The following is a 72,089-nucleotide window of genomic DNA, read 5'->3' on the forward strand; positions in this document are numbered from 1 at the left end:
ACTTCTGAAGCTCTATAGAGCCATGGACTGCAATATGCACCCCATAACATTCCTGTAGCCCAAATATTAAACAGAAAAACAGTTTAAACCTCAAGATTTTACATTTAGTCCTGGTCAAATTCTAAAGGAATTGTTTTATGAACATGTAGTAGTTACTTTCCTGAGTAAACTCAGGTATAATGTTAATATTTTTCACAGCTAAAATTTGCATCAGAAGCAAGGCTTAGTGGTTTTGGAGAAAACAAACAGTTGCAATTTTGTCAGCTGAAAACACAATATCTGTCGGTGTGAGCCAGCTACAGGATCTGACTCAATAATGGTTGGTTTTTATGGCTAACCACTCATTTGACAGTTTCCACAGAGCCGGAGTGAAAAGACAGCCTAGAAATTCATTAAACCGTTTGTATTGTGGTAAAGGGGCTGTTGAATGATCCCAGTGCCCAAAGACTTTGGCCCGAGGATGGCGAGAAATTGGTCCTCGGGCCTTATCTCAATATTCTCAATATTCCTTGTCGACACCTCTCACACCTCCACAGATAGCCCACCCGAGGGGCGCTGATTGTGGCCGACACTGGTTATTGGAAGCACTGTGCAGCCATGAGCAGCACTCCTGGTCCTCCTGACTCCACAGAAATTCAAACATTAATCTTTCACTTACCTTTTCAGTGGCAGTCGCTGTTTAGGCCGCATCTACGTCCCAAAAACCAAGGCAGCACAATTTCTTGTAAGGTTTGGCCCACCCAGTGGCATATGTAAAGTGATTTAATGTCTATTTTAGGCATCTGTGTCAGTCGCCTGTAAAATGGTAAGACCCGATTTCCGGTCAGGTATTTTTCAGGTATTCTGAGGGCACATTGTGTTGTGCACCCCTTTTTGCAGCTGTTGCCTGAATTTCTGTTTTTAGTTTTGAACCAACTTCAGCTTGTTCTGTATTATTTGTGTATTGGGTTACTTTCATAGAGAAATGAACCTGAAGTGGAAAAGAGGGACAAGGGTAAGCAGTTAGTGGCAAGGGTTAGCAGTTAGTGGCAAGGGTAAGCACTTAGTGGCAAGGGTAAGCAGTTAGTGGCAAGGGTAAGCAGTTAGTGGCAAGGGTAAGCACTTAGTGGCAAGGGTAAGCAGTTAGTGGCAAGGGTAAGCACTTAATGGCAAGGGTAAGCAATTAGTGACAAGGGTTAGCAGTTAGTGGCAAGGGTAAGCAGTTAGTGGCAAGGGTAAGCACTTAATGGCAAGGGTAAGCAATTAGTGACAAGGGTTAGCAGTTAGTGGCAAGGGTAAGCAGTTAGTGGTAAGCAGAGACAATGCCCAGTAGCACCGCACCTCAAGATGTCATTGCCGTGCGTGCCGACCCCTCGCCGCCCCGCTTTGACCCCTGTGCGCCCTGCGAGGGTAACAGCCCCACGGGCCACGAGGCTGGTGCAGGCGGATGTAAATGCCGGACATCTGCCACCGAGGCGCCCCTTAAAGGGGAGGCCTCCAGCGCCCCGTGCCTACATTTTGATTTGTCGGCTGACTCTTGCATTGGCCGGCCAATGGTGGCCCTTGCCTTGGCACTCCGCTTTGGGTCATGGCTGCTGGCCCGGTCGATCGCCTTCCTGGTAGTCCAGTGATAGCCACTGAAAGGCCTGCAGAGTGTGCAGCATGCCTCCCATTTATTTGAAGGGGAGCGGCGTTGTTGCACGTTAGAGTTGCGCTGTCCTCCTCCCCGTGTCGCTGGACTCAGCTCCGTGCTGCCGCCCCGGGAGAGCGCCTCCAATGAAGTGAAGTGCCAGAGACAGCACTCCTCTTCCTTTTAGTGACGCTTGGCCCAAATTCCGTATCGGGGTGGGACTTCCGGGTCGGCCGCAGGAACTCCCGGCCCGGAAGGTTGCAGCCCCCAATCGGGATGAGAGGCAATTTCCAGCCCCAAAAATCTACCCATCTTTGCCTTGAATATACTCAACGATTCAGCATCCAGAGCCCTTTGGGGAAGGGAATTCCAAGTATTCATAACTCTCTGAGTGAAGCAATTCCTCCTCATCTCAGTCTTAAATGGCCGACCCCTGTCCTGGTACTATGTCCCCTAGTTCTAGACGCTCCAACCAGGGGAAACAACCTCTCAGCATCGACCTTATCAATCCTCCTCAAATCTTATATGTTTCAATGAAATCACCTCTTATTCTTCTAAACTCTGTGCTCACAGTCACTGACTTTCTTACTATTGAAGTGAAAACACAAAAAAAATCACAGATTGGCGAATGCAAAGCAGAAAGAGTCGTCCAATATCTGCAGCAACCGATATTAGCAGCAGAGTTATTGTGGGCCACAGTTGTCCCTCAGCAAACATCACTAAAACAGGTTGGGGCTGCAAATGGACGAGGGCAGGAATGCAAATTAGTCGCTATCACATCGTTCATCTGGTAAACTCTCCGCCCGATAGTCAGTTCTGCAGAAAGCTCATCGACCTGAAACATTAACTCTGTTTCTCTCTCCACAGATGCTGCCTGACCTGCTGAGTATTTCCTGCATTGTTTTTATTCCCTATTTCCAGCCTCTGCAGTTTTGTTTCAGTTCCATTGACTTCAATACAACAATCAGGTGTGTTGTATAACAATCGGCAAACACCATTCGGCCCCTTGTGTGTCCTCGTCCATGTCCAGTTCCTCCCCCATTGTTTGCTGTTTGTGGGACTTTGTGTGCCCATTAACTGCCTTTTTAACCTCCATTTCAAAAAGTGCTTCGTTGGATATCGAGACGTCCCGAAGACATAACAGTTCTTTAAAAGGACAAGTTCTTTCTTTCGGTGTGTGATGTAAAAGATTCCGTTCACGCAAGCGGGCTGTACCCAGGGTCAGATTTACTGCACCTGTAAAGTTATATTGAAGTCATGATTATTCTCATATATTTACAATATCTGAAACTCTGGAGAAATTATTTTTGGCTTAAAAGGTAGAAATACAGTTGGCTTCAAACTATCAGGAAATGCACCAAATAAAGACCTGATCAAATCTTAACTTTCTGGGGATGTTCCTCTCGAAAATAAGAGGGTGATTTTAACCCATCCGTCCAGCAGCTACTGGGCAATGTAATTAAAATTGTCTCTCAGACCTTCATGTTGTGTTGTCGCTCCAATCCCACATGTTCCCACCTTAACTGGGCCGTTTTTTAGATAACGCCCAAGTACATGGGGCGGGAGTTTTATCACTACTTGGAAATCAAGATCCTGCGATGCCGTTAGGACATGATGACATTTTAATTGGCAACTGATCACGGCAACTCCACTCAGTAAACCTTCTTGAGGAAGAAGCGAAAGCCCTAAAAGAATCATCTTTAGGAGGCAGGTCAAGGCCTCTGATGTCCTGGGCCCCCCCTTTCTAACCCATTACACCCCACGGAACCCCCGGCAAACTTCCCTTGCAACTTTGCTCAGTGCCAGCGGGTTGCCTCTAGGCCACGCGATCTTCACCTGCAGGTGGGCAGCCAGCTAGCTCCCTCATTGCTGGTGGGCAGCTGGCTGGTGAGATGTAAATGAGGCCCGGAGGTTAAAATCGGAGGTGTGTGGAGGGGTGGGCGTGGGGGAAGGGTTTGATGCTCACCCTGCCCCTGCCTGTTAGAAACATGCTCCAAGTTAAAATCCCCCAAAGTCACATGTCCAGAACACTTGTATTTCCCTTCGGTAAATTGTTAAATCCATCAATGCTTTTCTCTTGCATTAAAGGAGATGTAGTTTAAGTTATGATAGACCTGTGTCCCACTTCACTTTCAATCCAACTTCTCATCTTCACAGGTCATTAGTCCATTATTTGGAGCGGTCATCTATTTTGGGGCCGAGTCAGTTTTTACCAGCCTGCTAGAATAACGTGTGCACAGACATGATGGTACAGACCTGGATTGTGGGAACAAACACTTATCAGAAATAACAAACATTCTTGCAGCATTGATGGGAAATCTTGATTTCACATCAACCAAAGCCCAGCATAGACCAGAAATTGAACATCTGTCTTTCCCCTTTGCAACATTTCTTGTCTCTCTATCTCAATCATACAGTTGCAGTCAATGTTTCTCTGAGCTTTTCTCTCTTGTTCCTCCTAAGTTACACAATTACCATCTGACTCAATCTGCCTTTTGCCCACATCCTCAATGTGTTGCAAACCAGATGCACATCCATTGTAATTGACAAGAAGCTGATCAGCAGCTTCAAAAGAAAGTTGGCACACCATCAGTATAATGTCTTGAATAAGGCGACATGACTGAACACTGTAAATGTGAGAAAGTGTGACCTTAGTCTCTTTATTCTAACTGCAGAGTACTGGTACAGCATGGGAGGCCTGCGTATATACAGTGCTCCCAAGGGATACTGAGATCCCTTGGGACTCCAACAGATACGCCCTCTGGTGGTGGTAGAATGTTGGTTACATAGGGTTACATACATAACAATCAGAAAGACTAACAACTCCCAAACCACCCTGAATATGAGTTTGCAATGTGTGAACAGTTGTAACAGGTTCAAAGTGCACCCAAAATTATTACACATCTTGAAAGAGAAAAATCAGAAGTTTATGAAAATTTTAGGAGAGCACGAGTTTAGAAGGCACAAGATTTGTGTTTTTGACCATGATCCATTTTTCAGAATTTTAGATTCTAGGGTGAAAATGGGCATTGATTTTTTTTTCTATCTAAAAATGGAGAAATCTGAGGATCATCTTGAATAAAGTATATAGTTGGCTTTCGAGGCAGCACCATAAGAGAGTGGGAAGGTGTCCCTCCGAATCTTCCAGCCACCCTGTGGGGCAGATGCCCACGAGGAGCTGTAAATAGCACAGGCCCTTGGGACAGGGTCAACGTTGGGCAATGCTGCCAATGGGAAATCCTACCCCCTGCACTTCCATTAGGGGGAGGAGCCGACAGGAATTTCAGGCCCCATATGATTTTCAGTCTAGGCAACACCTGGTAAGGTCTTTATGGCCTGCTAATTAGATGGAATTTCACACCGCGTTCATGGAATTATGATTTATCCATCCTTCCTTGTCCCATTTGGAACTAAGGTAGGTCTGGGGATAAATGGGACAATAAGGGATGAAAAATCATGGGGCACTGTGCTATTGCCTCATCTAAGATTAGAGTTGACACAATGCTACACCACCAATAGACCATCAACGAAGGCAGGTCTGGGGAATGGTCTAATGGTGGAGTTACGGTTCGTCAACTCCAATGTAACATGAGGAAATAGCACAGTGACCCAGAATCCACTACACATGATAATATGTGCATCAGTGCTGTCAATCATTTTCACCCATGGATATGAGCCTGACTCCAATATAGAATATTCTTTGTAGTTAAGTATATATGTTGATCAGGTTATGCCATTTGTTTCTTCTGAAAAGAACTTTTAGCATACCAAATATATACAGACGATGCGTATCCCAGAGTATGCATGAACTGAATGGCCTGTTTGTGTGCTGTGTATTCTATATAATTCTATATAAAATGTTGATTTTTAATTTTGAGTGACAGTTGGGGTATGCTGAAAAATGGCTGCATTAGATGAAATTCACACTGGTAAACAAGGATAACAACAGTAGACTAAAAAGGAACTAATTAAATGCTGGTGGCTATTAAGTGATGAATTTATCCACATTAACCCAGTCGGAGATAGAAAAATTCAAGCTTAAGCAATACATTGCATAGTTGAGTCATCATTGTTGGTTATTACATTTCTGAGTGGGCAACAAAGTTACGTGTAACGTCCAATTAATTTTCATAATTTGGCTGATGTTTTGTGTTTACATAGCATCTGCAGAAGGATTGTTGAAGCAATATTAAGAGAACAATTTCTATTGCAAGTTATCATTCATAAGTTATATTCATGTTTGAAAAGCGTGCTGCAATGATTGTGATAAATCAAAACAGATAACTAGGAATAAATCTACATATCTGTTCTCAGGTAAAAATATCAATTTCCAAACATGTTATATTCCACATAGCGAACTCCAAGCTCTTCCTCTCTGTCCTGTAAAGCTCATTTATATTCAGCTTGTGTTATTTGTGCATAGATGACAAATGAATCATCTTCCTTTGAAGGAGCCAGGTTCTGCAAGAGAGAAATTAACCATTAAAAATAATGTGATCTATTATTGCAACTCTTTACATCAGATAACAACTTTACAAATTTGTTGCAGATATTAATATTGTAGGTTGTGTGATTTCGCCAATCGAAATTGATATACTTACAGTATCTGAAGATTGCTTATTGGACTGCATACCATGTCTGGACCCTGTAACAATTGCAAACATCACAATTAAAGGATAACATTGATGGAATTCACTGACATTAAAACCTGACTAATGGTAAACAAATGTCCTCAACTTACTGCATCTCACTGGTACAGCCAATGATCAGCAAGATATTGATTGACAGTGAACCCAGTTGTCCTCTGCATGACTCAGATCCACACTGAGCCCTGCATTTACACAGTGAGTCACAGGGATGACCATAAATGAACAAAGCTCCTTCTGTGATTGTTAGGAGATTGCATGACCCAATGCTAGCTTGTCCAGGTGCTGTTGGAAGTGAGTGCTCTTTGTATAAAACCACAGAGAGTGAGGCTGGAGGAAGAGGGAACTGCTCCTCCAGTCTTATCTTCATTGACGCATGCGGGCAACATAAAAGGGATGGAGGTCCCATGTCACAGATCATCTCCCCTTTTCGTATCATTATGGCCCAGGGAATAATTGTTTCATAGACACTGATAGGAAAATCAGCTTTACTTATATCAACTTGGGAAGAATTTTCACGGAGCCTTTCACACCTTTAGGAAATCTGAAGCAAATGAAACACTTTCATAGTTTAGGCATTGTTCTGGGCAATGCACCTCCAATAATGAAACACGCCCTCAGCGTAGATTGCAGCAAGCAAGGCTTGAACCCATGATCTTCTTTCTCAGAGGTGAGAATGCTCTCTCTGAGGCAAGCTAGCCCTCAGGAGGCTGGAAGAAGTTTCTTTCCACGCCACCTGTGTAATGTTTGGTGTGATATGATTCAAAATGTCACTGAAGTTGAATGATCAGCCATGATTTTATTGAATGGCGGTGCAGGCTCGAAGGGCCAAATGGCCTGCTCCTGCACCGAACTTCTATGTTTCTATGTTTCTTCTCCCCACCTCTATCCCTTCTCCTCCTTGCTCCACCTCTATCCCTTCCCCTCCTCGCACCTGTCCGAGGAGCTCCTCAGGCAATGCCTCATTGAGGGGGATGAAAGAAGATGACGTCATTGCACGGTTACTTTGCGAAGGTGCTGAGGGGACAACATTCTCTGATGCAGAAGCAGGATCTTGGTCCTTGCTCTCATCTGTCGTTCGCAGTGGTGGTGCGGTGCCTATGGGTGGAGTGCCGCGCTCGCGGACCTCAGGGAGGCCTGTGGCAGCAGTATTCCTGGCTATCGCATCCAGGGCCTCTGCCATGCGTGGAATGTACTCAGTCATGGTGGCCCGCTGTCGGGATATGCCCCCCAATGCTTTGGTGAGCTGGTCACCAATGTCTACAGTCCTCCTGGACAACTGTACCATCTCTCCACTGTCATGCGGCGCTCGTGGAACTGACTTGTCATACCAGAGTGGAGGCGGGAATGACCGGAGGACCACTAGATGGCTTTGGGGTGGAATGGCTTCTGGAGCATGGCGATGCAGGTTCCTCGAAGTCTGCACTCTCATCCATGGAGAACAGACCCAGCAGATTGACGGGCGAGAATCGGAGCTCCTCAGCACCAGATATAGTAGGATCGTCTGCCAATTCCTGCCACGTGCCCCCACCTTCTGGCCTCTGTAGTCTTGCCTTGGGATGCGCTGCTGGTTGAGCTCCAAAACACAAATACAGGAGAAGGGGTACTAGGGTGACAAGGTGAGTCCAGCGCTACAGAAAGCATATGCACTACAAGAGCACGACTGCTATCAAAATCATCACAGACATCACATTTCATGACCATCAACACATTTGCAGTCCAATGATTTTCATTAGGCCATCATTATTTCTATGATAATTTTAGAAATAATCTGTCATATATGATTGTTCGGAGATGAGTGGGTGTGGCATCTATTGACTTTACATCATGCAATGGTATAAGCTTTACTCATGTGGCATCACTTCAGGATCAGCAGATGCTTCCGTGGCTGTCCGGGTGTGCTTCCCCACGAGTGCGAGCACACGCTCCTCCATGTCAGTGATGTCGCTGGGGACTGGTGGCCCCCCACCCATTCGCCTCTGCATGGACTTCATCGTCGACAGCTTCTTCTGGGTAAGGTGACAGGACAACATGGCATGAGATCATTGCGTAATATCATTGCTAGGTACTGTCACAGAGACTGATACAACACATAACCGACAGATGTAATCATGATTATTACGAAAATTATCATTCTTTACCTAAAGACGTACACCGTGACCGCATGCTTTGAATAAAACATTCCTGGTAAAAGTGAAAGCCCTCACATCTGATGATAGTCACTCATGACTGTTAAAAATCAAATTATATAAATACATAAGTACATGTAAATCAATGTAATACTTACTCTTGCAGATCCCACAAGGTCGTTCCATTGTTTGCGGCATTGGTTGCCCTCACGAACTTTGTTGGTCGCCGACGAGACCACCTCTGCTATCTCGGTCCATATCCTCTGGTAGGCTTTTGGGGTGGGCTTCACATGCCCTCCCTGTGTCAAATCATTTCCCTCGTCTGAGAACCTCCTGGCTCTTTTGCGCCCTCCAATGTGCTCCTCTCCCAGCTCACTGCTCTCTCCAGCATCAGTCTCCACAGCGTGCTGTAATGCCTCCTCCTCTCTCTTCATTACAGGCCAAATTTGGTCAAATATGTGGCTGGTAATAGCCGATTGCTGTGAAGCACTAAAGTCTCCCTCCTTCCTCCCAAAGCAGCCACATCCAGACACACCTTCCGTCCCACTGCGCGACCTCTCTCTCTGTCTCCTCTTCTGCGCATGTCATGATGACTCTTGACCTCCAGGATCGTGGGAATTGAGCATTTCCATGCCATTGCTAAGGACGGCACACTTTACGGGAGAAGGTCAAAAAAATGTAACACTATTGCCCATTTTATATTGCTCGCAGTAACGCCCATTTTCAAAAGTGGAGACTAGGTGGTTTGAAAATGGGCGAGAAGCCGGTGATCTAAAAACTCTTTTTTAACGCCCACACCAGAAATATTGCCCATTTTTGGGGGTAAGCACAAAAGTGGAGGTTCTAGCGCATGGTCTTGCCATATCCAACATCTTGTTCCGTCAGAGAGCAACACCATCGCTCCGAGCACTGGCATCTGCTAGATTACGTCATGGTCCGAACGAGGGACTGCAAGGATGTCCGCAACACCCGTGCCATGACAGGACTGACGACTGCTGGACTAACTACCGCCTAATCGACTCTGTCATTTCATAGAAACATAGACAAAGAAAATAGGTGCAGGAGTAGGCCATTCGGCACTTCGAGCCTGCATCACAATTCAATAAGATCATGACTGATCATTTCCTCAGTACCCCTTTCCTGCTTTCTCTCCATACCCCTTGATCTCTTTAGCCGTAAAGGCCATATCCCTCTTGAATATATCCAATGAAATGGCATCAACAACTCTCTGCGGCTGGGAATTCCACAGGTTAACAACTCTCTGAGTGAAGAAGTTTCTCCTCATTTCAATACTAAATGGCCTACCCCTTATCCTTAGACTGTGTCCCCTGGCTCTGAACTTCCCCAACATCGAGAACAATTTACCCGCATCTAACCTGTCCAGTCCCGTCAGAATCTTATATGTTTCTATGAGATCCCCTCTCGTCCTTCTAAACTCCAATGTATAAAGGCCCAGTTGATCCAGTCTCTCCTCATATGTCAGTCCAGCTATCCCTGGAATCAGTCTGGTGAACCTTCACTGCACTCCCTCAATAGCAAGAACGTCCTTCCTCAAGTGAGGAGACCAAAACTGAACACAATATTCGAGGTGAGGCCTCACCAAGGCCCTGTACAGCTGCAGTAAGACCTCCCTGCTCCTATACTCAAATCCCCTAGCTATGAAGGCCAACATGCCATTTGCCTTCTTCACCACCTGCTGCACCTGCATGCCAACCGTCAGTGACTGATGAGCCATGACACCCAGGTCTCGTTGCACCTCCCTTTTTCCTAATCTGCTGCCATTCAGATAATATTCTGCCTTCGTGTTTTTGCCCCCAAAGTGGATAACCTCACATTTATCCACATTATACTGCATCTGCCATGCATTTGTCCACTCACCTAACCTGTCAAAGTCACCCTGCAGCCTCTTAGCGTCCTCCTCACAGCTCACACCGCCACCCAGTTTAGTGTCATCTGCAAATTTGGAGACATTACACTCAATTCCTTCATCTAAATCATTAATGTATATTGTAAAGAGCTGGGTCCCAGCACTGAGCCCTGCGGCACCCGACTAATCACTGCCTTCCAATTATGAAAAGGATCCATTTATCCCAACTCTCTACTTCCTGTCTGCCAACCAGTTCTCTATCCACATCAGTACATTACCCCCAATACCATGTGCTTTGATTTTGCACACAAATCTCTTGTGTGGGACCTTGTCAAAAGCCTTTTGAAAGTCCAAATACACCACATCCACTGGTTCTCCCTTGTCCACTCTACTAGTTACATCCTCAAAAATTTCTAGAAGATTTGTCAAGCATGATTTCTCTTTCATAAATCCATGCTGACTTGGACCGATCCTGCCACTGTTTTCCCAATGCGTTGCTGTTTCATCTTTAATAATTGATTCCAACATTTTCCCCACTACTGATGTCAGGCTAACCAGTCTATAATTATCAGTTTTCTCTCTCCATCCTTTTTAAAAAAGTGGTGTTACATTAGCTACCCTCCAGTCCATAGGAACTGATCCAGGGTCGATAGACTGTTGGAAAATGATCACCAATACATCCACTATTTCTTGGCCCACTTGCTTAGGTACTCTGGGATGCAGACTATCAGACTCCGGGATCGACCTTCAATCCCATCAATTTCCCCAACACAATTTCCCGCCTAAGAAGGATATCCTTCAGTTCCTCCTTCTCACAAGACCCTCGGTCCCCTAGTACTTCCTGAAGGTTATTTGTGTCTTCCTTCGTGAAGACAAATCCAAAGTGTTTGTTCAACTGGTCTGCCATTTCTTTGTTCCCCATTACAAATTCACCTGAATCTGACTGCAAGGGACGTATGTTTGTCTTCACTAATCTTTTTCTCTTCACATATCTATAGAAGCTTTTGCAATCAGTTTTTATGTTCCTGGCAAGCTTCCTCTCATACTTCATTTTCCTCTTCCTAATTAGCTGTTTTGTCCTTCTTTCGCTGAATTCTAAATTTCTCCCAGTTCTTAGGTTTGCTGCTTTTTCTGGCCAATTTATATGCCTCTTCCTTGGATTTAACACTATCCCTAATTTCCCTTGTTAGCCACGGTTGAGCCACCTTACCCGTTTTATTTTAATCCAGGCAGGGATGTACAATTGTTGAAGTTCATTCACGTAATCTATAAATGTCTGCCATTGTCTATCCACAGTCAACCCTTTAAGTATCATTTGTCAGTCTATCCTAGCCAATTCACGACTCATACCGTCAAAGTTACCTTTACTTAAGTTCAGGATGTTAGTCTCTGAATTAACACTGTCACTCTCCATCTTAATGAAGAATTCTGCCATATTATGATCACTCTTCCCCAGGGGGCCTCGCATAATAAAATTGCTTATTAGTCCTCTCTCATTATACTACACCCAGTCTAGGATGGCCGGCTCTCTAGTTGGTTCCTCGAAATATTGGTCTAGAAAGCCATCCCTAATATACCCCAGGAAATCCTTCTGCACCTCATTGCTACCAGCTTGGTTAGCCCAATCTATATGTCGATTAAAGCCCATAATAACTGCTGTAACTTTATTGCACGCATCCCTAATTTCTTGTTTAATGCCATCCCAAAACTCACTACGACTGTTTGGTGGTCTGTACACAACTCCCACTAGCGTTTTCTGCTCTTTGGTATTCCGCAGCTCTACCTATACAGATTCCGCATCATCCAAGCTAATATCCTTTCTTATTATTGGGTTAATTTTCTCTTTAACCAGCAACATAAGAACATAAGAACATAAGAATTAGGAACAGGAGTAGGCCATCTAGCCCCTCGAGCCTGCTCCGCCATTCAAAATGATCATGGCTGATCTGGCCGTGGACTCAGCTCCACTTACCCGCCTGCTCCCCATAACCCTTAATTCCCTTATTGGTTAAAAATTTATCTATCTGTGATTTGAATACATTCAATGAGCTAGCCTCAACTGCTTCCTTGGGCAAAGAATTCCACAGATTCACAACCCTCTGGGAGAAGAAATTCCTTCTCAACTCGGTTTTAAATTGGCTCTCCCATATTTTGAGGCTGTGCCCCCTAGTTCTAGTCTCCCCGCCCAGTGGAAACAACCGCTCTGCCTCTATCTTGTCTATCCCTTTCATTATTTTGAATGTTTCTATAAGATCACCCCTCATCCTTCTGAACTCCAACGAGTAAAGACCCAGTCTACTCAATCTATCATCATAAGGTAACCCCCTCATCTCCGGAATCAGCCTAGTGAATCGTCTCTGTACTCCCTCCAAGTCTGGTATTTCTTTCCTTAAGTAAGGTGACCAAAACTGCATGCAGTACTCCAGGTGCGGCCTCACCAATACTCTGTACAGTTGCAGCAGGAACTCCCTGCTTTTGTACTCCATCCCTCTCACAATGAAGGCCAACATTCCATTCGCCTTCGTGATTACCTGCTGTACCTGCAAACTAACTTTTGGGATTCATGCACAAGGACCCCCAGGTCCCTCTGCACCGCAGCATGTTGTAATTTCTCCCCATTCAAATAATATTCTCTTTTACTGTTTTTTTTTCCAAGGTGGATGACCTCACATTTTCTGACATTGTATTCCATCTGCCAAACCTTAACCTATCTAAATCTCTTTGCAGCCTCTCTGTGTCCTCTACACAACCCGCTTTCCCACTAATCTTTGTGTCATCTGCAAATTTTGTTACACTACACTCCGTACCTTCTTCCAGGTCATCTACGTATATTGTAAACAGTTGTGGTCCCAGCACCGATCCCTGTGGCACACCACTAACCATCGATTTCCAACCCGAAAAGGACCCATTTATCCTGACTCTCTGCTTGCTGTTAGCCAGCCAATTCTCTATCCATGCTAATACATTTCCTCTGACTCCGCGTACCTTTATCTTCTGCAGTAACCTTTTGTGTGGCACCTTATCGAATGCTTTTTGGAAATCTAAATTTCAAGTTCATGGCACCGTGGCTGACTCTGTTGCACAGGAGGGCAGGAAAAAGAGTGGGAGAGTGATAGTGATAGGGGATTCAATTGTAAGGGGAATAGATAAGCGTTTCTGCGGCCGCAACCGAGACTCCAGGATGGTATGTTGCCTCCCTGGTGCAAGGGTCAAGGATGTATCGGAGCGGGTGCAGGACATTCGAAAAAGGGAGGGACAACAGCCAGTTGTCGTGGTGCACATTGGTACCAACGACATAGGTATAAAAATGGATGAGGTCCTACGAGACGCATTTAAGGAGCTAGGAGCTAAATTAAAAAGTAGGACCTCAAAAGTAATAATCTCGGGATTGCTACCACTACCACGTGCTAGTCAGAGTAGGAATCGCAGGATAGCGCAGATGAATATGTGGCTTGAGCAGTGGTGCAGCAGGGAGGGATTCAAATTCCTGGGGCATTGGAACCGGTTCTGGGGGAGGTGGGACCAGTACAAACCGGACGGTCTGCACCTGGGCAAGAATGGAACCAATGTCCTCGGGGGAGTGTTTGCTAGTGCTGTTGGGGAGGAGTTAAACTAATATGGCAGGGGGATGGGAACCAATGGAGGGAGACAGAGGGAAACAAAATAGAGACAGAAGCAAAGGACAGAGAGGAGATGAGTAAAAGTGGAGGGCAGAGAAACCCAAGGCAAAAAACAAAAAGGGCCAATGTACAGCAAAATTCTAAAGGGTCAAAGTGTAATAAAAAGGCAAGCCTGAAAGCCCGGTTCCTCAATGCGAGGAATATTCGGAACCCAGGAGAGGGTCCTGAGAGAGTTAGAGTGGGTGAGAGCGCAGATGAACATGACCCCGAGAAAAAATGCAAAAGGCAGGAGGCAACAGAGCAGAGTAGCACTGGGGTAAGTGTAAACCACAAGGTGATAGAAAGGGACAATATGTATGAAGTTAAAGGGGCTGCAGGAGGGGTCAAAACTAAAAATCATGGTTTAAAAGCGAGTATTAAAACACTCTACCTAAACGCACGCAGCATTTGAAATAAAGTAAATGAGTTGACGGCAAAAATCATTACAAATGGGTATGATTTGGTGGCCATTACAGAAACGTGGTTGCAGGGTGGCCAAGACTGGGAATTAAACATACAGGGGTATCTGACAATTCGGAAGGATAGACAAGAATTGAAAGGAGGTGGGGTAGCTCTGTTAATAAAGGATGATATCAGGGCAGTTGTGAGAGATGATATTGGCTCTAATGAACAAAATGTTGAATCATTGTGGGTGGAGATTAGAGATAGTAAAGGGAAAAAGTCATTGGTGGGCGTAGTTTATAGGCCGCCAAATAAAAACTTCACGGTTGGGGTGGACAATAATCAAGGGAATAATAGAGGCATGTGAAAAAGGAATGGCAGTAATCATGGGGGATTTTAACCAACATATCGATTGATCAAATCAAATCGCACGGGGTCGCCTGGAGGAGAAATTCATAGAATGCATACGGGATTGTTTCTTAGAACAGTATGTTACAGAACCTACAAGGGAGCGAGCAAGCTATCTTAGATCTGGTCATGTGTAATGAGACATGAATAATAAACGATCACCTAGTAAAAGATCCTCTCGGAATGAGTGATCACAGTATGGTTGAATTTGTAATACAGATTGAGGGTGAGGAAGTAGTGTCTCAAACGAGCATACTATGCTTAAACAAAGGGGACTACAGTGGGATGAGGGCAGAGTTAGCTAAAGTAGACTGGGAATATAGACTAAACGGTGGCACAATTGAGGAACAGTGGAGGACTTTTAAGGAGCTCTTTCATAGTGCTCAACAAAAATATATTCCAGTGAAAAAGAAGGGCGGTAAGAGAAGGGAGAACCAGCTGTGGATAACCAAGGAAATAAAGGAGAGTATCAAATTAAAAACCAATGCGTATAAGGTGGCCAAGGTTAGTGGGAAACTAGAAGATTGGGAAAATTTTAAACGACAGCAAAGTATGACTAAGAAAGCAATAAAGAAAGGAAAGATAGATTACGAAAGTAAACTAGTGCAAAACATAAAAACAGATAGTAAAAGCTTTTACTGATATATAAAAAGGAAAAGAGTGACTAAAGTAAATGTTGGTCCTTTAGAAAATGAGAAGGGGGATTTAATAATGGGAAATGTGGAAATGGCTGAGACCTTAAACAATTATTTTGCTTCGGTCTTCACAGTGGAAGACACAAAAACCATGCCAAAAATTGCTGGTCACAGGAATGTGGGAAGGGAGGACCTTGAGACAATCACTATCACTAGGGAGGTAGTGCTGGACAGGCTAATGGGACTCAAGGTAGACAAGTCCCCTGGTCCTGATGAAATGCATCCCAGGGTATTAAAAGAGATGGCGGAAGTTATAGCAGAAGCATTGGTTATAATCGACAAAAATTCTCTGGACTCTGGGGAGGCACCAATGGATTGGAAAGCAGCTCATGTAATGCCTCTGTTTAAAAAGGGGTCAGACAAAAGGCAGGTAACTATAGGCCGGTTAGTTTAACATTTGTAGTGGGGAAAATGCTTGAAGCTATCATTAAGGAAGAAATAGCGGGATATCTAGATAGGAATAGTGCAATCAAGCAGACGCAACATGGATTCATGAAGGGGAAATCATGTTTAACTAATTTACTGAAATTCTTTGAGGATATAATGAGCATGGTGGATAGAAGTGTACCGATGGATGTGGTGTATTTAGATTTCCAAAAGGCATTCGATAAGGTGCCACACAAAAGGTTACTACAGAAGATAAAGGTACGCAGACTCAGCGGAAATGTATTAGCATGGATAGAGAATTGGCTGGCTAACAGAAAGCAGAGAGTCGGGATAAATGGGTCTTTTTCAGGTTGGAAATCGGTGGTTAGTGCTGTGCCACAGGGATCGGTGCTGGGACCACAACTGTTTACAATATACGTAGAAGACCTGGAGGAGGGGACAGAGTGTAGTGTAACAAAATTTTCAGATGACACTAAGATTCATGGGGAAGTGGGTTGAGTAGAGGACACAGAGAGGCTGCAAAGTGATTTTGATAGGTTATGCGAATGGGTTAAGGTTTGGCAGATGGAATACAATGTCGGAAAATGTGAGGTCATCCACCTTGGAAAAAAAAACAGTAAAAGGAAATATTATTTGAATGGGGAGAAATTACAACATGCTGCGGTGCAGAGGGACCTGGGGGTCCTTGTGCATGAATCCCAAAAAGTTAGTTTGCAGGTACTGCAGATAATCAGGAAGGCGAATGGAATGTTGGCCTTCATTGCAAGAGGGATGGAGTACAATAGCAGGGAGGTCCTGCTGCAACTATACAGTGTATTAGTGAGGCCGCACCTGGAGTACTGCGTGCAGTTTTGGTCACCTTCCTTAAGGAAGGATATACCAGCCTTGGAGGGAGTACAGAGATGATTCACTCGGCTGATTCCAGAGATGAGGGGGTTACCTTATGATGATAGATTGAGCAGACTGCGTCTTTACTCGTTGGAATTCAGAACGATGAGGGGTGATCTTATTGAAACATTTAAAATAATGAAAGGGATAGACAAGATAGAGGCAGAGAGGTTGTTTCCACTGGTTGGGGAGACTAGAACTAGGGGGCACAGCCTCAAAATACGGGGGAGCCAATTTAAAACCGAGTTGAGAAGGAATTTCTTCTCCCAGAGGGTTGTGAATCTGTGGAATTCTCTGCCCAAGGAAGCAGTTGAGGCTAGCTCATTGAATGTATTCAAATCACAGATCGATAGTTTTTTAACCAATAAGGGAATTAAGGGTTATGGGGAGCGGGCGGGTAAGTGGAGCTGAGTCCACGGCCAGATCAGCCATGATCTTTTTAAATGGTGGAGCAGGCTCGAGGGGCTAGATGGCCTACTCATGTTCCTAATTCTTATGTTCTTATGTTCTTATGTTCTAAATACACCATATCCATCAGTACACCTCAATTCACCATGCTTTTTACATCCTCAAAGAATTCCAGTAAATTAGTTAAACATGATTTCCCCTTCATGAATCCATGTTGCGTCTGCTTGATTGCACTATTCCTATCCAGATGTCCCGCTATTTCTTACTTAATGATAGTTTCAAGCATTTTCCCCACTACAGATGTTAAACTAACTGGCCTATAGTTACCTGCCTTTTGTCTGCGCACTTTTTTAAACAGAGGCGTTACATTAGCTGCTTTCCAATCAACTGGTTTTTGTGTCTTCCACTGTGAAGACTGAAGCAAAATAATTGTTTAAGGTCTCAGCCATTTCCACATTTCCCATTATTAAATCTCCCTTCTCATCTTCTAAGGGAGCAGCATTTACTTTAGTCACTCTCTTCCGTTTTATATATCGGTAAAAGCTTTTACTATCTGCTTTTCTGTTTTGCGCAAGTTTACTTTCGTAATCTATCTTTCCTTTCTTTATTGCTTTCTTAGTCATTCTTTGCTGTCATTTAAAATTTTCCCAATCTTCTAGTTTCCCACTAACCTTGGCCACCTTGTACGCATTGTTTTTTAATTTGATACTCTCCTCTATTTCCTTGGTTATCCACAGCTGGTTATCCTTTCTCTTATCGCCCTTCTTTTTCACTGGAATATATTTTTGTTGAGCACTATGAAAGAGCTCCTTAAAAGTCCTCCACTGTTCCTCATTTGTGCCACCGTTTCATCTGTGTTCCCAGTCTACTTTAGCTAACTCTGCCCTCATCCCACTGTAGTCCCCTTTGTTTAAGCATAGTACGCTCGTTTGAGACATTACTTCCTCACCCTCAATCTGTGTTACAAATTCAACCATACTGTGATCACTCATTCCGAGAGGATCTTTTAATAGGAGATTGTTTATTATTCCTATCTCATTACACAAGACCAGATCTAAGATAGCTTGCTCCCTTGTAGGTTCTGTGACATACTGTTCTCAGAAACAATCCCGTATACATTCAATGAATTCCTCCTCAAGGCTACCCCATGCGATTTGATTTGACCAATCGATATGTAGGTTAAAATCCCCCATGATTACTGCCATTCCTTTTTCACATGTCTCCATTATTCCCTTGATTATTGTCTGCCCCACCGTGAAGCTATTATTTGGGGGCCTATAAACTATGCTCACCAGTGACTTTTTCCCCTCACTATCTCTAATCTCCACCCACAATGATTCAACATTTTGTTCATTAGAGCCAATATCATCTCTCACAACTGTCCTGATATCATCCTTTATTAACAGAGCTACTCCACTTCCTTTCCCTTCTTGTCTATCCTTCCGAATTGTCAGATACCCCTGTATGTTTAATTCCCAATCTTGGCCACCCTGCAACCACTTTTCTGCAAAATTCATCTGCACTATCCTGCGATTCTTACTCTGACTAGCACGTGGCACTGGTAGCAATCCCGAGATTACTACTTTTGAGGTCCTACTTTTTAATTTAGCTCCTAGCTCCTTAAATTCATTTTGTAGGACCTCGTCCCTTTTTTTACCTATGTCGTTGGTACCAATGTGCACCATGACAACTGGCTGTTCTCCCTCCCTTTTTAGAATGTCTTGCACCTGCTCTGAGAAATCTTTGACCCTTGCACCAGGGAGTCAACATACCATCCTTAATCTCGGTTGCGGCCGCAGAAACGCCTATCTATTCCCCTTACAATTGAATCCCCTATCACTATCTCTTTCCATTCTTTTTCCTGCCCTCCTGTGCAACAGAGCCAGCCACGGTGCCATGAACTTGGCTGCTGCTGCCCTCCCCTGATGAGTCATCCCCCTCAACAGTACTCAAAGCGGTTTATCTGTTTTGCAGGGGGATGACCGCAGGCGACCCCTGCACTACCTTCCTTGCACTGCTCTTCCTGCTGGTCTTCCATTCCCTCGTTGGCTGTGGACCCTTCACCTGCGGTAAGACCAACTCACTACACGTGCTAGTCACGTCATTCTCTGCATCGTGGATGCTCCAGAGTGAATCCACCCTCAGCTCCAATTCCGCAACGCGGTCCGTCAGGAGCTGGAGGCGGATACACTTCCCGTACACGTAGTCGTCAGGGACACCTTAAGTGTCCCTGATTTCCCACATGGTACAGGAGGAGCATATCACGTGACCGAGCTCTCCTGCCATGACTTAACGCTTACTTACACTTAGTTTGGCGACAACAATGTTAACAGGTTACTTACTGATATAAAAAAGAAAAAGACAACAATGTTTACAGGTTATTTACTGATATAAAAAATAAAACGAAAAGCTACTCACCAAACACCAGCCAATTACTTACCCCTTTGGCTGTGGCGTCACCGTTTGATTTCTTTCAACATCTTTTTTGCTTTTTATCCCGACTGGAGCTGTACAAGCCACATCTTTTTCGGCCTCACCAGGCACTCCGGACTCGCGCTGCTCGAACTTCCGCTCCTCCTCCGACGTTGGGCCTTTATAGGCCTCACCAGGCACCCTGGACTCGCTCTGCTCGAACTGCCGCTCCTCCTCCGATGTTGGGCCTTTAAAGGCCTCTCCACGTACCCCGGACTTGCGCTGCTCGAACTGCTGCTCCTCCTCCGACGTTGAGCCTTTATAGGCCTCACCACGCACCCCGGACTCGCGCTGCTCGAACTGCCGTTCCTCCTCTGAAGTTGGGCCTTTATAGGCCTCACCACACACCCTGGACTCACGCTGCTCGAACTGCCGCTCCTCCTCCCACGTTACCCACCTCTTTTTCCTTTCTGTCTATCCTTTCTGAATGTCTATCCTCTCCTTGCTGAAGAAGGGGAGGGGGGAAGGAAAGTGAGGTGCATGTCCGCAGGTGATGGCTGTGGTCTCCCTCCATCTGGGTGTATGCAGTTTGTTGCAATGTATGCGGGCTGGGGACCACACTCCTGCTTTACCTTTGTACTCTGTGTTGCTGGACACGTTGAACATGTGATTTATGTCAAAGGTGGAAAAAGTGGGGTGAGGGCGGGGGTTGGCTGTGATACTTATGATTTCAGACCAATGTTGGTATTATATTTTTGTTATTGAACATAACCTCTCAGATAGCTGCCCTGTTACACACTGGTGATTCCTTAACATGAAAGGGTTAAATACAACTTAACATCAATCAACGTAAACTTTAGCTGGCGCCAAGGTGATGGGCATCATTGATGTCTGAGCTACACAAACACAGCAGTGTGTCAGCGTTGTCACTCACATCAACGCTCTTTCAGGCAAATTGTTCAGATATCAGCTCCTCACATAAGAGTGAGATTTTACAAATGCCAGCCACACCGCTGGCGTTCGTTCAGAACAGTTCCACTTTTTGTGGCCGTTTTATTGGGCGAGTGATATTGTGGGCAATATGTGTACGAGGTGGTGAAATTGACACAGGGCAATCTCAAGGCCGCTAGTTTCGGTAAGTATGCTCTTTACGACAAAAAATGTGGGTGGGTGTTAATTTTGAATCTCGGCGTTGAATCAGTGTGGAAAGTAACGCTGGGCGATATTATGGGCGTTGATTTCGCCCATTCTGCTGATTCCACCCAAAAAAAGTGGGCGGGCAGTAATATTTTTTCCCGGCGTTAAGGACATGGGGAGAGTAACGCTCGGCAATAAGGTTCCTAAAAATGCCCGCCAGTTTCCATTTTGTGCCAAAATGGGTGCTATATGGGTGTTGTACATCATTTCAGTGGTAAAATGGCATTAAGTGGGCATTAAGCATACAAAAAAAGTGGAGGTTCTAGCACCATGTTCTAAGCCTTTCGTCAGGAGGAGGGTACCGTTGGAGTTGGCTTTCCCTACCCTCTCTCTGCCGATCACACCTCCCCAGGAGTCCGTGTCCTTTCCAACTCTGGCATTAAAGTCGCCGAGGAGGATCAGCTTGTCGCCTGGTGAAACTCAGGTCAGTAATTGTTCAAGGCTGGAGTAGAATTCCTCTTTGGTCTCGTCTGTAGCTTCCAGTGTTGGACCATACGCACTGATGACTGCATGCACTGGTTCCAGGCTAGGGTGAGCCGAAGGGTCATGAGGCGTTTATTTATCCTGCAAGGGGATTCTCTGAGACGCCCAACTAGCTCATTTTTCATGGCGAAGTCTACCCCATGGAGGCAGTGTTCTTCTTCTGGTTTACCTTTCCAGAAGAAGGTGTAACCTTATTCCTTGAGCTGGCCTTCCCCTGCCCGCTGAGCCTCGCTTAGGGCGGCAATGTCTATGTCGAGTCGTCTGAGTTCCCGGGCAACGATAGCAGTACGGCGTTCCGGTCTGTCGCTGTTGGGGTTGTCCATGAGGGTTCTGACATTCCAGGTCGCAAACTTCATTTTAAAGTGTGGAAGATGCCTGTGCGTGACTTCTTTTAATGTGAGATGGCCATTGCACACCAGCTACCACACGGGCTTGACAGAGCAAGCTCTTGGTCCAATGGCGAGGGGATTAAAGACGATTGGAGACTAGGCTCCACTGCACGGGCCTAGAACACACAAACACACATACTCATACTGTCCTCCTTCCTCTTTCCCAAAGGCCCTCCCTCCCTGGCTTTCATAGGACGCAGTGTAGGACTCCTGACCTCGCTCTTGGCCCATGCTGCATCTTCCCTGGGCCATTACCCCACTGCTAGTCCATGCTGCGCCACTCCTCTCGACCTTGCTCCTGTGTCCCGACCTTGCACCTCGGTCCTGACCAGGCTCCTGGGTCCCGACCTCGCTGCTCCTCCTGACCTCGCTCCTGTGACCGGACCTTGCTCCTGGGGCCCGACCTCCCTCCTGGGTCCCGACCTCGCTGCTCCTCCTGACCTCGCTCCTGTGACCGGACCTTGCTCCTGGGTCCCGACCTCCCTCCTGGGTCTTAACCTCACTCCTGGGTCCCGACTGCACTGGTCCTCCCAACCTTGCTCCTGGGTACAGTGCCTGGTCTGCTCTCAAGGCCTCCATAATTAGCACCTGTGAAGAGACGCTTGGTCAGTCCACCAAGAAATATCAAGATTGGTTTGACGAGAATGACCAGAAGATACAGGTGCTAATAAGCCGCAAGTGCAAGGCATTCTTGAACTGTCAACAGCAACACAATTCGAAAGCAAGAAAACAGCTCTATAGATGTTTGAAGGCCAAGTTCCAACATAAAACTCACGACCTAAAGAACAGTGGTGTGGAAAAAGAGCAAGAGATCCAGCAACAATCTGACAACCACGACGGGCATAGATTCTTTAGCGCAGTCAAGACCACCTACGGCCCAACCACCCAAGGTTCTACCCCACTGAGGGTTAAGAGAGGAGAGGTACTCATCAAGGACAGAGAGGCAGTCAGTGCCCACTGGAAGGAGCATTTCAAAGATATCCATAACCAAAACTCTGTTTTTGACGCGAGTGTCCTCGAATCCATCCCGCAGCACGTTACCTGCCACCACCTCAGGACAACCCAGCCCGGCATGAGGTTGAAAAGGCCATCTGACAACTGAAGAACAACAAGGCCTCAGGAGCAGATGGAATCCCCGCCAAAGCACTAAAGCATGCTGGAGAAGCACTATTGGCGTGATTCCATGAATTAATTTCTCTTATTTGGAAAGAAGAGAGCATGCCAGGTAATCTCAGAGACACTGCAATTGTGACCATCTTCAAGAAAGGTAACAAGTCCAATTGCAATAAATACAGAGGAGTTTCTCTGCTGTCTGCCACAGGGAAAGTCATCACAAGAATTCTCCACAATCGCCTTCTCCCAGTAGCTGAAGAGCTCCTCACAGAGTCGCAATGCGGATTCCACCCACTAAGGGGCACAATGGACAAATTGAAGAAAAGTGCAGGGAGCAGCTCCAGCCTCTGTACATGGCCTTCTTTGACCTCACAAACTGGGATGGATTATGGATTGTCCTCCTCAAGCACGGCTGGCCTCAAAAGTTCATCACTATCCTCTGGTTGCTTCACGATGACATGCAAGCCATGATCCTGACCAACGGATCCAACACAGACTCAATACACGAGCGGACCAGTGTCAAGCAAGGCTGTGTCATCACACCAACGCTCTTCTCGATCTTCCTTGCTGCAATGCTCCATCTCAACCTCAATAAGCTCCCTGCTGGAGTGGAGATAATCTATAAAACAAATGGCAAACTGTTCAACCTTTGTCACCTCCAGCCCAGGTCAAAGGTCATCCCATCATCTCTCATTGAATTACAGTATGGAGACGACGTTTGCATTTGTGCACTCGGAGGTCGAACGCCAAACCACCGTCAACACCTTCACTGAAGTCTTACACTAAACATCAGTAAGACAAAGGTTCTCTAGCAACCTGCCCCCGCCACACAGTACTGCCCCCCAATTGTCAAGATCCATGATGAGGCCTAGGACAATATGGACCATTTTCCATACTTCGGCAGCCTATTGACAACAAGGGCAGATATAGATAACGAAGTCCAACACAACCTTCAGTGTGGCAATGCAGTCTTCGGTCACCTGAGGAAGAGAGTGTTTCAAGAGCAGGACCTCAAACCCAGCACCAAGCTTATGGTCCACAGAGCAGTGGTGATACTCGCCCTCCTATATGCTTCAGAGATATCGGCTATGTACAGCAGGCACCTCAGAGCACCAGAGAAGTACCACCAATGCTGCCTCTGCAAGATCCTGCAAATTCATTGGCAGGATAGGTGCTCAGGCCAACATCCCCAGCATCGAAGCATTGACCACGTTCGATCAACTCCGATGGACGGGCCACATCGTCTGCACGACTGATACTAGATTCCTAAAACAAGTGCTCTACTCAGAGCTCCAACATGGCAAGTGAGCCCCAGGTGGGCAGAGGAAACACCACAAGGGCACCCTCAAAGCCTCCTTGAAAAAGTGAAACATCCCCACCGACACCTGGGAATCCCTGGCCCAAGAACGCTCAAAGTGGAGGAGAAGCATCCGGGAAGCCGTGGAACACTTCGAGTCTCTCCGCCGGGAGCACGCCGAAGCCAACGCAAATAGCGGAAGGAGCGCACAACAACCCAAGCACCCACCCATCCGTCCCTCCAACCACCATCTACTCCACCTGTGACAGACAATGTCGGTCCCGCATTGGACTCATCAGTCACCTGAGAACTCATATTAATGTGGAAACAAGACATGCTCGACTCCGAGGCACTGCCGAGAAAGAAGAGGGGCAGTAAATTTTGAACCTGGAAATGGTTTGCCAGCTGAGCCCTGAGTGTGGAGCGGAGCGCTAAGGGAGGCTTTCCATAATTCTTTTCGGGTGCTGGACCGGCTGAGCAAATGAAAATGCCGAGGTAAACAGCCGGCCTCGGAGCGCCCTCAGAGAGGATTCAGTGGGGGAAAAAAATCTGAAAAAACCCACCAAAAACAGTCCCAGTATTTTACTGATGCCACATCCACATGAATCGCACAAATAGCAAAAATAAAACAATCACACTTACCTCAGGTAGACATTCCTTCCATCACTGCGGCCGCTACAGCTGGTACCGTCAGCTTTCACAGGCGGTCCCACTGGGGGGCACTGTGGGGCGCTACTGATCAGGCAAGGTTCAAATTTAGAGCTGGTGTCGCAACCAGGGGTGTTGCACACCAGCTTGCCTCTCCTGGGAGGTACTGCTCTGCGCCCCCACAACCACGACACTGAATGTCCCGGCAGGGCGCTGGATGCTGGCCGTCTGCCCGGAAATGCCTCCTGCTGCCATTACCATCCCTCCGGGGCAAAAACAGAGGTGGCAATGAACCGAAAATATAGCCCAATGAGTTTTATTATCCAACATTAACATTTGTCACCTTGAAGAAGAGAAAAATAAGAGAAAATAAAACAAATAGCAATGTTCGGTTTCACTACCTGGTGAATTTTTCTGAAAAGCAATCGATCCGTAATGAATATCTTCTCTTTCTGTGTCTGCAGGGAATAAGATGGAAATAAAGGATGTGTATCTATATATATCGTGGCTGAACATATCCCAAAGCAAGTAATGAATTACTTTCGAAGTGGAAGTAATGTTGGCAGATAAACAAACACCATTCAAGGTCCCGAAAGCAGGAAATGAGACAACAACCAGTTAATCTTTTGTGGGGATGGTGGTTGAGGGAAGAATTTTGTCAGGATAACACCGTGCTCACCATCAATAGATACAATGATATCTTTAATATTCACCAAAAAGGTCTCAACTAAAAGACAGCACTTTCGAAAATACAGTAATCCCCTGAAGTGTCAGTAAAGAGTACAGGCTCGATGGACAGAATGACCTCCTTATGTGCTTTAACCATTCTATGATTCTATGATTCTATGAAAGTCTGAAGTGGGGCTTGAACCCACAAATGTCTGTTTCCAACATTACAATGCTGCCAAGTTGACTCATAAATTGGAAAATCAACAATTCTGTGGCTGCAGATTTACTCACCAATGTAAATTAAAAACATAGCTCACGAATCATAATGTCTTTTCCAATTTTATTATCTTTACCCCACCTCTCCTGATTCTCACTGGGCTCTGGTTCCACAAGTACTGACAGTCCTCCAGTATATAACTCAAATGTTGATTCTTCATGTGTGAGCCTGGATATGAAGTGTTGGGAAGCGATAGGATCATGTGGAGTCTCAAAGCCGCACGTGATCCTGACATCTGCACTTGTTGTTACTTGTTTACTTTATTTTAATGATTCATATTATTTCTAAACAGCCATTCCTGTTGCAAACTTGTGATATACACAATCAGTAAAGTGACTGAATAAATAGATCTGTATTGTGCTTGAAGCCTTTTATACTGGACCAACATCACAAAGATCTATTTTACTGAAGGTGGTTAAAGTATTTCAGAGTCTAACATTACATATCTGAAGAGCTTCCAAGCCGAAGTATGAAACTAGAACCAACATTTTAACTCAATGAACTCTGACAATTTCTATGTTAACAATACCTACACAGAGAGAGCCACATAATATGATTTATCTACTTACCGTCTTCTTTTGCCTTTCTATTGACAGTTGCATATTCAGCAAAATGACTTGTCTCAGGCACCGGCATCTCGTTATCTTCTGGAAAATATATTTTTCTGATAAGACAGTAGCTTGGCCTGAATTTCTGAAAGTTGTATCAGGCATTTCTACAAAACCTGCTCCATTGCGAATAGATTCGAATGATCAGCAAAGTGGGATCAGTCCTTCAGAGAAAACAATATTGCCGAGAAAAGATATTCAAGTTGCACTCAATCTTTGGCATTAGTTGTTGCGAGTGGTTTTAGAAACACTAGAGTATTTGTGACGTGTGCTCGAGGCATCTAAGGGTTGTAGCGTGATAGCTCAGTAAATGTGTGACCACGCTTTTAGAGGGGAAGAGGACTCAAAATAGTTATTAATCCGAATATTAATTGAGATACACAGCTAAATATGAGTGAGATTTAAACGAATGCAGGTTGAATTGTGGTATGATATGATTTCTGAATGTTGTTGGTTTGTCCAATGAGAAAGGGTTAATTAATAACCATGTAGTAAAAGGGCCCTCAGGGAAGAAGGATCATAATATGCTGGAATTTTAATAGCTGGATATCTAGATAGGAATAGTGCAATCAAGCAGACGCAGCATGGATTCATGAAGGGGAAATCATGTTTAACTAATTTTCTGGAATTATTTAAGGATATAACGAGCATGGTGAATAGAGGTGTACCGATGGATATGGTGTATTTAGATTTCCAAAAGGCATTCGATAAGGTGCCACACAAAAGGTTACTGCAGAAGATAGAGGTATGCGGAGTCAGAGGAAATGTATTAGCATGGATAGAGAATTGGCTGGCGAACAGAAAGCAGAGAGTCGGGATAAATGGGTCCTTTTCGGGTTGGAAATCGGTGGTTAGTTGTGTGCCACAGGGATCGGTGCTGGGACCACAACTGTTTACAATATACATTGATGACATGGAAGATGGGACAGAGTGTAGTGTAACAAAATTTGCAGATGACACAAAGATTAGTGGGAAAGCGGGTTGTGTAGAGGACACAGACAGGCTGCAAAGAGATTTGGATAGGTTAAGCGAATGGGCTAAGGTTTGGCAGATGGAATACAATGTCGGAAAGTGTGAGGTCATCCACCTTGGGAAAAAAAAACAGTAAAAGGGAATATTATTTGAATGGGGAGAAATTACAACATGCTCCGGTGCAGAGGGACCTGGGGGTCCTTGTACATGAAACTCTTTTGAGTTTACCTGCAAAACATAAAAACATTAAACGGTGCCACCCGACCTGGGTGACACTCCAGACATTTACAAGGCCCCTTTTTTTTTCCCCCCCTTTTTTTTTGTGTTTTTTTTTTGTGTTTTTCTTTTTTTTTTTGTTGTTTTTTTTTGGGCACTAAAATGACAATTTTTCCCCAGTGCCCCCTATAAAAGGGAAGGGGACACTAAAAGCACCGGAAATTAAAACAAATTAACTTTAAAACGTAAAATCAAATTAAAATTTGGTTGCCGGGCGTGATGATGCACTCCAGTCCCTCCGGTGCCCACCTCTCGCGGAAGGCCGCGAGCGTACCGGTGGACACCGCGTGCTCCATCTCCAAGGACACCCTGGACCGGATGTAAGAGCGGAAGAGAGGCAGGCAGTCAGGTTGAACGACCCCCTCGACCGCCCGCTGCCTGGACCGGCTGATGGCACCCTTGGCCGTGCCCAGGAGCAGTCCTACGAGGAGGCCTTCGGACCTACCCGCTCCCCTCCGCACAGGGTGCCCAAAGATCAGGAGAGTGGGACTGAAGTGCAGCCAGAATTTCAGGAGCAGCCCCTTCAAATAGTGGAACAGGGGCTGCAACCTCGTGCATTCAATAAAAACATGGAACACGGACTCCTCCAGACCGCAGAAATTGCAGGCGGCCTGGGAGTCCGTGAACCGGCTTAAAAATTTGTTGCACGGCACTGCTCCGTGCACCACCCTCCAGGCCAAGTCCCCGATGAATAGTGGGAGGACCCCTGCGTAGAGTGCCCTCCATCGGGGACCCCCGCCTCCTCCGGACGGCAAGATGGTACGCCATGGCGTGTCCGGACGGCCGGCGAGGATGGCAAAGTTGAGGGTGTGCAGGAGCAGCCCGTACAGGAAACCCCTCCGCGCGGAACTGAAAGGCACGGAGGGGATTTCCCGGAGGCGGCTCAAGTTGTGAGGCGCCGGCCCCCGAGGGAGGTTCCGGGGTTTGGCGCCGATGAGGAATTCCGTCCGGACGGGGGTCAGTTCGGACGGGATCTCCCCACGTGCTTGAGCCTCCTCGATGCACCTAATGGAGTCAGGGCCCAGAGCTGTTTTTAGCGACTCGATGGCATCGGCCGCGTGGCGGACGTTTGCAGAATTTAGGCGCCGCGCCAGCGTGTCTGGCGCCATCCAGCCCGCTCCTCCGCCATCGAGCAGGTCCCTGACCCTGGTCACCTCACCAGCCACAGCCCTCTCTTCCGACCGCCACATAAAGCCTCGGCCGTGGAGGTACGGATTCCCGAGCAGCGGTTCCTGCAGGACGGCCGCCACTCCAGCCGGCGGAGAGCTGCGCTTGGTGGAGACTTTGTTCCAGACCCTGATGAGTTCCCTGTAAAAGACAGGCAGCTCCCGGAGGGCGGTCCTGGCACCCCCCAAGTTCACAAACAGGAGCTGCGTGTCATAATTGAGGTCGAGCTGCTGGCGGAAGAAATACCTCGCCAGAGCACACCACCTAGGAGGGGGCTCGACGTAAAGGTATCTCTGCAGGGTCTGAAGACGGAAAGTCGCGAGCTGGGCGCTGACGCACACCAACGACTGACCGCCCTCCTCAAGCGGGAGACTCAAGACCGCAGCAGAGACCCAGTGCTTCCTGTTGTTCCAGAAGAAGTCCACCAGCTTCTTCTGTATCTTGGCGACAAACGCAGGGGGAGGGGTCAAAGTGACCAGCCGGTACCACAGCATTGCGGCCACCAGCTGGTTTATGACTAGCGCTCGACCCCTGTAGGACAGCACTCGGAGCAGTCCTGTCCAGCGCCCTAGGCGAGCGGCGACCTTGGCCTCCAGCTCCTGCCAGTTCGCCGGCCAGGCTCCCTCGTCGGGGCTAAGGTAGACTCCCAGATAGAGGAGATGGGTCGTGCTCCAGGCAAAAGGCCTGAGCTCCTCCGGCAGGGAGTCCACCCGCCACTGACCCACCAGGAGTCCGGAACATTTCTCCCAGTTGATCCTGGCGGAGGACGCGGCCGAGTAAATCTCCTGGCACTCACGCATCCTCCGCAGGTCAGCGGGATCCTCTACCGCAAGGAGCACGTCATCGGCGTAAGCCGAGAGGACGACCTCCACGCCCGGCCCTTGCAGAGCCAGTCCCGTCAACCTCGTCCGCAAGAGGCGCAGGAAAGGCTCCACGCAAACAGCATATAACTGGCCGGACATGAGGCATCCCTGGCGCACCCCTCTCCTAAAGCGAAGGGGCGCCGTCAAGGACCCGTTAACCTTAATCAGACACTCCGCGGCCCCTTGTACATGAATCCCAAAAAGTTAGTTTACAGGTGCAGCAGGTAATCAGGAAGGCGAATGGAATGTTGGCCTTCATTGCGAGAGGAATGGAATACAAAAGCAGAGAGGTCCTGCTGCAACTGCATAGGGTATTGGTAAGGCCGCACCTGGAGTACTGCGTGCAGTTTTGGTCACCTTACTTAAGGAAGGATATATTGGCTTTGGAGGGGCTACAGAGACGATTCACTCGGCTGATTCCGGAGATGAGGGGGTTACCTTATGATGATAGATTGAGTAGACTGGGTCTTTACTCGTTGGAGTTCAGAAGGATGAGGGGTGATCTTAGAGAAACATTTAAAATCATGAACGGGATAGACAAGATAGAGGCAGAGAGGTTGTTTCCACTTGTAGGGGAGACTAGAACTTGGGGGCACAGTCTCAAAATACGGGGGAGCCAATTTAAAACTGAGTTGAGAAGGAATTTCTTCTCCCAGAAGGTTGTGAATCTGTGGAATTCTCTGCCCAAGGAAGCAGTTGAGACTAGCTCATTGAATGTATTCAAGTCACAGATAGATAGATTTTTAACCAATAAGGGAATTAAGGGTTACAGGGAGCTGGCGGGTAAGTGGAGCTGAGTCCACGGCCAGATCAGCCATGATCTTATTGAATGGCGGAGCAGGTTCGAGGGGCAAGATGGCCTACTCCTGTTCCTAATTCTTATGTTCTTATGTTCTTATGTTAAATTAAGTCCTAATAAAAGATCCTCGAGGAATGAGTGATCACAGTATGGTTGAATTTGTAATACAGATTGAGGGTGAGGAAGTAGTGTCTCAAAATGAGCGTACTATGCTTAAACAAAGGGGACTACAGTGGGATGAGGGCAGAGTTGGCTAAAGTAGACTGGAAACATAGACTAAATGGTGGCACAACTGAGGAACAGTGGAGGACTTTTAAGGAGCTCTTCCATAGTGCTCAACAAAAATATATTCCAGTGAAAAAGAAGGGTGGTAAGAGAAGAGATAACCAGCCGTGGATAACCAAGGAAATAAAGGATAGTATCAAATTAAAAACCAATGCGTAGAAGGTGGCCAAGGTCCGTGGGAAACTAGCAGATTTGGAAAATTTTGAATGACAGCAAAGAATGACCACGAAAGCAATAAAGAAAGGAAAGATAGATTACGAAAGTAAACTTGCGCTAAACATAAAAACAGATAGTAAAAGCTTTTACTGATATATAAAACGGGAAACAGTGACTAAAGTAAATGTTGGTCCCTTAGAAGATGAAAAGGGAGATTTAATAATGGGAAATGTGGAAATGGCTGAGACCTTAAACAATTATTTTGCTTCGGTCTTCACAGTGGAAGACACAAAAACCATGCCAAAAATTGCTGGTCACGGGAATGTGGGAAGGGAGGACCTTGAGACAATCACTATCACTAGGGAGGTAGTGCTGGACAGGCTAATGGGACTCAAGGTAGACAAGTTCCCTAGTCCAGATGAAATGCATCCCAGTGTATTAAAAGAGATGGCAGAAGTTATAGCAGATGCATTCGTTATAATCTACCCAAATTCTCTGGACTCTGGGGAGGTACCAGCGGATTGGAAAGCAACTAATGTAACGCCTCTGTTTAAAAAAGGGGGCAGACAAAAGGCAAGTTAGTTTAACTTCTGTAGTGGGGAAAATGCTTAAAGCTATCATTAAGGAAGAAATAGCGGGACATCTAGATAGGAATAGTGCAATCAAGCAGACGCAACATGGATTCATGAAGGGGAAATCATGTTTAACTAATTTACTGGAATTCCTTCAGGATATAACGAGCATGGTGGATAGAGGTGTACCGATGGATGTGGTGTATTTAGATTTACAAAAGGCATTCGATAAGGTGCCACACAAAAGGTTACTACAGAAGATAAAGTTACGCGGAGTCAGAGGAAATGTATTAGCATGGATAGAGAATTGGCTGGCTAACAGAAAGCAGAGAGTTGGGATAAATGGGTCCTTTTCGCGTTGGAAATTGGTGGTTAGTGTTGTGCCACAGTGTTTGGTGCTGGGACCACAACTGTTTACAATATACATAGATGACCTGGAAGAGGGGAAAGAGTGTAGTGTAACAAAATTTGCAGATGACACAAAGATTAGTGGGAAAGCGGGTTGTGTAGAGGACACAGAGAGGCTGCAAAGAGATTTAGATAGATTAAGCGAATAGGCTAAGGTTTGGAAGATGGAATACAATGTTGGAAAATGTGAGGTCATCCACCTTGGAAAAAAAAACAGTAAAAGGGAATATTATTTGAATGGGAATAATTACAACATGCTGAGGTGCAGAGGGACCTGGGGGTCCTTGTGCATGAATCCCCAAAAAGTTAGTTTGCAGGTGCAGCAGGTAATCAGGAAGGCGAATGGAATGTTGGCCTTCATTGAGAGAGGGATGGAGTACAAAAGCAGGGAGGTCCTGCTGCAACTGTATAGGGTATTGGTGAGGCCGTACCTGGAGTACTGAGTGCAATTTTGATCACCTTTCTTAAGGAAGGATATACTACCTTTGGAGTGGGTACAGAGACGATTCACTAGGCTGATTCCGGAGATGAGGGGGTTATCTTATGATGATAGATTGAGTAGACTGGGTCTTTACTCGTTGGAGTTCAGAAGGATGGGGGGTGATCTTAGAGAAACATTTAAAATAATGAAAGGGATAGACAAGATAGAGGCAGAGAGGTTGTTTCCACTGGTCGGGGAGACTCGAACTAGGGGGCACAGCCTCAAAATACGGAGGAGCCAATTTAAAACCGAGTTGAGAAAGAATTTCTTCTCCCAGAGGGTTGTGAATCTGTGGAATTCTCTGCCCAGGGAAGCAGTTGAGGCTAGCTCATTGAATGTATTGAAGTCACAGATAGATAGATTTTTAACCAATAAGGGAATTAAGGGTTACGGGGAGCGGGCAGGTAAGTGGAGCTGAGATCAGCCATGATCTTGTTGAATGGCAGAGCAGGCTCGAGGGGCTAGATGGCCTACTACTGTTCCTAATTCTTATGTTTCTTATGTTTCTTATGTTTCTTCTTGTGATTTAGTAAAATCGGAAACTAGGGTTTTCAATCTAAGCAAAGCAAACTACGAAGGGATGAGGGTCGAATTGGTTAACGCCGAATGGGAAACTACATTAAAAGTTATGAAGGTAGATGAGCAATGGCTAGCCTTTAAAGAATTAATACATAATTTACAACAAATATACATTCCTGTAAGGCACAAAAACCCCACAGTAAAAGTGATCCAATCGTGGCTAACAAGAGAAGTTAAAGATAGTATTAGATCAAAGAAAGAGCAGTAAACCTGAGGATTGGGAGGATTTTAGAATTCAGCAAAGGGGGATCAAGAAATTGGTGAAGAAAGGGAAAATCAAATATGAGAGTAAACTAGTGACATACATAAAAACAGACTGTAAATGCTTCTATCGGTATACAAAAAGAAAAATGTTAGCAAAAGTAAATATGAATCCCTTACAGGCTAAGGTAGGAGAAATTATAATGGGGAATATGGAAATGGCAGAGAAATTAAAGAAATACTTTGTGTTCATCCTCACAGAAGAAGCCGCAAAAAACCTCCCTGAACTAGTGGAGAACCAAAAGTCTAGCAAGCATAAGAAACATAAAGAAATTAATATTAGTAACAAAATAGTACTGGAGAAATTAATGGGTCTGGAATTCAATATATTCCCTGTGCCTGATGGCCTACATCCGAGGGTTTTGAAAGAGTTGGCTATAGAGATAGTGGATGCATTGGTTGTCATCTTCCAAAATTCCATAGATTCTAGAATCTATGCAAAGTAACCCAACTTTTTAAGAAACGAGGGAAAGAGAAAGCGGGGAACTACAGATCAGTTAACCTGACATCAGTAGTAGGGAAAATTATAGAATCTATTATTAAGGATGTGGTAATAGGGCACTGAGAAAATATTAATAGGATTGGGGAAAGTCAACTTGGATTTGAAATGGAAATCATATTTGACAAATCTGTTGGAGTTTTTTTGAGGTTGTAACGAGCAGAATAGATGAGGGGGAACCAGTGGATGTGGTGTATTTGGATTTTCAAAAGGAATTCAGTAAGTTGCCACACAAGAATTTATTAAAAAGAATTAGTGCTCATGATATTGGGGGCAATATACTCGAATGGATTGAGGATTGGTTAACCGTCAGGCAACAGAATAGGAATAAACATGTCATTTTTGGGTAGGCAGACTGTAACTAGTGGAGTACCACAAAGATCAGTGTTTGGGCCTTAGTTATTCAGAATCAAAATCAATGATTTGAATGAGAAGACCAAATTTTATATATCCAAGTTTGCTGAAGATACAAAACTAGGTGGGAATGCAAGTTGTGAGGAGGATTCAAAGAGGCTTCAAAGGGATATATAAGGGCTAAGTGAGTGGGCAAGAACATGGCAAATGGAATATATTGTGGAGAAATGTGATGTTATCCACTTTCGTAGGAAATATAGAAAAGTATTTTTTAAATGGTGAGAAATTGGGAAATGTTGTTTTTCAGAGGGACCTGGGTGTTCATGTACATGAATCACCAAAAGTTAAAATGCAGGTACAGCAAGAAGTTAAGAAAGCAAATGGTATGTTGACTTTTATTACAAGATGATTTGAGTATAAGAGAGAGATGTTTTACTGCAATTATATAGGGCCCTGGTGAGACCATACCTGGAGTATTGTGTAGAGTTTTGATCTCATTACCTAAGGAAGGATATACTTGCCATAGAGGGAAGGCAATGAAGGTTGACTAGACTGATTCCTGGGATGGGGGGATTGCTCTATAAGAAGAGATTGAGCAGACTATGCCTTCATTCTCTATAGATTAGAAAAATGGGAGGTGATCTGATTGTCTTGGTCCAATGACAAGGGGATCCAACACAATTGGAGACCAGGTTCTGCTACATCGGGCTAGTACACATACAAAGACATACTCCTACTGTGGGTCTGGCATACATTTCTACAGAGCTCCTCCTCAGGTCCTTTCTCTCTGCTTTTCAGAGATCGCAGTGTAGGTGAGCGCATCTTGGAGAAGCTTGTGAATTTGTCAATAAAATACAGACATTGTGCCCCGGGCCCATCGGCTGCAGCTCCAGCACACTGCTCTCCTGCACTTTTCCACTCTCTCCTGCCGCTCACGCTTTGGCCGTTAGTTCTTTGCAGATGACACTAAACTGGGTGGTGGTGTGAGCTGTGAGGAGGACGCTAAGAGGCTGCAGGGTGATTTGGACAGGTTAGGAGAGTGGGAAAATACATGAAGTATAATGTGGATAAATGTGAGGTTATCCACTTTGGTGGTAAAAACAGAGAGACAGACTATTATCTGAATGGTGACAGATTAGGAAAAGGGGAGGTGCAACGAGACCTGGGTGTCATGGTACATCAATCATTGAAGGTTGGCATGCAGGTACAGCAGGCGGTTAAGAAAGCAAATGGCATGTTGACCTTCATAGCGAGGGGATTTGAGTACAGGGGCAGGGAGATGTTGCTACAGTTGTACAGGGCCTTGGTGAGGCCACACCTAGAGTATTGTGTACAGTTTTGGTCTCCTAACCTGAGGAAGGACATTCTTGCTATTGAGGGAGTGCAGTGAAGGTTCACCAGACTGATTCCTGGGATGGCAGGACTGACCTATCAAGAAAGACTGGATCAACTGGCTTGTATTCACTGGAGTTAAGAAGAATGAGAGGGGACCTCATAGAAACGTTTAAAATTCTGACGGGTTTAGACAGGTTAGATGCAGGAAGAATGTTCTCAATGTTGGGGAAGTCCAGAATCAGAGGTCACAGTCTAAGGATAAGGGGTAAGCCATTTAGGACCGAGATGAGGAGAAACTTCTTCACCCAGAGAGTGGTGAACCTGTGGAATTCTCTACCACAGAAAGTTGTTGAGGCCAATTCACTAAATATATTCAAAAATGAGTTAGATGTAGTCCTTACTACTAGGGGGATCAAGGGGTATGGCGAGAAAGCAGGAATGGGGTACTGAAGTTGCATGTTCAGCCATGAACTCATTGAATGGCGGTGCAGGCTAGAAGGGCCGAATGGCATACTCCTGTATCTATTTTCTATGTTTCTATGTTGCTATGTTTCTATGTTTTCGATGAAACACATAATATTCTTACAGGGCTTGATAGGGTAGGTGCAGGGAGGATGTTTAACCTGATTGGGGAGTCTAGAACCAGGGGTCACAGTCTCAGAAAAAGGGGTCGGTCATTTAGGATTGAAATGAGGATCAAATTCTTCCCTCAGAGGGTGGTGAATCTTTGTAATTCTCTATGCCAGAGGGCTGTGGAGGCTCAGTCGTTGAGTATATTCAAGACAGTGACAGTAGTACGACGTTCCGGTTTGTCGCTGTTGGGGTTGTTCATGATGGTCCTGATGTTCCAGGTCCCGAACTTCATTTGAAAGGGTGAAAGATGCCTGTGCATGAATTCTTTTAGTGTGGGATGGCCGTTGCACACCAGCTCCACACAAACTTGACAGAGCAACGTCTTGGTCCAATGAAAAGGGGATCCAACTCAATTGGAGACCAGGTTCTGCTACATCGGGCTAGTACACATACAAAGATATACTCCTACTGTGGGTCTGGCATACATTCCTACAGAGCCCCTCCTCAGGTCCTCTCTCTCTGCTTTTCAGAGATCGCAGTGTAGGTGAGCGCATCTTGGAGAAGCTTGTGAATTTGTCTATAAAATACAGATATTGTGCCCCGGGCCCATCGGCTGCAGCTCCAGCACACTGCTCTCCTGCACTTTTCCACTCTCTCCTGCTGCTCACGCTTTGGCCGTTAGTTCTTTGCAGATGATACTAAACTGGGTGGTGTTGTGAGCTGTGAGGAGGACGCTAAGAGGCTGCAGGGTGATTTGGACAGGTTAGGCGAGTGGGAAAATACATGACAGATGCAGTATAATGTGGATAAATGTGACGTTATCCACTTTGGGGGCAAAAACACAAAGGCAGAATATTATCTGAATGGTGGCAGATTAGGAAAAGGGGAAGTGCAGCGGGACCTGGTTGTCATGATTCATCAGTCATTGAAGGTTGGCATGCAGGTACAGCAGGCGGTGAAGAAGGCAAATGGTATGTTGGCCTTCATAGCTAGTGGATTTGAGTATAGGAGCAGGGATGTCTTACTGTAGTTGTACAGGGCCTTGGTGAGGCCCCACCTGGAATATTGTGTTCAGTTTTGGTCTCCTAATCTGAGGAAGGACGTTCTTGCTATTGAGGGAGTGCAGCGAAGGTTCACCAGACTGATTCCTGGAATGGCAGGACTGACATATGAGGAGAGACTGGATCAACTGGGCCTTTATACACTGGAGTTTAGAAGGATGAGAGGGGATCTCATAGAAACATATAAAATTCTGACGGAACTGGACAGGTTAGATGCAGGAAGAATGTTCCCGATGATGGGGAAGTCCAGAACCAGGGGACACAGTCTTAGAATAAGGCATAAGCCATTTAGGACTGAGATGAGGAGAAACTTCTTCACTCAGAGAGTTGTTAACCTGTGGAATTCCCTACCGCAGAGAGCTGTTGATGCCGTTTCATTGGATATATTCAAGAGGGAGTTAGATATGGCCCTTGCAGCTAAAGGGATCAAGGGGTGTGGAGAGAAAGCAGGAACGGGGTACTGAAGGAATGATCAGCCATGATCTTATTGAATGGTGGTGCAGGCTCGAAGGGCCGGATGGCCTACTCCTGCACCTATTTTCTATGTTTCTATGTTTCTATGTTTCTTTACTAGTGACCACGTGTATTCTGACCTCGTGTCCCGACCTCACTGCTGGTCTGTGCTGAGCCTTTCCTGGGTCCCGCCCTCTCTGCTGGCAAACCTCACCACCCACTGATTCCCGCCGAGCCTTCAATCCTCGCCGTCCACCGCTTCCGGCCAATCCTCCAATCCTTGCCGCCTGTCGATCCTCACCGATTCTCGAATCCTCGCCGCCCGTCGATTCCTGCCGATCCCCCGCTTCTCGCCATCCACCGATTCCTGCTGATTTGCAATTCCCGCTACCCACCGATTATCACCGCCTGTGGCACCCCGGCTCCCGGTGCCGCATTTTTTACTGGTTTCCTCGTACATCTCCGCCTGATTTAGTCGAATTGGGGCCTCCGCCATCCATACTCCACGACTTACATCGTACTACTATCATTACCCAGGAACTCAGACACTATGACATCGACATCGCTGTCCTGAGCAAGACACGGAGGGCAGGAGAAGGTCAGCTCAAGGACCAAGGTGGTAGATACACTTTCTTCTTGAAAGGTAAAGCAGAAGAAGAATGTCATCTCCATGGGGTTGGCTTCACCTTCGAGAATGAGCTAGTTTGGTGCCTTAGAGATTCCCCCTACAGGATAAACGAACGCCTCATGGTCCTTCGGCTCACCCTAACCCGGAATCAGTATGCTACGGTCATCAGTGCGTACGTCCCAACCCTGGAAGCTACAGACTAGGCCAAAGAGAGATTCTACTCCAGCCTTGAACAATCCCTGTCCCGAATCCCAACGGGCAACAATCTGATTCGCCTTGGCGACTTTAATGCTAGAGTTGGAAAGGACACAGACCAATGGAGAGGGGTGTTTGGCAGGGAAGGGATAGGGAAAATCAACTCCAATGGTATCTTCCTCCTGACAAAATGCTCAGAACATGGGCTTGTCATAGCTAACACCTTGTTTGGTAAATACAAGGCCTCCTGGCATCTGCTAGACTACGTCATCATCTGAGTGAGGGACTGCAAGGCCGTCCGCATCACTCGCGCCATGACAGGATCTGATGACTGCTGGACTGACTACCGGCTAATCCGTTTGGTGATCCATCAATGTAGCCTCAAAATGCCGTGGCAACAGAACCATTCTTGATGTTTTCTGCTAGAGTAACCAAGAGTCTCTTCGCAGATGCTAATTATGTTGGATGAGGGCAGACCGGGCACTATGAACACTCTGTGGCTCCGGTTCATTGGAGGTCGCCAGATTGTCTATGAGGCATTGGCTGACTATGGCTTTCTTTGCAGGGTCTTTGAGTGCTTCAGTATTGATCCTTTTGCGGCAGTCTTTGAGTTGCTGCCAGCATTGTGAGGCTACATTGATAGAGATATCAGAGCGGATTAGCCGGTGGTCAGTCCAGCAGTCGTCAGCTCCTTTCATGGCGCGTGCGATGCTGATGTCCTTGCGGTCCCTCACTCAGATGATGAAGGAAGGATATACTAGGTTGCAGAGGGGTGTCAGGTGCAAAGCGGATAGTCCTTGTCACCGAGCAGCCACCCTCGGGTTTGACGTGATAGCTGAAGGATTTCTGACTGCTGCCAGGACAGCGGGCATTCACCAGCATGATGCCCTGGACATGGTCGCACAACAACTGTACATTAAGTGAGTGGCAGCCTTTGTGGTTACAGAACATCTCAGGATTGGTATACGTGCCGGCAAAGCTATGTGTGTGCAGTCAATGGTGCCCTTGGCCATGGGGAAGTCTGCTATCCTGGTAAGGCCACTTGCAAGCTCCTCCTGCTTCTCTCTGTTCACAGGGAACACAATGAAGTTCCTTCTCCTGGAGTAGAGAGTCTCTGTGACCTCCCGGATTCAGCGATGGACGGCAAAGTGGAAGCTAATACTTTCAGGCTGGTAGTCCAGTACTGTAGTCAGCACAATAATGTTTCTGTTTGTTGAATTACTTTAATATTTGTTGTTTCTAGTTCTGCAGTCTGAAAGCAGTTCCTACTAGGAACAGACCGACAGCACAATTTCTTCTCTAATTTGACAATAATTGGCAATCTACTTAGAGACGCCAAAAGCTGTATGTGTGTGGCAAATGGAAAAATGGCTCATGGGGCATCAATGGGTGATCGTCGGAGGTTGGTGATGGCGCACTTTGACATTATGAGGAGCTTTACACGAGGAGTGCCTGAGGCTGACATTACATGCCGAAATGTAATGGGCTGGAAATTCGGTCACGCCTCTGTTGCGGCGTTAATCCAGGTGAGGGCAGACCAGGCACTGTGGACATGCTACGTCTCCAGTTGACTGGAAGTCATTAGGTTGGTTGTGAGGCGCTGGCTGAATAGGGCTTTCTTAGCAAGGTCTTTGAGTGCTCCAGCGTTGATTTTCCTACGGCAGCATTTCTGTTGCGGCCGCTATTTTGGGGCTACATTGATGGAAATGACAATACGGATTAGGCGGTAGTAAGTCCAGCAGTTGTCAGCTCGTGTCATGGCGTGGGTGATGTGGACATCCTTGCCGTGCCTCGTTCAGATGATGATGTCGTCTAGCAGATGCCAGTGCTTGGAACGACGGTGTTGCTATGAAGCCTTGCACTTGTCACTCCAATGGAACAAGGTATTGGATATGACAAGAGCATGTTATAAGCATTTGGTCTGGAGGATGGTAGCATTGGAGTTGGGCTTTCCCTACCCTCTGCCGATCACACCTCCCCAGAGGTCTGTGTCCTTTCTAACTCTGGCGCTAAAGTCGCCGAGGAGGATCAGCTGTCGCCGGGTGGGACTCGGGTCAGGGATTGTTCGAGGCTGGTGTCGAATTCTTCTTTGGTCTCGTCTGTAGCTTCCAGTGTTGGGACATACGCACTGATGACTGTAGCGCACTGGTTCCGGGCTAGAGTGTGCTGAAGGATCAGGAAGCGTCCGTTTATCCTGCAAGGGGATTCTCTGAGATGCCCAATTAGCTCACTTTTCATGGCAAAGCTTATCCCATAGAGGCGGTGTTCTTTTTCGGGTTTACCTTTCCAGAAGAAGGTGTAACCATCACCTTGTTCCTGGAGCTGGTTTCCCCCTGCCCTCTGAGTCTCGCTTAGGGCAGCAACGTCTATGTCGAATTGTCTGAGTTCCCGGGCAACGATAGCAGTACGGCATTCCAGTCTGTCGCTGTTGGGGTTATCCATGAGTGTCCTGATGTTCCAGGTCCCAAACTTCATTTTAAAGTGTGGAAGATGCCTGTGCGTGATTTCCTTTAACGTGGGGTGGCCGTTGCACACCAGCTACCACACGGGCTTGACAGAGCAAGGTCTTGGTCCAGTGGCAAGGGCATTAAAGATGATTGGAGACTGGGCTCCACTGCATGGGCCTAGTACACACAAACACACATACTCCTTCTGTCGTCCTTCCTCTTTCCCACAGGTCCTCTCTCCCTGGTTTTCATAGGATGCAGTGTAGGACTCCTGATCTCGCTCTTGGCCCATGCTGCGTCTTCCATGGGCCATGACCCCACTGCTAGTCCAGGCTGCGCCACTCCTGGGTCTCGACCTCAATGCTCCTGTCGACCTTATTGCTGGGTCCCGACCTCACTCCTGGGTCCCGCCCTCGCTCCTGGGTCCTGCCCTCGCTCCTGGGTCCCGCCCTCGCTACTGGGTCCCGACCTCGCTCCTGGGTCCCACCCTCGCTCCTGGGTCCCGACCTTGCACCTGAGTCCCGACCTCGCTCCTGGGTCCCGAACTCACTCCTGGGTCCCGCCCTCGCTCCTGGGTCCCGCCCTCGCTCCTGGGTCCCGACCTCGCTCCTGGGTCCAGCCCTCACACCTGCGTCCCGACCTCGCTCCTGTAATCGGACCTCGCACCTGGGTCCTGACATCGTTCCTGTGACCGTACCTCGCTCCTGGGTCCCGAACTCCCTCCTGAATCCTGACCTTGCTCCTGGATCCTGACCTCGCACCTGGGTCCTGACCTTGCTCCTGGGACCAAACCTTGCTGGCCCTCCGAACCTCGCTCCTGGGTCCAGTGCCTGGTCTGCCCTCAAAGCCTCCGTAATTAGCACCTGTGATGAGACGCTTGGTCATTTCACCAGGAAACATCAAGACTGGCTTGACGAAAACAACCAAGAGATCCAGGAGCTAATAAGCCGCAAGCGCAAGGCATTCTTGAACTGTAAACAGCCACACAACTTGAGAGCAAGAAAGCAGCTCTATAGACATCTGAAGGCCAAGTTCCAACTTAAAAGTCGCGACCTAAAGAACAGATGGTGGGTGGAAAAAGAGCTGGAGATCCAGCAACAATCTGACAACCACGACGTGCGTGGATTCTTTATTGTAGTCAAGACCACCTACGGCCCAAGCACCCAACATTCTACCCCATTGAGGGTCAAGAAGGAAGAGGTACTCATCAAGGACAGAGAGGCAGTCAGTGCCCATGGAAGGAGCATTTCGAAGATATCCGTAAACGAGACTCTGTCTTTGACGCGAGTGGCCTTGACTCCATCCTGCTGCACGCTACCCGTCACCACGTCAGCACAACCCCAGCCCGGCATGAGGTTGAAAAGGCCATCTGACAACTGAAGAACAACAAGGTCTCAGGAGCAGATGGAATCCCCGCCGAAGCACTAAAGCATGGCAGAGAAGCACTATTGGCATGATTCCATGAATTAATTTCTCTTATTTGGAAGGAAGTGAGTAGGCCAGGGGATCTCAGAGAATTGTGGCCATCTTCAAGAAAGGTGACAAGTCCAATTGCAGTAAATACAGACGATTTTCTCTGCTGTCTGGCACAGGGAAAGTCTTCACAAGAATCCCCTTCAATCACCTTCTCCCAGTGGCTGAAGAGCTCCTCACAGAGTCGCAATGCGGATTCCGCCCACTAAGGGGCACAATGGACATGATCTTCACTGTGCACCAAATTGAAGAAAAGAGCAGGGAGCAGCACCAGCCTCTGTACATGGCCTTCTTTGGCCTCACAAACTGGGAGGGATTATGGATTGTCCTCCTCAAGCTCGGCTGGCCTCAAAAGTTCGGCACAATCCTCCAGCTGTTTCACGATGACATGCAAGCCGTGATACTGACTAACGGATCCAACACAGACTCAATACACGAGTGGACCATGTCAAGCAAGGCTGTGTCATCGCACCAATGCTCTTCTCAATCTTCCTTGCTGCAATGCTCCATCTCAACCTCAATAAGCTCCCCGCTGGAGTGGAGATAATCTACAGAACAAACGGGATACTGTTCAACCATTGTCCCCTCCAGTCCAGGTCAAAGCTCATCCCAGCATCTTTCATTGAATTACGGTATGGAAACGACGGTTGCATTTGTGCACTCAGAGGTCGAACTCCAAACCATCGTCAATACTTTCACCGAAGCATAAGAGAGTACACTAAACATCAGTAAGACAAAGGTTCTCTACCAACCTGTCCCCACCACACAGTACTGCCCCGTGATTATCACGATCCATGACGAGGCCTTGGACAATGTGGACCATTTTCCACACCTTGGCAGCCTATTGGCAACAAGGGCAGATTTAGATAACGAAGTCCAACACAACCTTCAGTGTGGCAATGCAGTCTTCGATCATCTGAGGAAGAGAGTGCTTCAAGAGCATAACCTCAAACCCAGCACCAAGCTCATGCTCTACAGAGCAGTGGTGTTATCCACCCTCCTAGATGCTACAGAGATATCGGTTATGTACAGCAGGCACCTCAAAGCACCGGAGAAGTGTCACCAATGCTGCCTCTGCAAGATCCTGCAAATCCATTGGCAGGATAGGTGCTCAGGCCAACATCCCCAGCATCGAAGCATTGACCTCGCTAGTTCAGCTCTGACGGATAGGCCACATCGTCCGCATGCCCGATACTAGACTCCCAAAACAAGTGCTCTGCTCAGAGCTCCAACACGGCAAGCGAGCCCCAGGTGGGCAGAGGAAACACCACAAGTGCACCCTCAAAGCCTCCTTGAAAAAGTGAAACATCCCCACCCACACTGGGAATCCCTGGCCCAAGACCACTCAAAGTGGAGGAGAAGCATCCGGGAAGTCTTTTCGCAGGCAGCACACCGAAGCCAAGCGCAAACAGTGGAAGGAGCACACGACAATCCAAGCCCCACCCATCCGTCCCTCCAGCCACCGTCTACTCCACCTGTGACAGAGAATGTCGGTCCCGTATTGGACTCATCAGTCACCTGAGAGCTCACATTAAGTGGGAACAAGTCATCCTCGTTTCCGATGGATTGCCTAAGAAGAAGAGGAGCAGTAAATTTTTGAACTGGGAAATGGTTTGCGTCCCCAGCCGCAAAATTCACCAGCTGAGCCCTGAGTGTGGAGCGGAGCACTAAGGGAGGCGATCCATCATTCTATTTCAGCTGAGCAAATAAAAATCCCGAGGTAAACAGCTGGCCTCTGCGCACTCTCAGAGAGGATTCAGTGGGGAAAAAAATCTGAAAAAAAACACTAAAAACAGACCTAGTATTTTACTGACACCACATCTGCATGAATCGCAAAAATAAGAAAATTAAAACAATCGCATTTATCCCAGGTAGACATTCCTTCCCTCATTGCGGCTGATACAACTGGAACCGCCAGCTTTCACAGGCGATCCCACTAGGGGGCGCTACAGATCGGGCAAGGTTCAAATTTAGACTTGGTGTTGCAACCAGGGGTGTTGCACACCAGCTCGCCTCTCCCAGGAGGTACTGCTCCGTGCCCCCACAACCCAGGCTCCAAATGTCCCGATGGGACACTGGATGATGGCCGTCTGCCCGAAAATGTTCCTGCACCATTACCATCCCTCCGGGGCAAAAACAGAGGTGGCAATGAACCGAAAATATAGCCCAATGAGTTTTATAATCCAGCATTAACATTTGTCACCTTGAAGAACACAAAAATAAGAAAAACAAATAGCAATATTTGGCTTCACTAGCTGGTGAATTTTTCTGAAAAGCGATCGATCCGTAATGAATATCTTCTCTTTCTGTGTCTGCAGGGAATAAGATGGAAATAAAGGATGTGTATCTATATATATCGTGGCTGAACATATCCCAAAGCAAGTAATGAATTACTTTCAAAGTGGAAGTACTGTTGGCAGATAAACAAACACCATTCAAGGTCCCGAAAGCAGGAAATGAGACAACAACCAATTAATCTTTTGTGGGGATGGTGGTTGAGGGAAGAATTTTGTCAGGATAACACCGTGCTCATCGTCAATAGATACAATGATATCTTTAACATTCACCAAAAAGGTCTCAACTGAAAGACAGCACTTTCGAAAATGCAGTAATCCCCTGAAGTGTCAGTAAAGAGTACAGGCTCGATGGACAGAATGGCCTCCTTATGTGCTTTAACCATTCTATGATTCAATGATTCTATGAAAGTCTGAAGTGGGGCTTGAACCCACAAATGTCTGTCTCCAAAATGACAATGCTGCCAAGTTGACTCATAGATTGGAGAATCAACAATTCTGTGGCTGCAGATTTACTAAACAATGTAAATTAAAAACATAGCTCACGAATCATAATGTCTTTTCCAATTTTATTATCTTTACCCCACCTCTCCTGATTCCCACTGGACTCTGGTTCCACAAATACTGACAGCCCTCCAATATATATCTCAAATGTTGATTCTTCATGTGTGAGCCTGGATATGAAGTCTTGGGAAGCGATAGGATCATGTGGAGTCTCGAAGCCGCACGTAATCCTGACATCTGCACTTGTTGCTACTTGTTTACTTTCTTTTAAAGATTCATATTATTTCTAAACAGCCATGCCTATTGCAAACTTGTGGTATACACAATCAGTAAAGTGACTGAATAAATAGATCTGTATTGTGCTTGAAGCCTTTTATACTGGACCAACATCACAAAGATCTATTTTACTGAAGATGGTTCAAGTATTTCAGAGTCTAACATCACATATCTGAAGAGCTTCCAAGCCAAAGTATTAAACTGGAACCAACATTTCAACTCAATGAACTTTGACAGTTTCTATGTTAACAATACCTACACAGAGATGATAGACCATAATATGATAGAATTTTAAATTAAGTTTGATTGTGATTTAGTAAAATCCGAAACTAGAGTTTTCAATCTAAACAAAGCAATCTACGTAGGGATGAGGGTCGAACTGGCTAACATAGATTGGGAAACTAGATTAAAAGGTATGATGGTAGATGAGCAATGGTTAGCCTTGAAAGAATTAATACATAATTTACAACAAATATACATTCCTGTAAGGCACAAAAACCCCACAGGAAATGTGGTTCAATCGTGGCTAACAAGAGAAGTTAAAAATATATTGGATCAAAAAAGGAGCAGTAAACGTGAGGATTGGGAGGATTTTAGAATTCAGCAAAGGGGGATCAAGAAATTGGTGAAGAAAGGGAAAATCAAATATGAGAGTAAACTAGCGAGAGACATAAAAACAGACTGTAAAAGCTTCTATGGGTATGTAAAAAGGAAAAGATTAGCAAAAGTAAATGTGAGTACCTTACAGGCTAAGGTAGGAAAAATTATAGTGGGGAATATGGAAATGGCAGAGAAATTAAAGAAATACTTTGTGTCCATCCTCACAGAAGAAGCCGCAAAAAACCTCCCTGAACTAGTGGAGAACCAAAAGTCTAGCGAGAATAAGGAACGTAAAGAAATTAATATTAGTAACAAAATAGTACTGGAGAAATTAATGGGACTGGAAGCCAATAAATTCCCTGGGCCTGATGGCCTGCATCCTAGGGTTTTGAAAGAGGTGGCTATAGAGATAGTGGATGCATTGGTTGTCATCTTCCAAGATTCCATAGATTCTAGAATCTATACAAAGTAACCCCATTTTTTTCGAAACGAGGGAGAGAGAAAGCGGGGAACTACAGATCAGTTAATCTGACATCAGTAGTAGGGAAAAAGATAGAATCTATTATTAAGGATATGGTAACAGGGTTCTGAGAAAATATTAATAGGATTGGGGAAAGTCAACTTGGATTTATGAAATGGAAATCATGTTTGACAAATCTGTTTGAGTTTTTTTGAGGTTGTATCTAGCAGAATAGATGAGGGGGAACCAGTGGATGTGGTGTATTTGAATTTTCAGAAGGAATTCGATAAGTTGCCACACAAGAGGTTATTAAACAAAATTAGTGCTCATGGCATTGGGGGTAGTAATATACTCAAATGGATTGAGGATTGGTTAACCATCAGAAAACAGAGAGCAGGAATAACTGTCATTTTCGGGTTGGCAGATTGTAATTAGTGGGGTACCACAAGGATCGGTGCGTGGGCTCCAGCTATTCAGAATTGAAATCAATGAATAGAATGTGAAGACTAAATGTTATATATCCAAGTTTGCTGAAGATACAATGCTGGTGGGAATGTAAGTTGGAAGTTGTAAGCCTGGAACTCACTGCCTGAAAGCATGGTAGAGGAAAAACCCTCACCACATTTAAAAAGTATTTGGAAACACACTTGAAGTGCCGTACACTGCAAGGCTAAGGACCAAGAACTGGAAAGTGGGATTCAGCTGGATAGCTCCTTTTTCGACTGGCGCAGACACGATTGACTGAATGGCCTCGTTGTGTGCCATAAATTTCTATGATTTTATAATGTTATACCATCCTAGGATCTAAGCTTATAAAAGTATCTGAACAACAAGAGTTTGCAATGAAGAACTAACAATAAATGGGCAGTGATTATGAAGGATAAGAAAATGCTTTTGCATCCTGCAGGATATTTGGATGTAACAGCACAAAAGCACAACATGTTTGTGCCTGTGTGACTTTTTAAGTGTAACTGAAATTTGCAAAGGGGATTCATAAATGCCATGAACAAATGGAGCACAGCACTTGTAAAACGACTATATTATTGGTGTTTAAATGTTACCTTGCATTTGCTGTATTTCATTAGCATTTGAATAAAGCTGAGCTGCATCTTCTATATTATCTCCTGGTTGTAGAGGTTTCTGTCTTTGATTTCCTAAACCTGTTCATATAGAAATCACCAATAAAATGCATTCAGCTTTCCTTATAAATATCAGACATTCTAATAAATCAACTCCATTTGACCATTAGTACAGATATGAGACATTCTGACAAAACATAATAAATATCTCTGCAGGCACTTGACACAGACTTGGAGCTACTTGACTTGGTTCAAGCCCTACCACAGAACATGAGCACATAATCTAGACTGAAATTTCAGTGCAATACTGAGGGATTGTCAGCTGCATTGTCAGAGGTGAATAGGATATTAAACCAATACTCTGTCTGCCTGTTCAGTTGCACGTCAATAATCAAAAGAAAGAAAGACTTGTATTTATACAGTGCCTTTCATGACCACCGGACGTCTCAAAGTGCTTTTACAGCCAATGAAGTACTTTTGAAGTGTAGTCACTGTTGTACTGTGGGAAACACGTCAGCTAATTTGCACACAGCAAACACCCACAAACAGCAATGGGATAATGACCAGATGATCAGCTTTTGTTATGTTGATTGAGTGATAAATATTGGCCAGAACACCGGGGAGAACTCCCCTGCTCTTCTTCAAAATAGTGGAATCTTTTACGTCCACCTGAGGGGGCAGACGAGTGCACAGAATTCTTCCAGTGCCCCGGCCAAAATGTCTTCATCAACCAACAGCACCAAGAAACAGACTAAGTGATCATTCCTCTCATTTGTTGTTACAGAATCTTCATTAGTTCCATTTAATTGCTATGTTTGCCTCAATAACAACAGTAAAGAAATAACAAAAGCAATGTATTGGCTGTGAAGTGCTACAGGAAATCTTGAGGAACTGATAGTATCTTTTGTGATTAGTAATCCAGAAACTTGGAATAATAATCCAAAGAACGGTGTTGAAATCCCACCATGGCAGTTTGAGAATTTGAATTCAGTTTAAAAGGTTGTGAGGTTATTCATTTAGCACATGCAGAGCATTTCGTCCCACCTGCAGGACAATTAGGACACTTTGCTGAGTGTGATTTGTCCCCACAGTTAAAGCAGTGGAAGTTAAGCCCGTGGTCCATAGTGGATGGCTTATTACTAGCCCAGAGTCTCTGCTGTGATTTCTGCTTTAGATGAACGGCATGCACATGGGCTGCAGCTGAAGTCTGCTGCACAGGGGGAGCAGGGGATCTAATTGCTTTTGAATCGGAAGCGCTGATTCGATTTGGATAGCCAAATTAGTTGCTTCGTCCAATGTCAGTTTGTCATCCTCCATTACCAAGTGTTCCCGAATGTGGGGGATCGTTGTTTTCTCAATAATTTGATCCCTGATCATTTCCTCTGTAAGTGTTCCAAAGATACATGTAGTGGCCAGTTCAGTTAATGAAATGATGTACTGTTTGATTGGTTCACCATTTCCTTGACCCCTTTAATGAAAATTGAATTTCTCCATCATGATACTTTTCTTTGGCCCAAAATATTTCTTTAAGGTGTTTACCGCTTTGTCGTACGACTCCGTGTCTTCGATTTGGCCAAAGATATGTTGGCCTTCGGTGCCGAGGCAGTGGATAAGTATTGCACGGCAGCGAGCTGGTGTTACATTGTCGCCATCTAACCCACAAGCCATGATGTACGTAGAAAAGCTTTTTATCCATCTCGGCCACAGAATTGGAGCGTCCCCAGGTGTGGAGGGGAAAGGCGGGGGTATAGGGAGGTTAATTTGGATTCATCTTCGTCGCCAAACTATGTTGTGTACTTAAATAACAGACTAACTGAAACAGGATTAATGTAACTAACTGTGTCCTTTACAGCAACTCCCAAAATGGTGTCCCAAACCAGCATGAACCAGCAGTGAGTGACTATCTCTCGCACGTTCCCAATGCTTGTCTAGTGAGGGTTCATGTAACAAACAAATAGAGTCTGAACACAACAGCGTAAAACTCACTTGATAGCGTTGCCTGTTAGCACCCGGTGCTAGGCAACTAACAGGTGGCAAAGGGCTACCTTCGACGGCAAGCGGCGTTGACACCTCGCCCTAAATTCAGTCAGCTCCTTGACAGGGGTGCCAAGAGGCAATGCTGCACCGGCTAACGTCACCCGCATAGTGACGTCATCCAGCGTACAATACCTCTTTTTGCCTCTGTTGCGAGAGTTGCTTTGTACAGCTGCCATAACAGGAGGCGGCCGTACAGCGACGAAAAAGTGGTCATAAAAGAATGGATCTTGGGTAGAAGCTTTATTCATTTCTACATGTTTTTATTAGTTTGAAGAGTGGCAAAGTGCGTGTGGATCGCAGAAATGTTCGTGTTTTATTCTTCCTTTTTTCCCAGCACGTCGGCAGCCTCCTGTCGGGAAATTCAGTCGGCCTCCTGAACTGCCACCCAAGGATGAGTGTGCAACGCCACTTGTTAACGGAACTTTCTCATCCTTCGACGTAAAAACTGAATTTAGAACTTTGAGGCTGCGCCTAACGTCCAGCGCTAAAATCAACACTCAGGCAGTGACACCATCTCAAAAACGGCCATAACCAATTTTGACCCCTGTGTGCTTCCACTTTCTCACCAGGGATCCTGTTCAACTCAGCAACCAGCCTTCATGTGTGAACCTGGAGAGTCAAGGTTATCAGGGGGCCTCACAGTTGAGCCCAATCTTCTTCTCTACAAACGTGCCCATTCACACATTTCATGAAAAACTCTCGGACGTAATCAACATTATTCAAGGCAACATTCTACATCTCATGGATCAACTTCCCACAGTCAGAAAATGAACAGAGCTAGATAGAATATTATAATATATAGGTTTATTCCAATGCCATACAAATCTTTTCTTTGCCAGATATAACCAAAATAAGTGCCAAACGTAACATGAGGATCATTCAGCCCATTAAACCCATTCCTCCGGTAGACCATGTACAGACGGTTCCAGTGTGAAATCCAGCCAACTAACTAAATATCCCAAATTATGTTCCCCCTAGTTTCAAAGATAACTGAGAAAATATCCAGAATACCCATCAAATCTTGTAACCTATGCAATGTCCAGTCTGGCAATGACTCGATTTTAAAGTTCTCATCCTTGTTTTCAAATCCCTCCATGGTCTCGCCCCTCCGACATCGGTAAACTCCACCAGCCCTACAACCCTCCGAGATCTCTGCACTCCTCCAATTCTGGCCGCCTGTGCATCCCCAATTATCATCTCTGCATTATGGCGACCATGCCTAGACCTTAAGCATTGGCATTTCCTCCTCAAACCTCTCCACTGTGCCAACTGTCTATCTTCATTTAAGATGTTCCTTAAAACCTACCTCTTTGACTAAGCTTTTTGTCACCTGTCCCAATATCTCCTTACGTGGCTCGGTATCAAATGTTATTTTATAATACTTTGGTGAAGCGCTTTCTGAGGTTTTATTACATTAAAGACACTATATTAATATAAGTTGTTGTTGTTATTTATCTGTGACCAGTTGGATAACCCAGTCTAGAACTCCCATCATTCTGGCACTTCAGGAACTATTGCCTCCCAAGAATATTTGACACATAGAAATGCAAACACATTGGTTAATCTAATCCTAATGGATTAAATTGTTTAAGTTCACACAAGGATATAATTGTCATTCCTAATTTTTGGAATCACGTACAACATTCACATTTTATTACATATTACATGTATGAAACCTAAAATAGTTTGCAGCAATTTCCATATCTTACCTGCAACATTGCGCTTTCTCAGACACAGCACCACTGCCAGGATAATGATAAGGAAAAGACTCCCGAAAATAACAGCATTGATGTGTTTAAAAGTGTAATCATCTGTCAGAAGAATAAGCATAAATTTCACATTTAGTTTATAGATTAACTTCTTAAACAAAAATAAGCTGCCCTGATGACCCAGTGGATAAACCTACTGCCTGATTTACCATTAAACCATACAGGCCAGAAGATCCCAGGTTTCATTCCTGAATCAAGTTCACTGATCTCACTCAGGACCATTGGAGCTACGATTGTCCTCAGTGCCCTTCAGTTAGGGACAGGGGGAAAATCATACATTGTTCGAGTTCCTGGTTTCAATCCGGTGATTCCTTTTGGAAAGGAGTTGTGGGCAGATAACGGGTAAGTAAAGGGTCTGATTCAGCTGTGATGCTTCCCGCTGTACAATAGGTGAATGATACTGATTGTCTAGGTTTTTGTTGAATAACGGCTATTTGGATGAGAACTGCACTCAGTGGATAGATCCTGACTCAGTGCGATAGTGTAAAACGGATGGGAATGAAAATGGAGAGAGATGTAAAACAGGCTGCCGACTCACTATCACCCATTTTACACTGTCGCACAAAGTCAAGAGGAGGAGGCAGACATGTGAGGGAGCGTCAGTGGGGCCTGAGAGAAGGCGGAGTGGCCAGAAAGGAGCGCGGCAGAGGAGGCCCGACACCGGAGGCTGAGAACTTTGCTGATAGCACGTTTCAGGAGATGCTCTCCCTGCAGGTTAAGAGTGTGAAGGCAGAGAGGGAATGTGTGACTGCCAGACAGAAGAGGAAGAACAGATAGGTAGTGCAGGAGTCCCCTGAATGCATCTCACTCTCCAACCAGTATTCTGTTCTTAGTACTGGTGGTGGCGATGGTTCCTTTGGGGAGTGTCATGTATTCAACTGTCATTGTAATCCATGTTGTCATGTATTTAACTGTCATTTTAACCCATGTATAAACTGACTAGTTGTACACTGTGAGAATATTGACCACTAGGTGGTGAACTTGTGGGAGACACTCCTAACCTGGTCTTTCAGGTATAAAAGGAGGAGCTCCACTCACCTTCATCACTTCAGTGCTGGAATAAAAGTTGCTGGTCACAGAGTGACCTTCTCTCGAGCACGGGCCTCGTGTGCATTTGTACTGTATAGTAAGGACATATCACATTTACAAACTAACCTAAGTTGTACACTGTGAGAACATTGACCACTAGGTGGTGAACTTGTGGGAGACACTCCTAACCTGGTCTTTCAGGTAAAAAGGGGAAGCTCCACCCACCTTCATCACTTCAGTGCTGGCAAATAAAGGTTACTGGTCACAGAGTGACTTTCTCTCTCATTTGGGCCTTGTGTGCATTTGTACTGTATAGTAAGGACATATTATTGGCGACGAGAAACTGGGATTTAAACTACGCGAGCATGGCCACGAGCAGCACAGATGAGAGGTACTGTGTTGGTGATGATTGGGATGATTTTATTGAGAGACTGCAGCAAAGTTTCGTCACCAAGGAATGGCTGGGACAGGATTCAGCCGACAAGCGCAGAGCTCATCTCCTGACGGTTTGTGGATCCATGACATATTCCCTGATGAAGGACCTTCTAGCGTCAGAGAAGCCCGCGGACAAGACTATTGAAGAGCTCAGTAAGTTGATCGGGGAACACTTTAAACTGGCGAGCACAAGGCAAGACACCGGTTTTACACATACCGGCGGCGAGAATGGCAAAGCGTTCCAGACTTCGTGGCAGACCTCCGACGACTGGCGAGCCTATGGAAGTTCCCAGATGCATGCAGAGCGGAGATGTTGCGAGACGTTTTTATTGAGGGCATCGGGCATGCTGAGGTTTTCAGGAAACTGATTGAGACCAAAGACTTGACCCTGGAAACGGCAGCTTTGATGGCCCAGACATTTATCTCAGGGGAGGAAGAAAGCAGAATGATGTTTGACAAAAATCTTGGTTTAAATGCAGCAAATGCACAGAGAGTCAACATTGTTAACGCGGCACACAGTTCTCTAGGCAGACAGGGACAATCGGACATGCCCGAGCATGTAGTCAAACCCAAAGGGGGAATACAACAGAGACAATGGCGAGCTGAATGGTGATTCATGCCATCGCAAGGGACAATGCGACCAGTAATGGGGCCATCAACACCTGTTAATGGTGCGTTTCAAGACAGTTACAGAGACGGTCAGAGACGATCGACTGGTAATAGATCTTTTGTTTCCAACAACGGCTCATGTTGGAGGTGTGGAGGCAAATACCCAGCCAGAGCTTGCAGATATCAGCAATATACCTGCAGAAATTGCAACGTCAGCGATCACTTGGCGCGTATGTGCAGGAAGCCTGCAGCCAGGTTGATGTAGGAGGAGGACGGGCCCGATGTAAGCCCTACGAGGCCAAATGGACACTCGGGGAAATCTCTGGAAGCTGAAGATCAGCGAGTTCATGTGGAGCACCTATACAGTTCATACACGAGGACGCCACCGATAATGATGAAAGTGCTCCTCAAAGGCATCCCAGTATCAATGGAACTCGACACGGGGGCCAGCCAGTCCCTGATGAGTATCAAACAGTTCGACACATTGTGGGCGTCCAAGACCAGGAGGCCAAAATTATTGCCGATTGACGCACAGCTACAGACATATACAAAGGAGATCATTCCGGTGCTAGGCAGCGCCACGGTAGTCGTGACCCACAAAGATTCGGAGAACAGGTTGCCACTCTGGATTGTCCTGGGGGACGGTCCCGCACTACTGGCTTGCTGTCATGAACTGGAAATGGGGCGATGTCAATGCAATTTCTTCTGTGGAGCGAGTATCATGCTCACAGGTTCTGGACAAATTTGACTCAGTATTTCAAGCCGGCATTGGAACTTTAATGGGGACCAAGGTAGTGATTCACATAAACCTGACGCCAGGCCAGTACACCACAAGGCCAGAGCGGTGCCGTACGCGATGCGGGAAAAGATAGAAGGCGAATTGGACCGCCTGCTGAGGGGTGGCATCATCTCGCCAGTCGAATTCAGTGACTGGGCGAGCCCGATTGTGCCGGTGGTCAAGGCGGATGGGTCGGTCAGGAGATGTGGTGATTACAAGGCCACCATCATTCGGGTGTCACTCCAAGACCAGTACCCGCTACCGAGAGCGGAGGACCTCTTTGCGACGCTATCCGGTGGCAAACTTTTTTCAAAATTGGACCTGACCTCAGCTTACATGACCCAGGAGCTGGTGAGTGAGTCGAAGAAGCTGACTACCATCACGACACACAAGGGGTTGTTTGAGTACAACAGATGTTCGTTCGGGATTCGCTCGGCTGCCGGGATCTTTCAATGAAACATGGAAAGTCTCCTCATGGGTTGCGATACTAAAGAACACCTCCACAACCTGGAGGAGGTGCTACTCAGACTGAACTGGGTAGGTCTGCGACTGAAAAAGGTGAAGTGCATCTTCCTAGCGCCAGAGGTAGAATTCCTGGGGATGAGGGTAGCAGCAGACGGGATCAAACCGGAAGCGATCTAGAGAGCACCCAGATCCCGTAACACGATGGAGCTGCGTTCGTTCCTGGGGCTCCTGAACTATTTTTGTAACTTTCTTCCCAAATTGAGCACGCTGTTAGAGCCGCTACACGTGCTCCTACGCAAAGGTCATGAATAGGTCTGGGGGCACAGCCAGGAAAGGGCTATTGATAGAGCACGCAATTTGTTATGCTCAAACAATCTGTTAACGCTATATGACCCATGTAAGAAACTTGTTTTAACATGCAATGCGTCGCCCTATGGGGTCGGGTGTGTGTTGCAGCATGTTAATGCCAAGGGTCAGTTACAGCCAGTAGCTTATGCATCCAGAAATCTGTCCCAGGCAGAAAGGGGTTATGGGATGGTAGAAAAGGAAGTGCTTGCATGTGTATATGCAGTAAAAAAAAATGCACCAATACCTGTTTGGCAGGAAATTTGAGCTGGAGACAGATCACAAACCCCTAACGTCCCTTTTGGCCGATAACCAGGCCATAAATGAAAATGCGTCGGCCCGCATACAAAGGTGGGCACTCATGTTAGCCGCCTATGACTATATAATTCGGCACAGACCGGGCACTGAAAACTGCGCCGATGCACTCAGCAGGCTCCCACTAGCCACCACCGAGGGGGCAACCGAGCATGATGCTGAGATGGTCATGGCTGTTGAAGCTTTCGAAAGCGAAGGCTCACCCGTGACAGCCCGTCAGATCAAAGTCTGGACAAATAGAGACCCGCTACTGTCTTTAGTCAAGAAATGTGTCCTGAATGGGGACTGAGCAGCCACGGGCATGCCTTGAGGAATTTAAACCATTTCACATGCGCAAGGATGAACTCTCGATTCGGGCCAATTGCCTACTATGGGGAAACCGAGTAGTCATGCCCCAAATGGGCAGAGAGGCGTTCATCAGAGAACTCCACAATGAGCACCCAGGCATTGTCATGATGAAGGCAATTGCCAGGTCACACGTTTGGTTGCCAGGGATAGATGCAGACCTGGAACTCTGTGTTCGCAGGTGCAACACATTTGCCCAGCTGGGCAATGCGCCCAAGGAAGCCCCCCCTTAGCCTCTGGTCCTGGCCTGCCAAGCCATGGTCACGCATCCATGTGGACTACGCAGGTCCATTCATGGGAAAAATGTTTTTGGTTGTAGTAGACGCCTACTCCAAATGGATCGAGTGTGACATTCTCAATTCAAGCACATCCTCTGCCACGGTAGAAAGTCTACGGGCAATGTTCGCCGCCCATGGTCTACCGGACATCTTGATCAGCGACAATAGCCCGTGCTTTACAAGCATTGAGTTCCAGGACTTCATGGCAGGAAATGGTATCAACCATGTCAGAACGGCACCATTCAAGCCGGCCTCAAACGGGCAGGCGGAATGAGCAGTGCAGATAATCAAACAGGGAATGCTCAGAATCCAAGGGGGTTCCCTACAAAGCTGCTTATCGCACCTCCTGTTGGCCAATAGATCCCGACCACACTCACTCACAGGGGTTCCACCCACAGAGCTGCTAATGAAAAGGATGCTCAAAACCAGGTTATCCTTCATACACCCGACCATGATAGAAATTTTTGAGAGCAGGCTCCGGTCACAATGTGACTACCATGACGGGAATGCGAGGGCGCGATGTATTGACGTCAATGACCCTGTCTTTGTCCTCAACTACACTGCAGGACCCAAATGGCTCGCAGGCACCATGATTGCCAAAGAGCGGATTAGGATTCTGGTAGTTAAACTTACCAATGGACAAATCTGCCGCAAACACGTGGATCAAACAAAAAGGAGGTTCAGCTACCCCTTAGAAGAAGCAGAGGAAGAACATGATGTAGAGTTCACTCCACCACAGGTGACCGAACACCGGAACCAAGTGGAGGAGAGCCCAGTCACTGTGAGCAGTCCGGACAGGCCTGAGGCACCGCAAACAGCAGACACTCAGGTCAGCGCCCAAAAACCGGAGCCCCAACTCAGGCGCTCTGCAAGGGAGCGTAAACCACCAGAGAAATTTAACCTGTGATCCCAATAAGAGTTTTGGGGGGGAGGTGATGTCATGTATTCAACTGTCATTGTAATCCATGTATAAACTGACCTAAGTTGTACACTGTGAGAACACTGACCACAAGGGGGTGAACTTGTGGGAGACACTCCTAACCTGGTCTTTCAGGTATAAAAGGGGAAGCTCCACCCACCTTCATTACTTCAGTGCTAGCAAATAAAGGTTACTGGACACAGAGTGACCTTCTCTCTTGTATGGGCCTCTTGTGCATTTGTACTGTATCGGAAGGACATATATGGGAGTGCAGCCAAAGTCAAGTCCATGGCACCACGGGTGGCTCAGCTGCACAGGGGGACAGGAAGAAGAGTGGAAGAGCAATAGTGGTAGGGGATTCAACAGTTAGGGGAGTAGACAGGCGTTTCTGCGGCCGCAGACGTGACCCCAGATGGTATATTGCCTCCCTGGTGCCAGGGTCAAGGATGTCATTGAGCAGCTACAGGACATTCTGAGGGGGGACGGTGAACAGCCAGAGGTCATGGTCCATCTCGTCACCAATGACATAGGTATAAGGATGGATGAGGTCCTGCAGGCAGATTTTAGGGAGCTAGGAGAGAGATTAAAAAGCAGTACCTCAAAAGTAGTAATCTCTGGATTACTCCCGGTGCCATGTGCAAGTGAGTATAGAAATAGGAGTATAGAGCAGATGAATGCATGGCTGGAGAAATAGTGCAGGAAGGAGGGCTTTAGATTCGTGAGGCATTGGGACCATTTCTGGGGGCGGTGGAACCTATACAAGCCGGACGGGTTATACCTCAACAGAGCCAGGACCAATATCCTTGCGGGAGGGCAGTGGGTTGCTACTGCTGTTGTGGAGGGTGTAAACTAGCTTGGCAGGAAAATGGGAACCTGAGAGTAGATTCAGAAGGGAGAGAAGGAAAGCTGGAATTGGAAAACAGAATATAGGAATTGAATTTATAAGGCAGCGGAAATGGAGAGAAAATAGACAAAGGAGTTTGGCAGTGCTAAATGGTATATACTTCATGTAAGGAATATAGGGAATAAGACAGATGAGCTGAGAGCATAGATAGACACTTGGGAGTATGATATTATAGCTATTACTGCGACATAGGTGAAAGAAGGGCATGTACGGCAACTCAACATTCCTGGTTACAGGGTTTTCAGACGGGATAGAGAGGGGGAGAAAAGGAAAGGTAGCAGTATTGATTAAAGAAACAATTACAGCGCTGAGGGGGGATGATATGTTAGAATGATCATCAAATGAGGCCATATGTGTTGAATTTAAGAACAAAAAAGGGGTGATCACACTGCTGGGTGTATACTATAGATCCCCAAGCAGTCAGAGGAAGATAGAAAAGCTAATATGTAGGCAAATTTCTGAGGTGCAAAAACTATAAGACAGAAATAGAAGTGGATTTCAACTACCCTAATATTAGCTGGGATAGATGTAATGTGATTGGTATGGAGGGTGAAAAATTCCTAAAATGCATTCAGGAGAACTTTTTTAGCCAGTATGTAGCAAGCCCAACAAGGGAGGATTGGTTCTTGACTTAGTGTTATGGAATGAAGCTGGGCAGTTGAAAGAGGTATCAGTGGGAGAGCATTTTGGTGCGATGGATCATAATTCAGTGAAATTTAGGGTAGTTATGGGAAAGTACAAAGATAGACGGAATAAAAATTCTCAATTGGAGGAAAGCCAATTTTACAAAGATGAGAGGTGATTTAGCCACGGTGGACTGGAAACAGCTACTGGAGGTAAATCAGTGAGAGAGCAGAGGGAAGCTTTCAAGGAGGAGATCCTGAGGGTTCAGAGCAAGTATGTTCCCTTAAGGAAAAACGGTCGGACTATCAAATCTAGAGCCCCATGGATGTCAAGGGGCATAGAGGGTAGGATAAAGAAAAAAAGGGAGGCTAATGACAGATACTAGGGGCTCAATACTGCAGAAACCATAGAGGAGTGTAGAAGGTGTGTGGGTGAAATTAAAAAGGAAATTAGGAAAGCAAAGAGAGAACTTGAAAACATTTTGGCAAATAAAATCAAGGAAAACCCAAAGATGTTTTATAAATACATTAAGAGCAAGAGTATATCTAAAGAAAGAATAGGGCCTGTTAGAGACCTTAAAGGTAATCTGTGTGTGGAGGCGGAAGAAAAGGGTCTGGTTGTTAATGAATGCTTTGATTCTGTTTTCACAAAGGAGAGGGGCAATGCAAACATTGCAATCAGGGAGAAGGAGTGTGAAATATTAGATGAAATAAACATAGTGAAAGAGGAAGTATTAAGAGTTTTAGCAGCTTTGAAAGTGGATAACTCCCCAGGACTGGATGAAATGTATCCCAGGCTGTTAAGAGAAACAAGAAAGGAAATAGCAGAGACTCTGACCATCTTTTTCCAATCCTCTCTGGCTACAGGTGAGGTGCCTGAGGACTGGAGGACTGCTAAAGTTGCACCCTTGTTTGAAAAGGGATGAAAGAGATTGGCCTGTAATTATTCGGTCTGTCAGCCTAACCTAGGTGGTGGGAAAATTATTGGAGAAAATTCTGAGGGACAGGATAAATCTTCATGTAGAAAGACATGGATTAATCGGGGACAGTCAGCGTGGATTTGTTAAGGGAAGGTCATGTCTGACTAACCTGAATTTGTTGAGGAGGTATCCAGGAGATCGATGAGGTTAGTGCATTTGATGTAGTGTATATGGATTTCAGCAAGGCTTTTGATAAGATCCCACATGGCAGACTGGTCATGAAAATAAAAGCCCATGGGATTCAAGGCAAAGTGGCAAGTTGGATCCTAAATTGGCTCAGAGGCAGGAAGCAAAGGGTAATGATTGATGGGTGGTTTTGTGACTGGAAGGCTATTTCCAGTTGGGTTCCGTAGGGCTCAGTACTAGGTCCCTTGCTTCTTGTGGTTATATATCAATGATTTCGATGTGAATGTAGGGGATATGATTAAGAAGTTTGCAAAAGATACAAAAATTGGCTATCTGGTTGATAATGAAGAAGAAAGCTGTAGATTGTAGGAAAATATCAATGAACTGGCAAGATGGACAGAACAGAGGTAAATGGAATTCAATCTGGAGAAGTGTGAGGTAATGTATTTGGGGAGGGTTAGCAAGGCAAGAGAATACACATTAAATGGTAGAACACTGAGAAGTGTAGAGGAACAAAGGGACCTTGGAGTGCATGTCCACAGATCCCTGAAGGTAAGCAGGCCAGGTAGCTAAGATGGTTAAGAAGGCATACGGAATACTTGTCTTCATTAGCCGAGGCATAGAATACAAGAGCAGGGAGGTTCTGCTTGAACTGTATAAAACATTAGTTAGACCACAGCTAGAGTACTGCGTGCATTTCTGGTTACCACATTACAGGAAAGATGTGAATGCACTCGAGAGGGTTCAGAGGAGATTTATGAGGAAGATTCCTGGACTGGAGAATGTTAGCAATGATGAAAGATTGGATAAGCTGGGTTTGTTTTGTTTGGAAGAGAGGAGGCTGAGGGGAGACCAGATTGAGGTATATAAAATTATGTAAGGCTTAGATAAAGTGCATAGGAAGAATCTATTCCCCTTAGCAGAGGGGTCAAGAACCAGGGGCATAGATTTAAAGTAATTGGTCGGAGATTTAGAGGGGATTTGGGGAGAATTTTTTCACCCAGAATGTGGTGGGGGTATGGAACTCACTGCCTGAAAGGGTGGTGGAGGCAGGAAGCCTCACCACTTTGAAAAAGTATTTGGATATGCACTTGAAGTGCCGTAACCTACAGAGCTACGGACCAAGAGCTGGAAAGTTGGATTCGGCTGGATAGTTCTTTGTCGGCCGGCGCCGACACAATGGGCCGAATGGCCTTCTTCCGTGCTGTAAATTTATTTGATTTTATGAAGAAATACCCTAACATGGGAGGTGAAGAGGAAAGAGGAGAAAACAGACAGATAATTTTGACAGAAAATTTGTACAATATCTTCCTGGCTATAATTTTGAGCAATAATTAATGCATGACAGTGCTCCATCAGGAATGGCACCACAATGCATATTAGAGCAGCAAGACACTACCATGGAATGAGATTGTGACCACGATGAGCCACAATCCAAATATACAATCTCAGTCCAGGTTTGAGAAGGAGGTGGGAAAAGTGTAGATGAGCATTCCCATGGGACGATGAAAAAATGCAGTGGCAACAACTCACCTCATGTACCTCCCTGTGGCAGGTTGGAGGGTACCTATGGTAGAGTCCTGGAAATAGGCTACCTATCCACACTGCCTCAGGTAGGACATAAGAACATAAGGACATAAGAATTAGGAGCAGGTGTAGGCTATTCAGACCCTCAAGAGTCGATCATGCCTGATCTTCTACCTCAACACTTTCCTGCACTGTCCCCATATACCTTGATTCTCTTAATATTCAAAAATCTATCGAGCACTGCCTTGAATATACTCAAAGACATAGCCTCCACAGCATTCTGGGGTAGAGAATTCCAAAGATTCACCACCCCTTGAGTGATGTTTCTCCACATCTCAGACCTAAATGGCCGACCCCTTATTCTGAGACTGTGACCCCAGTTCTAGACTCCCAAGCCAGTGTAAACATTCTCCCTGCATCTACCTTGTCAAACCCTGTAAGAATTTTGGATTTTTCAATTAGATCACCTCTCATTCTTCCAAATGCTGGAGAATATAGGCCTAGTCTGCTCAAGCTCCTCTCATCGGACAATCCTCCCATTCCAGGAATCAGTCGAGTGAACCTTTGTTGCACTCCCTCCTTCCATAGGTAAGAAGATCAAAACTGTATACAATACTCCAGGTGTGGTCTCACCAGGGTCCCATATAATTGCAATAAGATGTCTTTACTCTTATACTCAAATCCTCATGTAATAAAAGTCAATATATCTTTTGCTTTCTTAATTGCTTGCTGTACCTGCATGTTAACTTTCAGTAATTTGTGTACAAGAGCACCAACATTTCCCAATCTCACACCATTTAAAAATTATTCTGCTTGTCTATTTTTCCTACCAAAGTGGATAACTTCACAGCTATCCACATTATATTCCATTTGCCATGTTCTTGCCCAGCCTGTCCATATCCTCTTGAAGCCTCTTTGTATCCTCCTCACAACTTACATTCCCACCTAGCTTTGTATCATCAGCAAACTGAGATATATTATAGTTGGTCCCATCATCCAAAGCATTGAAATAGATTGTGAATACCTGTGGCCCAAGCATCGATCCTCGTGGCACTCCACTAGTTACAGCCTGCCAACCCGAAAATGACCCATTTATTCCTAAACCTTCAACTTCCCCTCCAAGTCACACACCATCCTGACATGGAAGTGTATCACCATTCCTTCATTGTCAAAAGCCTCCCTTACAGCACTGTGGGATTACCTTCACCACAAGGACTGCAGCGGTTCAAAAAGGTGGCACAATACCACCTTCTCTAGGGCAATTAGGGATATGCAATAAATGCTGGCCTTGCCAGTGATGCCTACATCCCTGGAACGACAAAATTTTTTAAAAAATAGTTACCCCCAATCCTATGAACCCCAATTTTGTTCAATAACCTCTTGTGTGGCACCTTATCGAATGCCTTCTGAAAATCCAAATATAACATACCCACTGGTCCCCCTTTATCTATTCTACTAGTTATAACCACAAAGAATTCAAACTGATTTGTCAAACATGTTTTCCCTTTGATAAATCCATATTGAATCTGCCTAATCCTATTATTATTTTCTAAATGCCCTGTTACCATCCTTCATGAAGACAAATGTAGGTCCCTTGCAGTCGAATTCAGGTAAATTTATAATGGGGAATAAAGAACGGCAGGCCAATTGAACAAATACTTTGGTTCTGTCTTCACGAAGGAAGACACAAATAACCTTCCGAAAATACTAGGGGACCGAGCGTCTAGTGAGAAGGAGGAATTGAAGGATATCCTTATTAGGCGGGAAATTGTGTTAGGGAAATTGATGGGATTGAAGGCCGATAAATCCCCGGGGCCTGATAGTCTGCATCCCAGAGTACTTAAGGAAGTGGCCCTAAAAATAGTGGATGCATTGGTGATCATTTTCCAATCGTCTATCGACTCTGGATCAGTTCCTCGGGACTGGAGGGTAGCTAATGTAAAATCACTTTTTAAAAAGGGTGGGAGAGAGAAAGCAGGTAATTATAGATCGGTTAGTCTGACATCAATGGTGGGGCAAATGTTGGAATCAATTATTAAGGATAAAATAGCAGCGCATTTTGAAAGCAGTGACAGGATCGGTCCAAGTTAGCATGGATTTATGAAGGGGAAACCATGCTTGACAAATCATCTGGAATTTTTTGAGGATGTAACTAGTAGAATGGACAAGGGAGAACCAGTGGATGTGTATTTGGATTTTCAAAAGGCTTTTGACAAGGAACCACATCAAAGCACATGGTATTGGGGATAATATACTGACGTGGATAGAGAACTGGTTGGCAGACAGGAAGCAGAGAGTCAGGATAAACTGGTCCTTTTCAGAATGGCAGGAAGTGATTAGTCGAGTGCTGCGGGGCTCAGTGCTGGGACCCCAGCTCTTTACAATATACATCAATGATTTAGATGAAGGAATTGAGTGTAATATCTCCAAGTTTGCAGATGACGCTAAACTGGGTGGCGGTGTGAGCTGTGAGGAGGACGTTCAGAGGCTGCAGGGTGACTTGGACAGGTTAGGTGAGTGGGCAAATGCATGGCAGATGCAGTATATTGTGGATAAATGTGAGGTTATCCACTTTGGGGGCAAAAGCACGAAGACAGAATATTATCTGAATGGCGGCAGATTAGGAAAAGGGGAGTTGCAACGAGACCTGGATGTCATGGTTCATCAGTCATTGAACGTTGGCATGCAGGTACAGCAGGCAGTGAAGAAGGCAAATTATATGTTGGCCTTCATAGCTAGGGGATTTGAGTATAGGAGCAGGGAGGTCTTACTGCAGTTGTACAGGGCCTTGGTGAGGCCTCACCTGGAATATTGTGTTCAATTTTGGTCTCCTAATCTGAGGAAGGATGTTCTTGCTATTGAGAGAGTGCAGCGAAGGTTCAACAGACTGATTCCCGGGATGGTCGGACTGACATATGAGGAGAGACTGGATGAACTGGGCCTTTATACATTGGAGTTTAGAAGGATAATAGGGGATCTCATAGAAACATACAAGATTCTGACGGGACAGGACAGGTTAGATGTAGGTCGATTGTTCCCGATGTTGGGGAAGTCCAGTACCAGGAGACACAGTCTTAGGATAAGGGGTAGGCCATTTAGGACTGAGATGAGGAGAAACTTCTTCACTCAGAGAGTTGTTAACCTGTGGAATTCCCGACCGCAGAGAGTTGTTGATGCCAGTTCATTGGATATATTCAAGAGGGAGTTAGATATGGCCCTTATGGCTGAAGGGATCAAGGGGTATGGAGAGAAAGCAGGAAAGGGGTACTGAAGGAATGATCAGCCATGATCTTATTGAATGGCGGTGCAGGCTCGAAGGGCCGAATGGCCTACTCCTGCATCTATTTTCTATGTTTCTATGTTTCTATGTTTAATAATAGGTTCTAGCATTTTTCCTACGACAAGGTGCAAAAGATGGGATACCAAAAGAAGCATAGAAACATAGAAAATAGGTGCAGGAGTAGGCCATTCGGCCCTTCGAGCCTGCACCACCATTCAATAAGATCATGGCTGATCATTCCCTCAGTACCCCTTTCCTGCTTTCTCTCCATATCCCTTGATCCCCTTAGCCGTAAGGGCCATATCTAACTCCCTCTTGATTATATCCAAAAATGTTCCAAAACATTTAAGAGGAGAATCGACTGAACTTAGCATCTAAATAGTACCATAGCAACACTGCATGCAAGGAAAACCACTATGTTACTAGCTTCCTAGCGCCCCCTCTCCTAACCAATCCCCCGATAGAAATTCCGGCCTTAGAGAGGGAATTCCAGAGCTCAGGGCATAGGTAGCTGAAGCCACACCCACCAATTGTGAAGTAATGAAAATCAGGCTTGCACAAAATGCCAACATTGTCAGAGAGCAGAGATCTCGGAGGGTTTCATCCAACCTTGATATGAAAATTCGGAGATGAGACTCAATATTTAAAAAAATAGTTTTGGAGAATGTTTTTAAAGGGATGCGGAGAAATGAATAGGCGGAAAGATTGCGTGGTATTTCCAGAATGTGGCTGAAGGCTGAAGATCAAAGATAGTTATGGCAGTCAGGGGAAATAGTGGAGAGGGAGAGCTGGGTGTCCTCAACATACATATGGCAGTGACCCTGTGCATGATGTCATCAAGGAGCAGCATGTAGATTAGGAAAAGGAAGAAACATTATGTTTGGAATCAACCAGCTGCCTTTTTCAACCTCATCTATTGTTTTGCTTTTGCACAGGTATCTAGTCTGCCTATGTAGCCAGGGCAGAGAACAACTCCAGAGCTTTCAGGGGCTTTCTTAACCCCCATATGGTGGGCAGCACATTCTGGACCATTTCATGGCATCATCCTGTGGCCAAATATCCTGAACACTCCAGGGTCAAGCTGGCCACTGCAAACTCTCCTCCTCCACCACATACCTGTACCACCTCTTCAGACCTCCCTTCCCAAAGCCTCCACTGTCATCTATGATAACCACTGCTGAAGCTCTCATCCATGCTTTTGTTACCTCTAGACTTCACTATTCCAATGCACTCCTGGCTGGTCTCTCACATTCTACCCTACGTAAACTGGAGGTAATCCAAAACTCAGCTGCCCCTGTCCTAAATCGCACCAAGTCCCACTCACCCATCATCCCTGTGCTCGCTGACCTACATTGACTTCCAGGTTAAGCAACACCTCCATTTCAAAATTGTCATCCTTATTTTCAAATCCCTCCATGGTCTCGCCACTCCCTATCTCTGTAATCCCTTCCAGCCCCTCCCCCCCCCACCCCCCCCCGAGATGTCTGCGCTCCTCTAATTCTGCTCTCTTGAGCAGCCCTGATTATAATCGCTCAACCATTGGTGGCTGAGCCTTCTGTTGCCTGGACCCCAAGCTCTGGAACTCTCTGTCTAAACCATTCTGATTCTCTACCTCTCTTTCCTCACTCAAGGCACTCCTTAAAACATAACTCTCTGACCAAGATCCTGCGTTAATTTCTATTTATGCTTTTGATCTCACAATGCACAAGGCCTAAATTAGAAATCATTTTTAGATTTTTGTTTATTTAAGTTTGATTTAAGTTCAACAGCACCTCCCGAACTTGTGAACTCTACCGCCTAGAAGGACAAGTGCAGCAGATGCATGGAGATGCCACCACCTCCAACCTCCCCTCAAAGTCACACAGCACCTTCATCGTCACTGGGCCATAATCCTGGAACTCCCTAGCTAACAGCATAGTGAGAGTACTGCAAAACAGGCTGTTGCTCAACTAGTCTGTGGGACAGGTCTACCAATTTTGGCACAAGTCCCTGAATGCGAGTGAGGAGGACTTTGCAGGGTCGACTGGGCTCATCCGCTGTCCGTGTCCAAAGCTGGTGGCTAGGTCACTGCCTTGGTCCGTCCGGTATTATTCTTGCTGTTGTTTTCTAATATTGGCTCGAATGAACAAAATGTTGAATCATTGTGGGTGGAGATTAGAGATAGTAAGGGGAAAAAGTCACTGGTGGGCGTAGATTATAGCCTCCCAAATAAAAACTTCATGGTGGGATAGGCAATAATCAAGGGAATAATGGAGGCATGTGAAAAAGGAACGGCAGTAATCATGGGGGATTTTAACCTACATATCGATTGGTCAACTCAAATCGCACGGGGTAGCCGTGAGGAGGAATTCATAGAATGCATACAGGATTATTTCTTAGAACAGTATGTAATAGAACCTACAAGGGAGCAAGCTATCTTAGATCTGGTCCTGTGTAATGAGACAGGAAAAATAAACGATCTCCGAGTAAAAGATCCTCTCAGAATGAGTGATCACAGTATGGTTGAATTTGTAATACAGATTGAGGGTGAGGAAGTTGTGTCAGAAACGAGCGCACTATGCTTAAACAAAGGGGACTATAGTGGGATGAGGGCAGAGTTGGCTAAAGTAGACTGGAAACAAAGACTAAACGGTGGCACAATTGAGGGACAGTGGAGGACTTTTAAGGAGCTCTTTCATAGTGCGCAACAAAAATATATTCCAGTGAAAAAGAAGGCGGTAAGAGAAGGGATAACCAGCCGTGGATAACCAAGGAAATAAAGGAGAGTATAAAATCAAAGACCAATGCGTATAAGGTGGCCAAGGTTAGTGGGAAACTAGAGGATTGGGAAAATTTTAAACAACAGCAAAAAATGACTAAAAAAGCAATAAAGAAAGGAAAGATAGATTTCGAAGGTAAACTTGCGCAAAACATAAAAACAGATACTAAAAGCTTTTACAGATATATAAAACGGAAAAGAGTGACTAAAGTAAATGTTGGTCCCTTAGAAGATGAGAAGGGGGATTTAATAATGGGAAATGTGGAAATGGCTGAGACCTTAAACAATTATTTTGCTTCAGTCTTCACAGTGGAAGACACAAAAACCATGCCAAAAATTGCTGGTCACGGGAATGTGAGAAGGGAGGACCTTGAGACAATCACTATCACTAGGGGGGTAGTGCTGGACAGGCTAATGGGACTCCAGGTAGATAAGTCCCCTGGTCCGGATGAAATGCATCCCAGGATATTAAAAGAGATGGCGGAAGTTATAGCAGATGCATTCGTTATAATCTACCAAAATTCTCTGGACTCTGGGGAGGTACCAGCGGATTGGAAAGCAGCTAATGTAACGCCTCTGTTTAAAAAAGGGGGCAGACAAAAGGCAGGTAACTGTAGGCCGGTTAGTTTAACATCTGTAGTGGGGAAAATGCTTAATGAAATTTCTTCATTAAGGAAGAAATAGCGTGACATCTAGATAGGAATAGTGCAATCAAGCAAACGCAGCATAGATTCATGAAGGGGAAATCATGTTTAACTAATTTACTGGAATTCTTTAAGGATATAATGAGCATGGTGAATAGAGGTGTACAGATGAATGTGGTGTATTTAGATTTCCAAAATGCATTCGACAAGGTGCCACACAAAAGGTTACTGCAGAAGATAGAGGTACGCGGAGTCAGAGGAAATGTATTAGCATGGATAGAGAATTGGCTGGCGAACAGAAAGCAGAGAGTCGAGATAAATGGGTCCTTTTCGGGTTGGAACTTGGTGGTTAGTGGTGTGCCACAGGGATCGGTGCTGGGACCACAACTGTTTACAATATACATAGATGACCTGGAAGAGGGGACAGAGTGTAGTGTAACAAAATTTGCAGATGACACAAAGATTAGTGGGAAAGCGGGTTGTGTAGAGGACACAGAGAGGCTGCAAAGAGATTTAGATAGGTTAAGCGAATGGGCGAAGGTTTGGCAGATGGAATACAATGTCGGAAAGTGTGAGGTCATCCACCTTAGAAAAAAAAACAGTAAAAGGGAATATTACTTGAATGGAGAGAAATTACAACATGCTGAGATGCACAGTGACCTGGGGGTCTCAAAAAGTTAGTTTGCAGGTGCAGCAGGTAATCAGGAAGGCGAATGGAATGTTGGCCTTCATTGTGAGAGGGATGGAGTACAAAAGCAGGGAGGTCCTGCTGCAACTGTATAGGATATTGGTAAGGCCGCACCTGGAGTACTGCGTGCAGTTTTGGTCACCTTACTTAAGGAAGGATATACTAGCTTTGGAGGTGTTACAGAGACGATTTACTCGGCTGATTCCGGAGATGAGGGGGTTACCTTATGATGAGAGATTGAGTAGACTGGGTCTTTACTCGTTGGAGTTCAGAAGGATGAGGGGTGATCTTATAGAAACATTTAAAATCATGAAAGGGATAAACAAGATAGAGGCAGAGAGGTTGTTTCCACTGGTAGGGGAGGCTAGAACTAGGAGGCACAGCCTCAAAATATAGGGGAGCCAATTTAAAACCGAGTTGAGAAGGAATTTCTTCTCCCAGAGGGTTGTGAATCTGTGGAATTCTCTGCCCAAGGAAGCAGTTGAGGCTAGCTCATTGAATGTATTCAAGTCACAGATGGATAGATTTTTAGCCAATAAGGGAATTAAGGGTTATGGGGAGGGGGCGGGTTAGTGGAGCTGAGTCCACGGCCAGATCAGCCATGATCTTATTGAATAGCGGAACAGGCTCGAGGGGCTAGATGGCCTACTCCTGTTCCTAATTCTTATGTTCTTATGTTCAGCGTTTTTTGTACAACGAAGTGTTTTCTAGGCCTTTTCAGAGGGCAGTTAAGAGTCAACCACATTGCTGTGCATCTGGAGTCACCTGTAGGCCAGACCAGGTAAGGATGTCAGAGGTCCTTCCCTAAAGAACATTAGTGAACCAGGTGGGTTTTCAACAACAATGTAATAGTATCAGTCACTTTTACTGATGGTGGCATTTTATTCACGACTTCTTTAATAAACTGAATTTAAATTCCCCAGCGGCCATCTCTGGATCATTAGTCCAGGTCTCTGGATTACTACTCCAGTAGCGTAACCATTCTGCTACCATACCCACAGAGAAGAAGAGTTTCTCTGTGCCTAAACAGTGGAGTGTTTCAATTGCAATATTTTCAGCTGGGAATTATTTTTTGCTCTAATTTTTTGCATTCTGATTGATTCTGTGTCAGAAATCCAATAGAAATGACTTCTGTACCATTGAATTGGCAAAATTAAATGCATGCCCTGTCTCAGTGAGTTTACCAGAGCGTGGTTGAGACACACAGACCAGGAAAGTTCCAAGCTCGATCCCAGGCTGTGCTGAGTTATCTCAGGGTAGATTTCCTGAGGCTCTGCATCACTGTAGAGCCTCACACACAGGATATAAAGGAGGGGTTACTCCTGGCAACAAGAACAATAAGTGACAAGAATTTTCTATCGAGATTATAAGATTAAAGAGCAAACCCTGAGTCACTTACCACTGGGCTCTAGATAGTACGGGACTAAAACCTGGGGCCGATTTTGATCAAACAAAGCACATATCCAGTTCCCTCTGCCTCTATCAGCTTTCTGAATAATCAGTCGCAATGATTTCTCTTCCCCATTCCGTCCATTTAATATTTTCTCTCCAACAGTTTTGCCATCACTACTGATCCAAACCAGTCTCATTGATTCAGTGACATCAGAGACAGAGCAGGTCAGGGTAACGGTGTCTCCCTCAGTCTCTGCATCAGATGGTTCAGCTGTGACTGTGGAAACAGGAAAATCATTTAGATTTTAAACAATGACTTTCTCGAAAACAACTTCAAGTTTCTGTCTCCTACCTTTAACTGTGATTAGGTTAATGGTCACCATTTTATTTGGTCCCAGAGAACATGTGTAAACTCCTGCATCTTCAAACAGTACAGGGACAATCCTCACACTGAACTTATCGCCATTAAAATGTCCCATTGTGGGCACCAGTCGACTCACAAAGTAGGTCCTGTTTACATCGATAGGCTGAGATTTCGATGCAGTTGCTATTTTTTTCTCCTGATTTTGTAGATGACGTGAGCTCCAGGTCCAAGCAGCAGCTTTGTAAGTAGCAGAAACAGAATAGCAAATCAGGTCGAGTTCATTGCGATTTGTGCCTGACCGATAAAGTGTGTATCTCGTTTGATATAAATCTGCGATAGAGAGACAGAGAACGAAGTGTTAGAATTTAACAGTTCCTAAGATAGAGAGAAAAGCCAGAATAATTATTGGCTACAATTATATAAAACTATTTTGTGTTTTGATTATCATAACTAGCCACACTCTCGTCAAGCTGTTCCAGTACAGCTGCAACACTGGCAATTCCACGACAATGTGGATAACTGCCCCAGGTATGTCCTACAATCAAAAAGTGGACAATTCCAATCCAGCCAATTACCTCCCCTTCACTCTACTCTCAATCTTCAGCAAAATGATGGAAGATGTCGTCTACAGTGCTATCAAGCAGCCCTTACTCACCAATAACCTGCTCACGATACTCAGTTTGCATTCAGCTCCAGACCTCATTATAGCCTTGAATTCCAGAGGTGAGGTGAGAGTGACTGCCCTTGACATCAAGACAGCGTTTGGCTGAGTGTGGCTTCAAGGAGCCCCATTAAAATTGAAGTCAATGGGAATCAGGGGCAAATTCTCCACTGACTGGAGTCATGCATGGCGAAAAGGAAGATGGTTGTGGTTGTTGGAGATTAATGATCTCAACACTACACCATCGCTGCAGGAGTTCCTCAGGGCAGTGTCCTCGGCCCACCATTATCAGTTGCTTTATCATTGAACTTCCCTCCATCATAAGGTCAGAAGTCGAGATGTTCGCTGATGATTGCAGTGTTCAGTTCCATCCACAACTCCTCAGATAAGGAAGTAGTAGTCCATGCCCACATGCAGCAAGACCTGGACAACATTCAGGCTTGGGCTGTTAAGTGGCAAGTAACATTCGCACCAGGCAATCACTATCTCTAACAAGTGAGAATCTAAACACTTTACCTTGACATTCAACAGCATTACCATCGTCGAATACCCCACCATCAACAACCTGGGGTCACCATTGACCAGAAACTAAACTGGACTAGCCACATAAATATGGTGGCTACAAGAGTAGGTCAGAGGCTGGAAATTCTGCGGCGAGTGTCTCACCTCCTGACTCCCAAAGTCTTTCAACCAAATACAAGGCACAAGATAAGGGGATGATGGAATACTCTCCACTTGCCTGGATGGTTGCAGGTCCAACAACACTCAAGAAACTAAACACTATCCAGGACAAAGCAACCCGCATGATTGGAACCTCATCCACTACCTTAAACATTCATCCCCTCCACCGCCGGCGCACCGTAGCTGCACTGTGTACCATCTACAAGATGCGCTGCATCAACTTGCCAAGGCTTCTTCGAAAGCACCTCGCTCCTCCCATCTACCAACTACAAGGACAAGGACAGCAGGCGCACGTGACCACCATCAGCTATACGTTCGCCTCCAAGTTACAAACATCCTGACTTGAAAATATATCACTGTTCCTTCCTCGTCACTGGATCCAAATCTGGGAACCCGCTCCCTAACAGCACTGTGGGAGTACCTTCACCACACGGTCTGTAGCAGTTTAAGAAGGGAGCTCACCACCACCGTCTAAAGGGCAATTAGGGATGGGCAATAAATGCTGGCCTTGCCAGTGATGCCCATATCCCAGGATTGAAATAAAAACTTCATCTGATCACGTTCCTCGGGGCAGTGTCCTAGGCCAAACCATCTTCAGCTGCTTCATCAATGAACTTCCCCCCATCATAAGGTCAGAAGTGGGGAGGTTCGCTGATGATTGCACAGTGTTCAGTTCCATCCGCAACTCCTCAGTTAATGAAGCAGTCTGTGCCCATATGCAGCAAGGCTTAGGCTGATAAGTGGCAAATAACATTCACGCCACACAAGTGACAAACAATGACTATCTCCAACAAGAAAGAGTCTAACCACTTCCCTTGACATTCAATGACATTCCCATCATCGAATTCCTACCAGCAACATCTTGAGGGTCACTGTGACCAGAACCTGGACCAGCC

The 72,089-nt window shown here is 45.7% G+C and overlaps 1 long non-coding RNA gene across 1 annotated transcript; it reads right to left on the reverse strand.

The window, feature by feature from the left end:
* Positions 1-25,037: 25,037 nt before the first annotated feature.
* LOC139262022 (uncharacterized) lies at positions 25,038-47,308 on the reverse strand. Its single transcript, XR_011592859.1, has 3 exons — positions 47,224-47,308; positions 26,153-26,230; positions 25,038-25,095 (listed from the first exon to the last, which is right to left on the reverse strand). It is a non-coding gene; the product is annotated as an uncharacterized lncRNA (long non-coding RNA).
* Between the last annotated feature and the right edge of the window lie 24,781 nt (positions 47,309-72,089).

Source organism: Pristiophorus japonicus, chromosome 4 (genome assembly GCF_044704955.1).
Source record: "Pristiophorus japonicus isolate sPriJap1 chromosome 4, sPriJap1.hap1, whole genome shotgun sequence".
NCBI classification, from domain to species: domain Eukaryota; kingdom Metazoa; phylum Chordata; class Chondrichthyes; family Pristiophoridae; genus Pristiophorus; species Pristiophorus japonicus.